Genomic DNA, 72,089 nt, shown 5'->3' on the forward strand with positions numbered 1-72,089 from the left:
CCTCTGTGTGTGTGTGAGGGGGGTGGGAGGGTGGAGCTGCACATGGATACAAAGTTGGTTGACTCAAAGGTTAACTACCCATTGAAATGAAGTCTAAAAGGAGAAATGACCCTTCTTTAGCAAGGTTTACATTAGCTGCTTGCTTGATCGGCAAAGGAATAGAGATCCTGCACAAGATAAGGGCTAGCGATAGCCTTGACTTGAATTCCCTGGATTCTAGCAAGCTTGCCAAAAAGCTGAAGGGGTGGGGGACAGCATCTGCTTTTGAAAAGGAGTCTTAAATGTAAAATTAATGTACCATATCTTGTGTTAGAAACATGCACTCAGCAGCCGCTCTACAGCCGTCTTTCGATTTGACCAGTTACCATGGCTCGTTTCAAAGGCCTACTCCACTCTCCCACCTGCCCCCACTACACTGCATTAAAATGGGGCAGCTTCTAAGCAAGTCCTTTGCCCAAGGCCAGGCTGCCTTACCCAGAGCAAAAACTTGAAGGCAGGGGCTTCTCCCCTCCCTGTGCAATATCATTAGTCAATATGGATTTTCAAGTTTCAGTTTCACCCAACTCTACTCCAGGCTTGTGTTCCTGGGAGGTTCAGAATTTCTTTGCTGATTGTTCTATGGGAGACCTAGACTATTTCCCCAGTCCTGATAGCTTTATATTCTATTTTCAGTATCTGCCTACGATAACCCTTTTGTTCTCTTTGGAGCCCTTATGCTGACACTGTGTCCTTCCTCCTTTATAATCTGTGTGTCTCTCTGTATATTTATCTCTGCAGGAATGTAGCTCCAAAGAAAGAAAAGGCAGTTACAGGTTTATTCCCTGAAGCCTAGTTGGCTGTTTAGGTCTATAGAAAGCATTCACCCCAGAAAGGAACGTGTTCAGCTCTAGGCATCCCAGAAAACAAATCATCCCAATGTCAGGTAATCAAGTCAGGCATACGGGAACTCACAACAGAGCTATTTTTTCCTTTGTATGAGAACAAATTGTGCCTGTGAGTGCCCAAACTCGAGTGGGAAGAGAGGAAGGTGTTAGGAGAGCAAGTGGTGTTGCAATTCTGGTTTTTTCCTTTCCCAGGGCTCCGTGCACCCCACCCTCTGGGCAACAAGGCCAAGAAAAGGAGTTGATTCTTTGCTGGAAGGCTCTAAGTGAGACCCCCAAAGGCCTTCAGTGGGGGTTCATGTGTATCTTCCCTATTGATCTAGAAGTCTTATCTGATGAGTCCTTTGTAGTTATATTATCCATTCCAAGTTTTTAAAATGGAATGGATAATCTGTTAAAGATGGTTAACAGATTATTCAAAAAGGAAGCTTCTGGAAGCTGATAAAAATTGCTTTAAGCTCAGAGGCAGCATGGGTTTTTATGCTATTATAGTCTTCCACAGAGCTTTCTAAAAAGACATAATGAAATTTTTCAAGGCAAGGCAAGGTCTAGGGAGTGTAAGAGTAAAGGACACTGGGGCTCTCCTGCCTTGAGCCGTTCTCTAACCACAGCAAAAATCAAACGAAGCACCAAAGCACAGATTCTGAGCCATCCATCCTCTCCCTTCCAACATCTCCTTTCCCTCTCTTTCCCACTTTCCCAGCTAACTTAAGTCATCCTGATGTTATTGTTTTTTCTAGGGGCTACATTTTTGCACTGCAAATAAAAGCTTTCTCTCTCATGGCTACCCTGTGGGAAAGTACTGATCTCAACTATATGGCTAGTCCCCTACAAACTGGGTGACATTCTGAAGCTGAGCCATCAGCTATCTTGTGTAGACCGTGTCCCCACATTTATGCAGGCAGTCTGCCCTACCCCAGATAGACTGTCCTATGCCTTCAGTTCTACCACAGTATATTAGAGGTCATTGGTCTGGCCACTGCCTCCATTTAGGAGCGTGAATTCTGGATTATTCTGTTACCTTTCTCTGTCACTCCATGCTCTGCAATCTTAATTAGCTGATTAATTAGCCGAGCTCCCCAGAGTAGAATACTGGAGTGTCCCTCATCTATATGTATGTCAGGCAAATTCCTGGTTAGAGGGGCCTCCCAAGATTTGAGGAATTCAAGGCCTGGCCACTCACAACCCACGTGCTACTGTGGATGTGTGGTCATAAGCTGAAAATGGGGTGCTTTGAATTCCAACCAGGATTCTTGGGGCTCGACCTCAGTGGGGCTTTGAGGATGGAGCTTGATGGGAATAACCTCAGAAGGAAACCAGATTTCGCCATCACCATTTCCTCTCCTGACAGAGAGCTTCTGCTCCTAGGCTCTCTCTGCAGTAAGTCCCATTTCCGGAAAGTGACTTTTGTGGCAGAGAGACCCCAAGAAGCAGCCCTCAGTGTCATTTCTGAACTGCAAGCCCAGATTCAGGGTCCCAGTCAGCCTCTTCTGCAGCAGAAAAGACACCGTTCAGAGCATGACTGTTGCTGCCCGAATTCGCACAGGTGTTGTGGGAGTAGTTCAGCACTGCGCCACGTGTTCAAGTGAGGGCAGTGATGGACTCGCCAGTGCTCCTGTAGTGATAGTCCTGAGGTCGCTGGGTTTGCCAACATTTATCTTATGCCTGTTACATGCAAGAGATTGGGCCGTCACCAAAGGCAGTGAAACACCAACCATTTCAAGGATGTAGATAAATACGTACAAATAACTATGTTAAAGGGCAGAGTGTTAAATGATAACAATAATAATAATAATGTGTAATTGCAGACCCAAATAATGTGCTGTGGGAGCACAAAGAAAGAAGTGACTTCCACTGGACGAGGGAGGTAGGAAGAGGGTGGGGAGCAAGGCTTCCTCCACCTGGGCCTCGTGGGCCAAAATCTCTCGCATGTGACAGGCATAAGATAAATGTTAGCAAATCCAGCAGCATCAGAACTATTGCTACAGGGCTGCAGCTGGTAGGTAAGATGAGAGCAAGGCATCAACGGAGTTTGAGGGTAGGGAGAGGTTCGGGGGTTGGGGAAGCCATGCTAATGTTACAACCATTCTTTTGCCCGATTGTTTTTCCTTGTTTTATTCCCCTCAGGGAAACTTTGAATTTGTTCTAATGAATATGTCTTGTTTTTATCATTAAGAAACAAAAATACCAAAACCATCTACTAATTTTAAAAGAATATAAACGTTTCTAAATCCTGGAACCACCTCACACGCATTAAGATGGCTACTATGAAAAAAAAGAAAGAAAGAAAGAAGGGAAGAAGGAAGGAAGGAAGAAAGGAAGGAAGGAGGGAAGGAAGGAAGGAAGGAGGAAGGAAAGAAAGAAGGAAAGAAAGAAACAAGTATTGACAAAAATTAGAAGAAATTAGAACTATTGTGCACTGTTGTAAAATGATATAGTTATTGTAGAAAACAATGTGGTAGTTCCTCAAAAAATTAAAAATCGAATTACTATGTGATCTAGCAATTCTATTTCTGGGCATAAACAAAAAAGAATTAAAAACAGGGACTGGAACAGATATTTGTACCCCCATGTTCATAACAGCATTATTCCCAATAGCCAAAATGTAGAAGCAACCCAAGTGTGCAACAAGGATGAATAAACAAAATGTGATATGTATATATACATATATATGTAATATATATATATAATCCACGCTTTAAAAGGAAGGAAATTCTGACACATGTCACAACATGGATGTACCTTTACTGTATTATGCTAAGTCAAATAAGCCAATCACAAAAGGACACATACTGAATGATTCCCCTTATATGAAGTACCTAGATGAGACAAATTCTTAGAGACAGAAAATAGAATGGTGGTTTCCAGGCAGCAGGGGAAGGAGGCATGGGAAGCTAATGCTTAACGGGTGTAGGGTTTCATTTGGGGAAGATAAAAAGAGTTCTGTAGGTTGATGGTGGTAATGGTTGTACAATAATGTGAATGTGCTTAATGCCACTGAGCTGAGTATTTAAAAATGGTTACAAAGATAAATTTTATGTTATACGTATTTTATCAAAAAAGTTTAAAAAGACCATGAAAGAGAAAGTTATCTTGGTGGGGGAGGGGTTGTATATATCCTCAAGGTGGAAGAGCAGAGCGTGTGCTCGTTCCCGTCATGGCAGCCACATGACATTGCCTCAGACCGTAAATTGGAAATGACCTGTGAGAGGAAAAAGTTGAAAAATTTGAAAAATTTGGTTGAGTTAAATGATGGATGACATCATAGTTGGGCACATTATTTTATAGTTATTTCATAGTTTTCAGGGAAGAAAGTAATATGATTTAAAATGTATTTCGGGAAAATATCTGTAAACAGAATCATGTGGGTTCATTGAATAAGGAAGAGACTGGATGTCTCAGCTAAAAAAGAAAGGCTAGAAGAACAAGGTGCTTTTTAATAAGGATGGCAAAAGGAGAAGGATGAGAAAGACAGTGCAAAGGTAGAACCAATGTGAAGGGTGAGTAAACAAGAGTCAGATACGACATTATAGAAACATGGGTGAAAGATGCTGATGTGACTTCCTGATATGGCAGCACGGATAGAGCGGGAAGAGATGATAAATGCAGTCTGAAAACTGTCCAGATATCTGTTACCTAAACAAGGTGGAGATCTGATTACGAGAACAAATGAGAGGTGACGAGGTGGCAGAAATTCACCAGGCTCCATCGATTCCATCCTCTGGATCTGGCCAGACATTCTCCCCACCTTGCAGTTCTCTAACTCTTCTTTTTCTTCCTCATCAGATCTGCTCCTAAATGCCACTTCCTTAGAGAGAGCCTTTCCTCATCGTCCCCATGCTTATTCTGATTTAGGTGTTCCTACTAGGTGCTCCCATAATATCCTGTGCCTCCCACATCAAAGCACTTGGCACCTTTTATTGTAATTGCTATTGTAATTTCATGGTACAGTAGCTGGTCCACAGAAGATGTTCAATAAATACCTATTGACTAAATGAGGGGAAGGTAGTTGGGGGGAGGGGAGAAAGAAAAGGAAGAAAGGAAGGAAGGGACAGACGGAGGGAGGGAGGGAGAGAGGAAAGAAGGAGGCGGGGAAGAAAGGAGGGAAGGGAGAGAGGAAAAATCTGGCGTTCAGAAAGCAGAAAGTCCTAAAAGTGACAATTTAAGTGTCATTGACAAATGAAATCTGAAGAAAAAAAAATAAGATAGGAGAGACAGAAAACCGAAAACAGACTATAGGCCAGGACAGAACCTGTACTTTTGGAAAGAAGGGTAGAGGGGAAGAAATGAGAAGAGAACATAGTAAAGGAAACAGAATGATTTCAAGGGTTAAAGAAAAATCAAACCAGAGATGTACCACTGACACGGGGAACCAGGAAGTGTCATGAAGGGTAAGCTGCAGTGAAGCAGGGAGGATAATAGTGACCAAGAAACAGTGTTTTGGACTCGGCATCCAGGAAGCCCGTGATGGTAGAAGTCAGAGGAGAGAATGAGAATGAGACCTATCAAGGGTGGGCTGTGAGGGGAGATGCCACTGGAAGGGAAGAGGAAGAGGAAGATGGCAGCTTAAATGAAGAATGGGACTTAGATATATTGTTCCACTCAAGGAGACTAGAGAGATGTGAGACTATTCATAACTTTTAGGGAGAGTCACAACACAAGAAAGAGAAGACACAAGTGATGGGATAGCTCAACGGAGTTTGTAGGTGGACTCAAAAGCAATGTCAGATGCAAAAGGCATTAGCCTTTGAGAGGAAGCAGAATACATGGTTCCTTAAAAGAGGAAGGAGGAAGGAGGAAAGGACAGGAAAAGGAAGCAGGCAGGTGAGAGAAGTTGAGGAGACCCCCCACACACATACCTTAGATGAACCAAGGTCATTTGCTGAGCGAGGCCGTCAGGTAGGAGGGGCAGGAGAGGTGGGACTGGGTCTTGGCAGGAGTGAAAAGGTTGGAAAGAGGAGTAAAATTCCTCTCAGGTTAAATAGGAAAGAATGTTAATATTCACAGGAGGTCTGGAGGCCACAGAGCCTTTAAAATAGCATCATGCAGGCCCTGGAGGCACACTCCTTTCTAACAGCCCAACCTTGACTGTTCAAGAGAGAGTGAGTATAACAGGACTTTCTGAGAAAAGGAAAAGACTTTGTATCCATTCCAAGCATTGTTCCAAGCAGCAAAGTAGGGCTCTAGACATCCAGGACAACCAAATTACTGCCTGCAGGGATGGCCTGCCCACTCCCCCACCTCTGCTTTGTGGTCTGTCTGGCTTTCAGCTGTATAGCCTGCTCTCCCAGCCAGCTCTCCCAGTGAGTCTCTTGGGAGTCATGACCCCGGGCATGGCTGGAGCCCACCTAACCACAGGGAAGAGCAGAGAATTCCCTACATGGCAGGTACAACTGAGTGCGCACAGGAAGTTTGTTACTGCTTTGGAACCGAGCCTATTTCACTATTAGAGATGTGCCTTTGGAATCCTGACGAGAAGAGCACAGTAAAACCATGCATCGTGGCCACCTGTGGATCAGCGAAGCCCTGTGCTCGCTCCTAAACGTTAGCCAATACCAGCTATTCCAGGAAATGAGAAGGTCACCGGTGGAAGGCCACTGGGGAAGGCCACTTTGGAAAATAAGGAAGACAGTGGAAGTGAACAGACTACTGCATAAAGACTGTTAGACAACAAAACCCCTGGGTACTTGGGACTTTAGGGTGGACGAGGGGAAAGAAATGGAGATGAGCAGCCTATGGAAAGAGGAGGTAGAGAGGAACAACAATCGAAAACAAAACCCTGTATGCTCCATCATTTTCCTTGGAGTTTGACTTTATTTGGGGGGCAGCAGAGTATTTTGAGGAAGGACCTTTTATCAGAGAATTTTGCAAAACACAGAGTGGGATGAACTCAAAGTATTCTGGCAAAGCAATCCAACCAAGTACAACAGAATAAAGTCAGAGAGTACTGGAGTGAAACCAGAAATTATGCAAATCAAATGAGCTCTGGAGTGGGTGTCCTCACCAGCTGGCTTATCCTACATTCATCTCCCCTAAGGTGGACAGCAGGTTTCTACCGAGCTCCTCTCTTTCACCTGATAATTAGGTTTTATTGAGCATGGTATTCGTGCTCTCACTTAATTATCCCAACCACCCTGTGAGGCGGGTACTATTAGGCTTCCCATCTTACAGATGAGAAAACTGAGGCCCAGAAAAATTAAGCAACTTATCCAAGGTCACTTGTAGTGTAAGTAGTAGAATCCAGACTCAGATTCAGGCCTATATGACAATAAATCTTAACACAGATTTATTGCTATAGGTGGAAGCTATACCAGGGAGGGTGGAACGGAGAGAAAGGGAGGGAGGGCGAGAGCTAGCTGTATGGGAACATTTTGAGAATCAAGAAGTGGTTCTACAGACACATTCCGACAAGCAAAGGATGTAGTTATATGAGAGGCAAAGCAAAGTTCTGGTACCATCCAGCTCAGAGAGATGAGCTGCCGGACACTCAAGCCCCCAAAATGCATACCACAGACGTGGATATTTTTACCTCTGGCTTATCCCACCTCCTGCCTCCCTTCCAAATATTAGTAACATAACATTCTTTTGATAATATTTCCTTTTAAAGGAGATATTACTCTTACTAAAAGGTCAACCAGCTAAAAATATTTTGCTCGCATTTTCCATGCTCTTTCTGCGGGATTTCTTTGCTTCAATTCTTGCCTATGAGAAACAACTGAGACATTTTCCACCCACAGGGAGTCGTTTTCCAGCCACTGGTGCCAAGGTTCCTTTTCTCCTTCTTCCTTTCCTGTTTCACCCCCTTTGGTCTTATCAGTAACTTTCAGAAGAACCAAAAGAAAGATTTTATTTTTCAAAGAAAGAGAAAAACATTTCTTTGACATTTAAAGCCAAAGGGCCGACATTCCTTTTTGGTAAATTCTTTTACAATAGCAAAGGCAGGTGCTATTGTATGTGAGTTATAAAATGAGTTTTCCTTGGGGCACCAACTGCAGGTGCCATGAAGCGATGATTGCGTGTACCACATAGAGTGATTTGGGTACCCTAGTGAGTTTTAGGGTACCCTAAAACCTTACCTGGAAGTCCTACTAGCAGAATCACTAGTTTGTGAGAAGACATGGAAGGTCCTTATTTAAAGTTCTCTTCCATGGGTGGCCGGTTGGCTCACTGGTTAGAGCTCAGTGCTCATAACATCAAGGTCGCCGGTTTGATTCCCACATGGGCCAGTGAGTTGTGCCCTTCACAACTAGAGTGAAAACAATGACTTGACTTGGAGCTGATGGGTCCTGGAAAAACACCGATAGTCCCCAATTTAACACCAATATTCGATATTCCAATATTCGATATCCAATATATTTAATACCAATATTCGATATTCCCCGAAAAACACCAATATTCCCCGATTTAAAAAAAGAAAGAAAGTTCGCTTCCTGGAGTACCCTTTCCTCTAGTTCTCTGCCTCGCAACCTTCTGCTCATTCTTTACCACACAGCTCAAAGTTCACATACTCGGGGTGGGTTGTTCTATCTTCTAGATTCTCACAGCAACTGACTCCGACTCCTATTGCAGTCCTGCACTTGTCATTATTTGTTTGCACACATGTCTTTCCACAGCACACTCCCTCTCTGTTAGGTTCCTAAGTACTTCCATCCAGGCCAGGACCCATCTTATTAATGCCATAAAAATAAGGCCCCGGGACCTAATGGGACCTGAGGGGCAGGGCACGGAGAGGAAGTAGGGGTTCCTGAAGTCATTCTCACCTACATGGCAATTGTGCCAGCCACTAACCCTTGTCCTCAAGAGGTCAAATTCTTCTCATCCAATTAAACTTTCAACCTGTGTTACTTCCCTCTCAAGGAGGGTTGGGTTGTTTGTTTTTGTTTGTTTATGCCATTAAAACATTTTCAATTTAAATATGGAAAGCAGCCTGCTTTTTTTTCTTTCTTTCAAGGTCTTTGATGTTTTGAAAATAACTTTCAGCCCCAAAGCAGCCCCCATGGGAATGTCTTTTAAGATTAAGTAATCTTGAGTGACCAGGAGCAAATGGTGGAAAGTGGAGGTGCCCAGGGGACAGGGAAAGTAAACTGATGAGTTCTGTTTGTTTTCAGCCCAATTCCCTCAGGAGCATTTCCTCCCATAAGGAGTTTCCTGTTAGCATAATATTCTCCTCAGAGTTTTTAGAACTGGGTAAAATCATCTAATCTCCCCCGACATGTCAAAGCTTTACAAGAAAAAAGGCCACAGAGGCCGAGATAGAGGTGAAGGTATTTGCTGAGGGTCCCAACCCTTCGGAGGAACATGCTAGGACAGGAATCTCCACACCTTACTCTTGCTCTCCACACCCCCCCCCCCCGCACCCCCGGGTCCCCCTCCCATCCCTTCTCCCCATCCCCCAGAGCAGAGGTTCTGTAACAGGAGCTGTTCATGTGTCAAAGGACTTTCACATCAGTTCACTCATTTGAATCCCAAGTTCTGAAGATTTGTTTACACAGGAGTTTTTGTGTAGAAACAGCCTAGTGGTTGGGTTGTCTTTGGTGGTTTGCAAATATGTTCCTCAGCTTGCACTTTGCAGTGCCTGGAGCAGGAGCCCTGGCTTGTTCTTTCTCCATGATAATCCAGTTCGCTCAGAAAGCCAGGAAACCAAACTGGCTCCCAGCAAGAAAGTCAGGTTATCATCCAGCCTACAGCACTCACTGGCAGGCCTGGAGGGGAAGCAGCTGCCCCATACAGCCCCGGGCCGCAGATTGCAAGGACACCCTAAACGAGAGTCACCTGACTCGCTCAGCTTTTTCATGAAAATGTCAATTGGAGCGATCTCAATCTAAAGGTTAAATTTAAACAAATGGATATATTCTGTATATAATGTGGTCATACTACAGGTATATGTATTATAAACATATATATATATATTTAAACTTTTTATATGAAATAATTTCAAAGTTCAGAAAAGTTGCTAAAATAATACAAAGAACTCTCATATACTCTTTACCCAAATACACTGGTCCACATTTATTTTATCATCTATTCTCTCTCCCTTTCTTTCTCTCTCTCCCTTTACTCTCTTTCCACAGATATATATATATATATTTTCCCCTAAACTATTTGAGAGTAGGTTACATACAATTAAACCCTTTTACCCCTGAATACACCAGTGTTTGCCTGAGAAAAACAGCCTCTTACATAACCACAGTACAGTTATTAAATGCAAGAAATTTAACATTGATATGGTACTGTTATCTATAGCTCATAACATATGCTATAATGTACCCCCAAAGTCTTAGTAAAGCTTTAAGGTATTTTATGGTTTTAATAAAACAAAGAAAGATGTGTTACTCCCTGCAGAGGTAATCCATGAGCACCTTCCCACCAATTTATAGTAAGAACAAATTGTTTGTTCCATACATTATTTATTGATCGAGCTATTTTCAGTTTGCCTAGCTCTGAAAGCCTCTAAAGAGCTATCTGTAAATCCAGGCAGATATTCTGGCAATCCTGCTGGTATCAAGTTGATTTGAAAGATCTGATATTTCATTATACATGCAATTAATCAGTAGGGAAATTGAAGAGGTAAAATACAGCCTTTAAAATTTTAGCAGGATTTGGGTTACTGGGACACATGAGAATTAAAACATGAACGAGAAATGTTTGTTATAAAAATTACCCCCGTCTCCATAAAACCAGGAAATGCAGTCAATACCCGGAGCCAACAGCAAGTGTCGCTGCACAAGAACAGAATGGTCCTGGCTCCAGTGCTCTTCTTTCCTATGAGGGAAGGGGAGGGCGGGAGGGGGAGGGGGGGGAGAGAGAGAGAGAGAGAGAGAGAGAATTTCACAATAATGTAGTACAGATATTGTATCAATACCACCGACTTTCCCTCGGCAGCCGCACTCAATCTTACCCTCAGCCACTATATCATTGGAACAGATGTCCTATTAGGTCATGCACCCCTTCCTCACCATGTGTGACCTGGAGTCTATTCTCTCTCTCCTCTTTTCTCCTCTCTCTCTTTCCCGCCCTCCCCCCCCCCTTTCCTCCCTCTCCATTGGCTCTTTTCCTTATGACTGGGAGCTTACTCAAGTCTTTCCCCAGGAACCAAGTCCAGGTACGGCGTCACCTGGAGTAGGCTGTGATGGTGGCTGTCGTGCCTGTGGGAAGATGAGATGTGTGGGAGCAAGTCAGAGTGGACACGTGATGAAGGAGCTACCACAAAAAAGAAAGTCAGATGAGGCCTTCAGTCCAGAGAGTCTGGATTGAGGGAAGTTAAAATTAAATGTATAAAATCCCAACAGGTAGAGACAGGGTAAGGAGAGAAACAACACCTCAAGACATAAATGAATTTTTGGCTAGTCATAACTATTTGCTAAGTGTCTGACAATTGAAAATAAACTCTCACATATGAGTTTACTTTTACTTATTTGTAACACCTTGGGCCCCACATAGTGTCCAGATAAGAGATTACAGAAAATTCCCATCCGGCATTCCCTGCCCCAATTAACTAACTTTAAAAAGAAGAAAAGGAGAAGCTACAAAGGGAATTTTAGTTTTCCAGCTCTAGGCAAAAACTGCCTGGTTGGGGTCAATTGGTTTCACCTTCCTCTGACCGGTGTCTTTGCATGGGCAGAAGTAATTGGGTAGATTGGGTTTCAAGAAGCCATTCTCCCAGAGCCAGCCCAGGTGGCTGCTTCTGCCTGCTGACAGCTAATACTGATGCTAATGAAGAAAAGAGATAGACAAGGTGCTGAGCAGCAACCAAAATAATGCAGCAACTCCAGTTACGAAGGAAAAATCCTTTAGCAGCATGATTCTTTCTGTTGTGGGCAGTCAGGGCAACGTGGGCTCAGGGATCCTACAAGGGGCCAGCAGATGACCAGGTGACACGCTTGTCAATGCCACATGAAGTGGCTGCTGCATGTCCTGCAGGTCAGAATGATCACCCAAGTCAGGGCTTTAGTAAGTATGTCCGAAGCCGTGCTTTATCCCCACGCACGGGCACTTGGTGTGTAATATACTGTTTGAGCATCACAACAACCTGGTGAGGTAGCTTTGGAAATCATTTCATACATGAGGAAATCAAGCTTCTGAGCGCTTAAGTCACTTTCTCAAGGTCATAACATGAAGTGGCAATAAGAAGTGACAACAGTGGGATTATCTCAAGGATTCTGAGGCAGAAGCCTCGTTTTCTCCCACTAGCACCAAGAAGCAAACGCCACAGTGACGGGAAAGCAGGCAACGGCACCCCTATCACTCGCTTTCCCTCTAATTTCAGATGGAGGTGGACTTTTCTTTCTTAAAAAGTTTCAGTGGTTTTTCCTCTGCCTATAGGATAAAATTCAAGTGTATACGCCCAGTTTACGGCTCTCACATCTGGTGGCTACTACCCACTTCAGCCTCACCTGTCTCTAACGCACTGCGCATATCCCAACCCCCCGCCCCGCCTGGGTTTCGGGTTTTCTCCAACCGGAGGTGTCCACGTCTATCCTTTTCCTCTTCAACGCAGGCCACCACTTCTGCCTCTAGGAATATCCTTCAAGTCCTGTTCTATTGCCAAGTCATCTGTGGCGCTGTCCCTGACCTTCCCAGCCACAGGGGTCCCTCCCTTTCTACAATGAGGTGACATTTTGTCTGCACCTTTCATCTGACATTTGCCAGTCGCAACCTTGGATTTTATAGGAGGGTCCCATTAAATCTGACTAACTTGAGCCTGGGTCATGAATGGTGAATGTCAGCCAGGAGGCTTGGGCCTAGGAAGCCCCTGAAGGACATGGAAGTTAGGAAGCACCTGGCATAGATCTGCCAAACACGACATCCATCATAGGGCCGGGAGGTGGTCAGCATACACTGGACGCCAGACAGGAACGATACTGGACAGTGGTGGTTAAAAACTTCAGTTAAAAATTACATATTAAAACCTTGGCTCAGGTTTAGTGTGATGGGCCAGCGATATTTGGGATGGGGACACCAGCTAGACCCTCAAAAATATGCTTGGAAATGCTTTCAGAGACCACAGACTCAGCCAGCGAGATCTCTCATTGTACAATATACATTTTTCAGAGAATTTGTGGCAATTAAAGTCAATTAGGATTTTAATATGCCTCTGTGAACTGTGACTCTCTAAGACAGAAATATAGAAGGCGGGAGGCCGGTTGGCTCAGTTGTTTAGAGCACAATACTCTTCACAACACGGTTGCCTGTTCAATCCCCACATCAGCTACTGTGAGCAGCGCCCTCCACAACTAGATTGAAACAACTACTTGACTTGGAGCTGACGGGTCCTGGAAAAACACACTTAAATAAATAAAGGTTTAAAAAAAAGAAAAAAAGAAAAGAAATATAGAAGGCACATTTTATCAAACTTATTTGTCCAGGGAATTCTTTTTCTCAAGAGCCTCTCCCACTTAGTGATCTTCAGAACACACTTAATAAATGCTATTTACATTTAGTCTGACCCACGTTTCATTGTGGCTTACAAAGTGGTAAGACTGGGAAATTTTACAGTGATGGGGTCTTTTACCAAATTATCACTGTATTAAAAGCAAGAGTTATTGGTAGCTTTGGACCAAAGAATGAGTCCCATCTAGATTAATAACAGCCAAGATAACCACAGCATTCTTTGAGGTTTACATCATAAAACTGGAACCCTACCAAATGATTTGATACATTTCTCAAGTTGACATCAGATATTTCCCAATATTAAAGACACTGAATGGATATTTAAGGAAAAAAACAATTTTTAGTTATTTTTAGCTTGATTGTTCTCATTTTAGCTCATGGGACCTGTGCTTTTGTAACAGAACCTATTTCAAGGGCTTATTTTGTCAACTTTTGAAACTGTTCTTTTGAAAAAAAACTCATCTATTTGGTCTGTCTTCATTCTCTATCTACTCTGTATATAAAGAAACCTTCTGACACTTGACCACCTCTGTCCCCTTTCGGACATGGTGAGTGAAGACAAAGTTTATAGATACATTTCAGAAAGAAATGCTTTAAAATATAAAGCGATATTTATAAGGTGGTACAATTTCAATGTCAGGCAAAAATTCTTGTGGGGTCGTTCACCAATTTATTATCTCTTCCATTGTGGAGGGGTTGACACAGTGTTGACCTGGTCTTTATTTCTGGGCACTGTTGTGATCTAAATTTTGGTTCAAGCTTTTAATAGTTTCCCAATACAGTTTCAAATGCCACAAACAGATTTCTGCTGTCATGGGTGGATATGTTTTTGCTTGATCCTGATTCTGAGGTTAATCAGCAGGTTGTTGTTCATTTTTTCGTCAGAGCCAACAAACCTGCTGCCAACATATGGCAGGCCCTCGTCTACAGATGTCTCTAACACCAGGCTTCCCATTTCTATGATACCAAAGTTACACTTTTTTCTTTCATTTGCTTTGGACTCCAAATGTCCTGGAACACTTAAATGTTTTGTTTTTTTTTTTTGACTTGGCAAGTTTTCCTGTCCAGATAATGGGTAGTGTGCATTGAACCAATTAAGGTAAAGCAAGAGTCTCTGAAAATCATGACTTTTATTTATGAAAGAAATAATCTGCTTAGTTAAGCTAAATCTTGGAAAACCTTAATTAAAATACGGTGGCACTTCTATTGATACGAGTATTCTATCAATACTGGCATGTAACTCATGACTAAAGACATCTATTGCAAGTAAAATATTCCTGATAGAAGAAAATAGATTGACTCCCTAATAAGATCATGTGTGAACGCATTTGGGCCTTTCTGTGTCCTTTCTTAAAAAGTCTTAAGTCAAAGCAGGAGAATCTTAAAAAGTCTTAAGTCAAAGCTAGTCATGAGTTACCCAGGAAGTAACCAGTTTCCAAGGGGATGTCTTCAGGCTTCTGAGGATTACCTGAGTCCAGGCAACTAGGCTGCTGTGGCCATTTCAGGTTTGTTCTTAATTATTAGCATTTGTCCAAACAGCTGTCCAGGTCACATAAGACACCTGTGTTTAATCAGGTAAGTGGTTTTGATTAAAAAAAAAAAAAGCTATTTTACATTTCCCCCAAATGAGAATAAAATGGGATTATAGATATGAAAATGGTTTGAGAGTAAAAGCTGAATACCAACATCATTACAAGGACTACCCTGTCAATAATAGAGGCTTTACATAGTACCTAAAGATACTAATAAAACAATAGAAGCTATGGTTTAGGTTTGAAATTTCCATCCCTTTTCATGCATCTTGCAAAAAGTCCGTTAAGTTAAACAAACTTCAAGAAATCAGAAGATGAACTAAAACTGAGAACTACAATAGATATAGCAAATGTCAAGTTCATGATGCCAAACCAGTCCTAGTCTAGGAAAGTCCAAGGGTAATAAACCTGTATTGATGTTGTCCCATTAAAAGTTTAAATCTACATTTAAGAAAAGACGAAAGGAGCTAATCCATTTCCGTGTTATTGCAGAAGAAATTACATATGAGGTCTCACGTGCACAAGAAGTCAGCACCAGGGAGAAAACCCAGTCTGACCCCTTCCCCACTCAGCGAACATGCACAAGGCTTTCAAAAGTCTAAAGTCTTCAAAATTGTTGTTCCCTCAGCCCTACAACATCTCACACCCATCTCTGTACCTTCTCCTATTTTCCACATAAAAGATAACCCAAGTATCTTCTTGTATCACATCCTGGAGTCACCCATCAGCGCCGATTCCCATAAAAAATAAGCAAAGGAACAGGAGAGCTGTTGTTCTATGAAAATCTGGTCCTCTTCTCTGGTCTCTTAAGTTCCGTCGTGATTTAAGACCAGGAGTTCATAGGCATGTTTTTCTCCATGGTTGCCACACACCATGCTGTGTAATCAGACTTGTGCTTTTAAGGTCAGAAACTCTGGAGCTGAAAAGACCAACACATCTCTGAGTTTGAACCATAGGCTGTCTCTGCAGAACAATAAACAAAGCCGAGAAACCCACTTGCAACAAGATCTGAGCTGGTTGATGACTGAACACCTGACAGGCAGGCCACGACCGTCTTGGGGGGATTTCATTTATGTTGGCTGCTTTGGCTTCCTCATCCTGTACATATTAGGTTTAGAAAACGCAAGGAATTTGCTAGCCGAGCAAGTTTATCCATTCTGTTTCTAACCTGGCTCTTTTCCACTGAGGTATGTGTGTACAAAAACTCCCTCAGCTGACTTTGCTGCCAGTGGGACAGTTTGAACCTGAAACAAATCCTCTCTGAAAATGCACTGTGTGCTATGTGGAAACAGAATCTGGCTCTGACTTTGAAATAGAGGTATCTGAACTTACTACCAAAGTGTATGGCAAAATCTAGAACTAGATCATCTTTCCATGTGCACACGATACACGCGAGGAAGAAATCAATGGGATAGAGGATTTGCTGAATACCCATTTCAAGCAATATATTATCCACATTTACTGACGAGAAACTAACGATCACAGAAGTAAAATAACATGGCCAAGTTCAAATACTAAACGGCAGAGCAGAAATTTAAAACCAAGTCTCATAATACAACAAAGCTGATTGTGTTATGTTGGTGTATTCCCTTTTATCCCAACAAGTTGACCAAATATGTAATTAAATGTCACTAAAGACTAAACTATTAAATTAGATAAAAACCACTATGCATTAAGACTTGGAATGACAGATTTAAGAAAAACATATCGAAGTCCCGATTGACTTAGCAAAGTCATACAATTAATGTCATTTTCTGATTTGCAAACATTCTTTGGAAAGTTAAATTTGTTAGTGGTGACATGTAGAAACTCTTGATTTTTCTTGTATTTAATTTCCTACATGTTAGTGGTAACTTGTAGAAACTCCTTGATTTTTCTTGTTAGAATTGCCAAAAGTACAGACTGAATTAATTAGGGTTCTTAGGTAAGAATAACTAAGCCGAGGGAGGGGAAAAATATGGAACCACAGCACCATCTAGTGATGACACTCTTGCACTGCAAGAAAACCATCTGACGTAATTTGATTTTGAAAATCAGTCTGAACCTGAAGAATATTCATAAAGGTGGCTAAAAAAAAAAAATCTGATGACAAGCAATGGAAAATTAAGAGCACATAAACAGGAACGGTGGAACGGGATAGATCCTTCCGTTAAGATTCCATTAGAAGCTGGAGGTGAACCCAAATTCTACTTCTCAAAGATCTGCCATAGGTCCTGTTAACTTTTCACTCTGTACCCTAAAACTTTAGGTACTATTTTATGAACTAACAAAGGTTCAACTTTAAAACATAGATAACAGAAGTACCTATTCAGTAAGTGTGAAGTAGTCTTCCTCCACAAGTCTGCCTTGGACTCATTCTCCATCATAAAGCTCAATGTAAGACCTGAGCATCTTTCTTTTAGATTACCTTCTCTTCTGGTCTTATTCTACATAGGTGGCAATAAATCTGAAATTCAGAGCTTTCTTTCAATGCTCAGTAAATGTCAAAATACCCAAAGATAGCTTACCTATTACAAAAATATTACTTTAAGAGCCAAAGATAATAGAATCAAAATAGACAATTTATTTTTAACCTCAAAATTTGTATTTTGTTAAAGAACTTTTTCAGATTCATGGTCAGGAAGGAAATATATTTAATAATTTTATAATTCTATGGTTGAGTTACCTAGGAGAAAATGTATTTTAATTTAGTAATGACATGAAATGTCAGGGTATGTGAAAAAATGTTTACCTCCATATTGCCTGCCCAACTTTTAAAGTTAAGCTAGTTTTTATACCGACGGGGCTGTAACATTTACATTGACTGGTTCTGTCAGACCCAATCTTTTCTCAGGAAGGAAAATACTTAAGCCTAGTTGGGTACCTAGTACCATCCCTTAGAAATCTCTAACAATTCAAAATATGCATAAATTTGACAATACCAATCCTCAGTTGGTAATTTTTCAAATCCCCATAATGCCAACCTATCTTCAAAAACGAGATCTTATCTCGCTCCAGGTAAGTGCTCCCAGGTAAGTGCTGAAGAAACCAACATAGCATAGTGGGGAAAAACACAGGTAGTAAGAAAGAAAACCCCAGCTCGAGTCAGCATTATTAGCTGTGTGACCTTGAGAAGTTTCTCACCTTCTCTGAATCTCAAATTCTTCATCTATAAAGGGATAAAAAACTTAACTTGAAGGATTACCATAAGTATTAAAGAATACATAGGAAGTGGCTAACCGATAATAAGCCCTCAATAAGTAGTAGTCATTTATTATTAAAAGCAATAGTATACTTTTTTTTAAATAGTAACTCTTAGAAGTGGATGCTTATGTGGCCTAGGAGTGGCCTTATATAAAACTATAAACTAGACCAAGTTTGTCTTTTCGATTTCATGCTTACTTCTTCAGCACTACCTCCAAAACCCGTATGAAAAACTTGCCCAGAATAAGAGATAAAAGGGTCAGAGAAAATATTTGAGTATACAGTGAATGTGTTGAAAAGACATGTCATGAAAAATGAAACCACCATAAAGCTTTTAAAGACAGGTTTATTTAAATATAAGTGCATGAAATTGAATACAGAAACTTTATTAAAATACTGTATATTACAAATTTTTAATCGAATAAATTGTGTAATGACATTTAAGTGCTGGATTCACTTTTAACAGTTGTTTTGTGTGTATCAGTAAAGAGTTCACCCTGTATGTTACAAAGAGGAGAGACACATATGGGCCTGAGAAATGGTCCTGTGATTAGACAGTGGATGATATGAATTGTGCATCTTTTTAAAAAGCAATGAACTGGACCTAGATCTCGTCTTGGCAGACCAACTTTCTATAATCAAAAATAACTTTCATATGTTTATTGCTGCCCTGTGGAAAAAATGAGCGGTAAAAATAATTTAAAACAAGGATCAGTATCCCTAAGATTAACCTGATGCTTACCACAATTAAAATAATTCAAATCCACTGCAAAATTTGTGTTCTCCAGGAAATTATGCTATATATACAATGAGATTTGTACATGAATTGGGAAATTAAAAAATTGCTTATATAAAATTAAAAATCAATAGTGTACAATATTTACAGCTTGTTAGGTATTATACATAAACATAGATTTTTAAAATAATCCTCCAAAATTAACTGTAATATGTAAACATGCAGTATACATACTCATACAGTGTAGTTTATAGTCTGAACAGAAGGGGGAAATTGTATTCACATAACACAGGGTATGTCATCAGATAGGCCTTTGTTTTTGTGCGTTATCCCTCCAACGTTTAGTCCTCCTGTCTTTAGGCTTCACAGTACATTAAGTATTTCGATAGTAAAAATAAATCCCTGATGGTAAACACATTTCTAAAGGTTACATAAAGTGTCTGCCCTTGTACTACAATATAAAACCAACATTGTTCACACTAGAATCTCTAGTTTACAACAAAATTAAAAATTAAAATCACACATTTAATTGTCCTGACTACATTTTTCCCCATTTCAAACATACTTGAAAGAAAATAGAGACAAATGCCATGCCATGAAAATGTAATGAAAGTAGTTGTCATCTGTCATCGTCAATGGCAAAATAACTGATTTTTATTAAACCATAACGAGTTCATTCTGACACCGTTCCTAATTTTTGAATCCCCAATAACAGGTGTACCGATCCTGAATCTCACTGAATTCACTTTGCAAAAAAAGTATCCTAACTTCCAGGGCACCAAGACATCATTTAGCTTTTAAAAACTGTACTGTGGTTTACTAAATGATTCATCAGTGATCTCTGAAAGTTAACACACTTTGAAAGTAAGTCTTTTAATATCTATCAGGTAAACTATGTTTTTGCTATTTAAATAAATACATTTTAATTGGTTAATTTCAAGATAAAGTTGATCCTCTCATCCCAGAATGACTAGAGTCAGGGGTTAGTACTTTATGGTAATATCATGAATTTTACCAAGTTATATGACTGAAATGAAAAATACTGTGGAATTTCATGTTGTTCATGTAAATAAATGTGTAGAGCTCGTGTGAGTGTTTGTGTGGGTGTGAGGGAAGAGCGCAAGAATTTAAAAAATTCCTCCATCGTCAGTACATCCAATATCACAAGTTTTAAGAAAGTGTCAACAATTAGACTATCAACTCATCCAGTATTGAAAGTAAATCATTTTTATCACTATTCAAACAAGTGTAGCTCTTTTGCTTTCTATGGAGAACACTTCAAAATGTTCTTTCCCAAAGATTCTTAGTGATGATGTGCAAATACTTTAAAAACAAAGGAAACTTTTCATTATCAGTAGTACTATCAAGTTTACATTCAATTATACAGGGCTCTAAAAAAATGATGCTTTTTAGAAATTACCAATACATAACATACTTAGGAGAAAAGTAACATACTGTTATGGTAGTTATGCGTTATACTTCCTCTTTCTGTGTATTTATATTACACTGCTTTCCAGTTTCAGTTACATATTTAAATGCATTCCCCGAAAGGGGGCAGTCCTGTTACCACTGAGGGAAGATACATATGGGTGCAGTATCGATCTAAAAAAATCTGTAAGAGGTTCATGCTCTCTTGACTTGCCTATAGTATTTATTTTTCAATAAGATTATAGCTGCATAACCAGAAGGCGTTCAGAACATTCTCTTCTAAACCAGGACTTCTAATTCTATCAACAAACTGTACATAAGTTTAAACTATAATATATGACATTTGTATGGAAGGGGGAGGGAGATTTATAAGAAAATGCTAAATTAATTCTCAAAATAAAAAGAAAGTTATTACAAATAACTTCAACCTATGTGCAATGAAGATAAGGAACATGACAATGAGTCCCCTAAACTCGGGACACGATGGTTACAGTTCACAGCCCAGTTCACTCAGAATTTGGGTGTTTCCATTAATTTAATAAAGTATTAACTGGTACATCTGCACATTTACTGAAAATACTTTACATATTAAACACTACTTCCTCCAAACAAATTCACAGACACATTTTTAGATAATTTACTCAGCAACCTCCTCAAAAACATTGTATTGCCTACAATGAACAGAGATCCCTAAGTCAGAAGGGCAAACCTACCACTATACACACACACAAATGTAATACGATTTCATAACGCTTTGTGTTAAGTCAAGTCGCACATATAAAGAAACACAGAATTTTGTAAACATGCAGTACACATATTCATACAGTGTATAGTCTTAACAGAAGGAGGGGGTGTTCACATAGTGTGGGGGATACTTCATCAATACACCTTTGTTTTTGTTACCCTTCCAATGTTTCTTCATGTCTTTAAACCTCTCTCTGCTACATGTTTAAAAATTGTTACCATTTTAAATGAAATAATGTCCTTTTAATCCTGGAGAGTCTCACCCTCAGATGTTACATAAATGACGGAGAGTTAAGGGAAATTATGAGATCATTTGATTACTAGTCAGTTTTAATCACTGAGATTCTCACCCCGATTATTAAAAGAAACAGCAATTTATCCAGTTACCCAAGTGATGCCAAACTTCTCTACAACCCAGGTCTACTAGAATTTCTTCAGTAGCTTTCCACATTCTTCACATCTTAAAAATAAATAACAACTCTTTGAAGATATTCTGATTAAGATGTTCTGAGAGATAAATTTGTGAAAGCAAAAGGAAGTGATTTGAGAGTATTTCAGAAAGTACTCAGCATCTTAATTCTTGAAGTATAAAATGGACATAAATTTAAAATAACTATTTCTTTTTAAGTTGAAAACAACCAACCAACCAACTAACCCCTTAGAGCTGAAGCACCTTGGTCCAAGGAAGGAAGACCTGGTGGAACCTGCAGCGCAGTCTATCTGCCTACAGAATTTGCAGGACACTGTGAAGCCAGCCTCGGAGGGCAGAAGAGAGGTGGACATACGGAGGAGACACTTCTCCAACCCTTTAACAAGGATAATAAATTGAACGTAGTAGAGATTCAGTGAATAGCAGTTGAATGAATCCAAGGGAAGCGGCAGGATATGGCAAAGGAGTAAATGCTAAGTACCTCTACCTTTTTCCTATTTTAACCAGCGGTAAACACAGCCTGTAATTTAATCCCGCTTGCTTTGCCATTTCCACTACCACCAACTCCCCAAAGTGCTCTTAGATAAATATCGGCTGATTTTAAAAATAAAGAGGTGGAGAGGAGGTAAAGGAAGCAAGATTATAAGGGAAATATTTCAGTTTTTCCTTCTTAAAAATACATGTAAGAAAAATGTGGAAATGGAAGAAAAGTGATGAATTTTACAAAACAACATATTCAATTGGTATTGCAAAATGTAATTTAAAATAATTCTAATGACTGACTATTGATCATTTACTGTCAAACATATGCTGCTTTGCCATTGATAAACAAGAAGTGACAGGGCCTGGATTCAAATTTATGTCACTGGCTTAGATTCGAGCATTCTCTTGACTATGTTTCAGTTACTGAAACTCCATTTGGTGGATAAACAGGGGAAATCAGAATTTGGAAGGAAAAAAACACACAAAAAAACAGGACTTGAACTTTCAACAAGAATCAGGAAACAAAATGTTGTCCCAATCTTTTTAGGATTTGAAATCACCTTGCTAGCTCTTGATGGACTAAGAGGAATTCTGGGCAGGAATCCTGGTAGTTATCCGCAATTCCTATAGAAAAGACTTGGTACAGGGCTTTGTACATAGTAGATCCACCAAAAATGTCTTAAAAACTTGAATTAACTGGTGTGCAAGTGTCAGCTTGGGCACGTTAACATGTCAGCCCCACTCTCCTCCTCTTAATTAAAATTCTCCAAAGACCTTTTCCAACAACATTCTTTGATTTTGAATTACCCCGTTCCTTACATCACAAATACATGACATATAGGGAAGCTCACTTTTTTATTTCTCACTTGAAGTACAAACAAAACCCTTACACTTTTTAGGGCAGTGGAAAAGTATGCAGCAAATACTAAGACAGTACATTGGGTAATAAACGATAACACTGTTTGGTAAACATTAAGATCTAAAGGAAGAATAATTAAGCTGCAAGCACTGAATATACGGTAGCCACTCTTCAGCCCTTTCCTTATTCTAGGCAACCAGTAAAATCGTTCCATGGCACAGATTACTTGCACGTCCTTCATTTAAAGGTTTTAAGCATCATTGTAGCTTAGATGAGGCCCCCTGACTAAACTCTGATCTATGTATGGACTTTTCTAAGCAGTACGTTAAATAATAATTAGTTTGGGCATATACGAGTCTCTTCTTTGGGGAACTGATTTCACTGTCAGCAATATATTACCAAACATTTTTTAAAATAAAGAAATGTAAACTGCAGAGGAGTTCCCTGCCCTTCTGCATTTATCACACAGAAATTTTACAGCTAAATCACATACACATTTTAAGAAGTTGTAACACAAATACATCAATAAGGGCTTTTGTCACATCACAAACAAGGGTCTCCAGCACTACTGAGCCAAGAAAAATCTCCCCAAATTAAAACAAAATCTCAAATATCCTTAAACTTATTTAAAATATTCAACTGAACAAATTCTCCACTAGAACATGTGTTCACTGAACAAAAGCTTTCTAATTAGACTGTATTCATCTATAGCAGCTTTATATTTATGTATATAATGATATATATGTATGTAGATATATATCATTCAACATTTCTTGTCTCTATAGGAAAACCACTAACTTTTAAAAAAATCTCAGCATAGAAATAGCTATTAAGACAATTTCATCAATTCACACTATTTAACTGTATTTCAAAACATCAAAAAAGTGACAGTTACACAAAATCCCAATGGAAATAACTGAAAACAGCAAAGAAATAAAAAATTCCCCCCAAATTACACACACATACATACACACACACACACAAATTCACAATGCAAAGCAACTTTATAATGAGATTAAGAAACTCTACAAACAAATTATTAACCATCCAATTATACTTCCATTCTAGAGTAAAAACAGGAGTTTAAATCTCTTTGGTCCACACATTCATACACTTAATGTATCCCAGTTATTTTCTGGTTAATTTTGGATTCTGAATCAGGTGTTCCATGTTACCTTACCATGATAAGTTTCTTAAATCATAACATAACCGTGTGTTAAAATATTCATTTTGTACATCTTCAACATGTTTTTCTTAATTCCTCTCAAAGACTATGAATACTTTTGATTAGTGACAGAATAGACAAAAAAAGAACACAATTCAAGTCTCTCAGAAAAAGAGAAATCAAACTGACTTGGAAAATGTATGCCTAAATTTAATTTGGGAAAACATCAAGAATATAAAGAACACACGAAAATAATTTCAGGGTTATACATAATTTAAGAAATCATTGTTTTTTACTTCAACAATCTCTAAGAATGTACAGCCGCTAACTGTTTTTCCTCAAAACAAATTTCCAAGCCACATCATTAGAAAACCCCCCAAACTGGCTTTCCCACTGGTAAAAGTAACCCCCCTCAACTCTTCACTATTGAGCTGTTGATATAGTCTGCATTTTGGTGAAGGAAGAGTGGCATGAGTAACCAAGGTCTTAAGTTTAAATGGGACCTAATAAAAACGTACTTTTTACCAAACAGGTTATAAAACAGCGAGGCTGTGCGGATTACTTTTCTGGATTGAATTTAACTTCATATTCTCTGTAGTGGCTCTTCCTTTGAGTTAGTACATTTATAATTGTACCTGGTACTAAAAACAAAAATCTCAGTAGGAGGTAAATTCAACCAAGGTCTGTTTCCCTTAATTGCTGTACTCTTAAAAACAAGTATATATTGCCCAAACCCCTTAAAATGTTTTATACTAAGGACTTCTCCATTTCTAATAAATGTCATCACACATTCTATTAAACTTAAATAACAGCATAAATGAAGAACTGGAAAACTAAGATGAATCACTCAAATATATGTTCAGTACTGTTCAGATATGCTGAGACAAATTGCCAAATTTTAAAATTATTTACTAGATTCCCCAATTTTTACTTAGTGAAATTATGTTACCACATATCCAAAGAGTTTATTTCTCTTCCTATACCATTTACTACTTATCTATAAATGAGGCTTTTTGTTTTCACAGCCTAATTTAGGCCACTCTTTAAATATAGTTAATACTCCAGAATGAAAGATTGTTTACATTTTGTCAAAAATCAAGACATATGCAACAAGTAACATAATCCCACTGAGATACTAGTTATAAAGATGTTTTCTCCATGATATACATGGCAAAAATTTTTAGAAAGGTCAAAGAATGCAACATGCATTTCAGATTTCTTTTCTAACAAAATTTTAAGAAAATTTTTATTTTCAAATTATATTTTTATGCACACAAACTACAATCAGTGTGTGTGATGCCGTAAAGTTTTTGAATTCATCTCAACAGAACATTTACGTATGAGGGAGACTATTAGAAGAGTGTTATTTAAATGAGTGAAAAGGATGCACCCTACAGATCTACTTTGAGTCTTTAAGAGTTTAGCTAGTTTTCCATTAAGTATTATTTTCCACATAAATTAAATAACAATAGTGCCTAAGCATGTTAAAGCCCTAATCCCAGAAACGTTCAACACTAAAAATCAAATAACTTATCTCCTATTAAATGATTCCGTACTCAGCACTCACACCGGGGTTAGCATTACAAAACAAAAATCTCACTATGTTACCTGAATTCATGTCAAACATGTTCACAGCACTCATCTCCACTTGCAAATTGTCACATGATCAATTTATAAAAAAAGAAGAGAGTTTGGCACATATATCAATTCCTCAAAATGTCCCTGTAACTCAACACTGTTAAAAATGATGATTCAACACCAATGTTAACCTGATTTGGCAGCTAAACAAGGTGCTTTTTCTTGCAGCTTCTCAGTGGCATTGGCCTTGCCTGGGACGGAGGCACGTGAGGTGCAGTGCGGTAGTGCAATCACTTGAACACCAGAGGGCAATCTTTCCACGCAGCTCAAGGCCTTAGCTTCTGACCTGCTCCTTCCAAAATCTTGTACAGTTATCATCCCCACTTGTTATCAATGCCATTTTCAGAGAATCTGTACGTCTGTTTCCTTATGTGAAGTAAGACATTCCCACAGAAACCTCAGAGTGTGGCGAGGATCCTTGAAAAGGAGATGATTAATGTCAGAACAGTCTGTCCAACGCCCCACACCAGCGCTTCCAAAGGAGCCATGTTCTTCCCTGCTACTCTGTAAATGCCCGCTACTGCTGCACCTGGATGACAAACGAGTGGGAGAAACAAAGTAACGCGTCAGTTCATTTTATAATACACTTCATGGTTGTAACTTAGGATCTCTTTTCATTTTATCAAAACAGAGTAAGGCATTGTTCAGTCTCACAAATTTTCTATGAAAGAGTTTCTATGTGATTGGTGAAAGTTATACTTTGCCATACCACTTAATTGAAAAAAAGGTTTCTATTCAACCAGAAAATGTATGTTTATAGTAGGGTTGCTTACTTGACTCCAAATATGTGCATAAAAAATGAATAATTCATTATTGTACATAATCTCTCACCTGAGCACTGAATTGGCAAGAACTCATTACCATTTTTATAAAACATACGCCAGAATATATTGATAATTATAAATGATAATACAAAACTACACAATTTAATGTAACTTCTAAATGATTCAAGGACATTTAATATTAAAGGATCTTTTTAAATTTCTTTCAGTAAATTAATTCTTAAATGTTATATAAGATCAGAATATTTGATAAATTCATTTCACAATCTACTATATAAAATATAGTTTAAGCTTTTTAATAAAGCATACAATTGTAAGGTTATTTGGAAGACTACTATTATGATATTTAGTAAAAATGGAAGATGAACTTGACATATTTAGGAAAAGGTTTTAGGAAAAGGTTTTTAGATAATGTGCACTTTTGAGAATGAGAGAATCTCAGAGTTACGAAGAGCCTCAGAGCCCTTCTGATTCAACAGTTCACCTTATTAATATAGTACATACAGTGATGTGGTGCCTACGTGGCTGATTTTAAAAGCACATTTGGAAATCATAAAGGAAACAGCATTTAAATGATAGTAGTCCATCTCACAGATTGAGATGGCTTTAAAACTATTTTTCTAGAAGAAAAACTGTGTACATATCCTAGAATGATCAAATATATAGAAATAATAGAAACAAATTTATTCAAAGACACTCAACTGAAAATTGAGATAGAAATCTATTCATAAAAATTAGCTAAGAATTACGTAGTTCACTTAAAACCTCCCAAATAAAAATTACTGTATTCCTCCATAAGAGCTGTAAATGAAAAAAAGCAAATTATTACTCTAAGCTGAGGACCTTCATATGCATATTTTAAGAAGGAAATTAAAATGTATAGTGTACATCATCTATCTTGACAGGAACTTTACAAAAATTATCTTATTTAAATATACCACTCCTGAGTAATATTACCTAATTTAAAGATGTAAAAGGAAGTTCAGAGAGGTTCAATTACTAGCCCAAGGAAACATAGTAAGTAGAAGCTGGAATTTCAATCCAGGTTTATCTGGCCATAAATCCCCCAATCGTTCCATCATTTCACAGTTATAGTAAGTGAAATATAGTACAAGGAAGTCAGAAAATAATAAAGTAACTGATAATCATCTCAATAATAAATAAAACCCCTAGTAGTACCAAAATTTACTTAATAAGCTTCACTTGTATAATTGCTCATATTGAATTTTAGAACTGAATGCATTTAAAAAAATTTTAAAGATCCTATGCCTTCATTGTCAGATATTACGTTAAAATAAACCTGAAAAAAAAACTATTTTTATTCGGATTTACCCTGAATTTCCATGAGTATCTTCAATTTTTAAAACCACAATTTGGTCTCTATCTCTCCAGCCCTAAGTTTCCAAAAATGATCCATCCAAGAAGTAGAAAATCTAAGCAATCACTAGCTCAGGCTGCCTGGGAAACAACAAACAAATCTGTCAATTCAAACATCTCATGCTTAAACAAGGTTAAGAGCATGGGTTCTGAGCTAGACTTGTGGATTAAAATCCAAGCTCCACTAAGGACCCAGGGGAATCAGTTTTGGGATATCTCCCATATGGGTTTAGAAGTTAGTTGGAGGCCAGGAGCCATGGAAAAGCACCCTACGAAATGTGAGAAGGGAATAAGAGAAGAGTTTCAGAAATAGAAGAATGAGTACTGAAAACATTTCTACTTCACTGTCATCTTCTTTTCCAAATAAGCTGACTCCTTTACTTATTATGAAGCTGTTCTGGTGAGGATAAAATGGATTTCACCTTGGAAGGCCATGTTGTTTGAGGGAAAAATCAACAAAACTACTAAATATCCCACTTTATAATAATCTTTCAAGGAACAGAGGGCAAGAATTTCAAGTGTAGTCAAAATGATGAGGGAAGAAAAATGAATTTAAAAAAAGAAGAAAAACCAGTATAAACTCCAGAGTTCCCACAATCAAAGGAGACATTTTAATAGTGTTACACAGAAAAAGTCATTGCCAATTTCCTCCCAGTGGATAATCAGTTAGGAACCAATGTGTAAATTATAACTTCCCTCCCAAAGAAGGTGATTTATAAAAGTTCCCATTGCATTGTATCATTTCACAGCCCAGAAGCACTAGTCAGAAAACCCTGTTCCAGTGAAACTCTTACTCTAAAAGGTCTGAAAGAAAATAATTTTGTGTGCCTCTTAAATGATTTTGGAAATGATTTTGGAAATTAAATATTGAGCAGATGTGAAAGAGTATTTATAAAATTATACGTAGACTATAAAAATAACAAATTCCCAAGTACCCATCATCCAACTGAAGAAAGTAACATTACTATTTCCTTTGAAATTCCCATGGACCCTCCTCAGTTGTGTCCCATTCCCTCCCTGGTTTTTATCATTCCTTTCCTTTTCTTCAGCTTTACCATCAGTGTATGTTAATAAGGATAAACATTACTTAGTTTTTTAATAAAGGAATTTTATATACACTGACACTGTAAGTATTCTACAATTTTTGGCTCAATATTGATGTTTGAAGTTATCCATGTTGTATATGTAGCTAAAATGCACACATTTTCATTGTTGTATAGGATTTCAAGTATAAACAGAACACAACTTATTTATTCATTCTACTGTTGCCGACATCGGTTCCAATCCATCACACTGGCATACACTGCTTCTGTGAACACGCTTATACATGACACCTGGCATACATATGCAGTCAAGAGTTTCTCTACAATACATACGAGTAGGTGAAAGTAGAATTGCTCAATCCCTATGTTTCCGGCATTTCCAACTTTACTAGAAAATGCCAAATTGTTTTCCAAAGTAGTTGTACTAATTTATACTCCAGTTACTATTCCATATCCTCAGTTATCTTTGTTGTTTAAAATTTTTGAAATCTGGTAAATGAAACATACTATCTCTGTGATTAATTTGCATTTCCCTGATAATGTGATTGAGCTTTTTTTTCACATTAATGGCCATTAAGATTTCTACTTTCATGAAATGCTTGTCAAATCTTTCATCCATTTTTCTACTGGATGGACTTTTTCTTATCTGAGTCACAGGGTTCTTTTTTTTTTTTAATATAGCTTGGATATTAATCTTTTTTACAAATGTCTTTCCCCAATTTGTGATTTAGTTTTCACTTGCTTTAAGGTATACTTTGCTGAAGCAGCCAGCTGAGGGAGTACAAACATAATAGTCTTCTTTATTTTCTTGGTGAAATATGAGATGAAGATATGTGAGAATGAAGAACACAGAAGTGGAAATACAGTGCTTGATATAAATGATACAGGTTAGGAATTTCCAATACAAACAATGACAGGAAGAATCAGTTAGGAATCAGGAAAAATCCCCCAAGTATTAAGGGGCTAGAAAAGACTGGTACATCGAAGATAAAGTGGAGAAAGCAGCTGAGTTGATCTGAAGGTGAGTAAAAGATAAAACTATAAGGACATGATAGACTAGGAGAAGAGTCACCAGTGGACAGAAGATATCAATATAGATACAGCAACGTAAAGTGCCTGCAGAGGAATACACCAATTTAAAGTGATTTGATTTGCCCTCCATATTTCCTGAGAGAAAGCGAATAGAAAGGTTGAGTCAGATTTAGTTTTAATAGTGTGTTGATTCTATCAGTTGTATAGTTAGATACAGGGTCAGGAAACTATAGTCCACAGGTCAAATGTGGCCCACCATCTGTTTTTTCACAGCATGCAAGTGAAGGATGGTTTTTATATTTTTAAACAGTTCAAAATATCAAAAAAAGAATGCTATTTCATGACACATGAAAACTGTATGAAATTCAAATTTTAGTGTCCATAAACGTTTTATTGACAGATAGCCATACTCATTTCTGATACTGAGCTATCTTTGCATTCCAAGGTAAATGAGCCTGTATATTTCCGTTCTTGTGTAGTTTTCATCTTGTCTAGCAACAAGATTACTTTGGCTTTGGCTAATAAGCTGCACCCAGGTTTTTTTGTTGTTTGTTTTTTGTTTTTTAATATACATAATTTTTTAAATTAAAGTGTATTGCGGTGACAATTATTAGTAAAGTTACATAGATTTCAGGTGTACAATTCTGTAATACATCATCCATATCTCACATTATGTGTTCACCACCCAGTCAGTTCTCCTTCCATCACCATATATTTAAGCTATGCCCAGTTTTAACTCTTTCTATTTTTTTGTAATAATTTGGATAAAATTGCAAATATGGTAGAGATCATCTGTAAACTCATTTGGGCCAGGAGTTCTTTAGGGAGGAGGAGTGTTTAACATTTCAATTGTTTAAAAATACTTATTGTCCCATTCATATTCTCTATTTCTTCTTATGCTAATTTTGATACTTTGTATTTAGGAATATATAGCTGACCGCAAAACTGTTATCTTTATAATTTTTTTAGTCTCTTTAATATTGAGTCTGCAGTTATTTCTTCTGTTTTGTTCTATATGTTACTTTTCTGCCTTAATTCATTTTTAACTAGTTTGCTAGCAATCTATTCATCTTATTATCTTTCCAAAGAACCAGTTTTTCGCTTTGCTAATCCTTCATAACCTCAACTTACAAAACTTAACAGCATTTCTTTAAATTAATAAAACTAAACAATGTAATCAAAAGAGATACCATGTATGACAACTATAGCTTAATGAACTTCGGAAATAACTTAATTAAAAATATACAACCCTCCTACTGAGAAAAACATTTTTAAACACTAACAAAAGTAATAGAAGTTGATATGAATAAATGGAGATGTATTACATGTTCTTGAGTGGATTAATTTAATATGCCAATTCTTCCCAAATTAACCTCTACATTTAATTAAGTTCCAATAGAAATCACAGTCATACTTTTTGAGGAACTCAAAAATTCACATGAAATAATAAAGGTTCATGAATAGCTACGTTAACTTTGAGAAAGAACAGAAAGAGGGACCTAGCCCTACCAGATATTAAGCAATACAGGCTTACCTTGGAGATATGTGGGTTTGGGTCCAGACTACCACAATAAAGCAAGTATTGCGATAAAGCAAGTGATAATCTTTTAGCTGGTATAGGATCTTGCCTTCAATTTGGAAAAAAAAAAATTCAACATCTGTGAAGTGCAATAAAGTGAAGTGCAATTAAATGAGGTATGACTGTACTATAAAACCATAGGGATAAAAAAATATGGTCTTGCTGCAAGAACACGTAAAGAGACTAATAAATCAGAACAGAGTTCAGAGACATATCTATGTACCTGGAGAACATAATACACAAAAATGGTGACACTACAAATCAATAAAGAAATGGGTATTTTAGTGACTGGTGTGGTAAAAATTGACTTACTACCTGGGAGGGATAAAAAGGCACCTGGAACCCTATCTAATATCAAATACAAAGGTATGCAAATTATGACCTAAACGGCAGACACCTGTTTTTGTTAAAGTAATATAATACCGGGTCTTATATTAATTTTTGCTCCAAAAGACACATTAGGGCTGATGGCCCAGCTAGGTCTTATTTTTAGGGAAACAGGGTAAGTAAAATGAAAAAAAAAATCACTCTATTCTGGAAATAAAATCTAAGAAGTGGAAAAATATAATAATATGTATCAATATTCAGTCAGTATCTTACGCAATATAGATATTCAGGAATAATTTAATGAACTGAAGATAAAGCTGTGAGTATACTGGCACTCACATACATTAAGAAAATATAGTTAAAATATTCACATTGGCTAGTTTTCTTAATTCAAGTGTTTGCAGGTCAGAAAATCAGCCAGAAGAAATTTAAATGTTTTATTGCTAACCTGGATGCAGATTTTTATTTGAAATTGTGTCAGCTTATATTTTTAAATATTTTAAAATATAACATTGCAGTTTCTAAAATCATAGGCTTGTTTTATTCTTGACTGAGTTAAAAGTAGTGTGTGTGTGTACACACACACACACACACACACATCATTGAGAAAAATGGAAGTAGTATGACATTTCTTATCCTTTAAGTTTTACAATAATTTATACCAATAAATACACACACACACACACACACACACACACACACACACACACACACTACTTACGACTTCTGAAAAAACTACTCCTCCCGCCTCTGTTCACTGTCCCACAATTACAACAGGGCCCACATCAGAAACTGGCAGCCCTGTCACGGCTCTGTATGTCAGCACAGAGAATAACTAATTTGAATGTTTCCCCCTTTACCATAGTCCTTACATTAATTCCTTCTTTTCTAACTCACTGCCATTACTCTAGGCCAGATCCCGACCTCAAGTTCAAATTACAGTTAACGTCTCTTAATTCCTCTTCCTTCCCCTTTTTCCTCCATTGTTCCTTTCGCTTTCTCCCTTCCATACGTCCGCTCTTCCTCCCTCACTACATCCAGTCCTCCCAGTATTTTGTGAGTATGTGTTATGTTCCAGGTAGTGTTTTATTTTGGGGATACAGCAGTGATGAAGACAGACAAGGTCCCTGCTCTCTCCGAGTTTTCTCTTGGTTCTTCACATGTATTTTATAGTCAGCTATAAAACATATTTTCCCATTGAACTGCTTAGCTCCTTGCCAACTCCTTTCAAAAATATCTGTTTCTTTTCCACAGCCTGCAGAATAAGTCCAAACTTTCCAGTTGGCCTTCCAAGATCCTCTAGGATCTGGCTCCATTCTATCTTTCCAGCGGCATCTCCTACTACTTCACTATGCATATCCTATACTTCAGCTAAACCTGAAACAAGTTTAAAACTTGTTTTAAAACTTATCTATGGTGACGTACCATATGAAGTTACAGGCTGAATGCAGCAACAATAGAAGCAACAAAACCTAATACAAGATAACACAGAAACACCAAACACTAAATTAAGAAAGGATGAGAAAAGAGATGATTCATTACTAGTAGTACAACTGTTTTATGATCGTCTTACCAGAGACATAGTAAGAACAGGGCAAAGTATGCCCATCACCCTGGGAAAAGATGACGGCGGGACACGAGAGGATAGGCCTTAGAGCTACAGAAGAAAAGGACTTCCTCTTATCTCTGGGGCAAAGAACCAGTTAGACAGGAAAAGTCCTTCTTGGAGTCTCGAAACAGGTTGAGTGGGAGCAGTGAGCTGCCCCAGACATTGGAAGTTGGTCAGAAGCAATCAGCAGTATAAGCCTCTGTTACTCAGTCACAATGAGAGAATCACCAAACAGCATAAAGCTGCAGCCAATTTCTGGCAGGACCACATTAAGGAAGCAGCTGGGGCACGCTCCAGCCTCAACAAGACGCACCTAAGTTGTGGCTCAGCGAGCACAGCGGAAACCAGAACTAACTCTTTGAACCAACTCTTTGGACCCGAGGCTGGAGTTGGGGCCTAAGGAGAGTGTTAAGAGAAGGCCAGAGGGAATGAACTGAGGACCTTATGAAATGCACAGGAGGCAGCATTGTAGAAAACTTGCAAATAGCTGGAGGACACTGTAAAGTGGCTACTTTCTTGTAGGCCGAGGGAGATTTGTGTCACAATTTGTGACATAAGAAGGAACCAGTTTTATTTCGTAGTCACAGGCAGATGACATATTTTCACTCTTTTTTAATGACAATTATCACCATCCCATTTGTGTGCCTACCTTTCTCCCTTCAGATCTAGTGGCTCCTTTAAAGCAGAAACTATATCCACTCTAAGATAAATTTTCTCATGAATTGCTTTGCCAATTTTTACACGTTTTTGTATTTCCCATAAAACCTTTCATGGGCCGGCCCGGTGGCTCAGGCGGTTAGAGCTCCGTGCTCCTAACTCCGAAGGCTGCCAGTTCGATTCCCACATGGGCCAGTGGGCTCTCAACCACAAGGTTGCCAGTTCAATTCCTCGAGTCCCGCAAGGGATGGTGGGCTGCGCCCCCTGTAACTAGCAACGGCAACTGGACCTGGGGCTGAGCTGCGCCCTCCACAAACTAAGACTGAAAGGACAACAACTTGACTTGGGAAAAAGTCCTGGAAGTACACACTGTTCCCCAATAAAGTCCTGTACCCTTTCCCCAATAAAAAATCTTGGGGGGAAAAAAAAAAAACTTTCATGATGAGTCTTCACATAGTAGAAATACAAACACTACTTCGATGAATAAATGGACTGATCTTTACCTTCTAGGTGAAGTGCCATTAGTCCTGAAAAAATATTCTACATGAAAGATTACACTCATGTCACACTTACAATAAGAACAAAGTTAGCCAAGCCGTACGTGCATATAGACTTCTGTCTTTAAACAAAACAAAATCAACTTACTAGTAATCATTGCTCCAGTTACGGACGCCAGAAATCCGATGCTGACTGCAATGACAGAGATTACTCTCCCGTGCCTATGTCTCTGCAGCATCACAAACATCAACACTCCTGCAGCACCATGGACAAACAGAGAGGAGAAGAGAGCCCAGAGAAAGATCCAGTACCACATCTCTGAAAGGAAAAGCAAAGTGTTAATCATTCTGTTGAAAACATCTTAGAAAATTCAGTTTAACAAGCTGTGAGCCCCCATGATTTGGGGAAGGTCAAATGAGATGATACAAAGTTGCCTAGCACAGGACTGATACATACCTACTAGTACTAAATCCATTTTAATGATTATCGTCATCACCAATGCTTGACGGGAAAACAATTCCCTCCACGACGTCACCAGGTTAAGGCTAAGCTCTAACTTCCTCTAAATGTCTCCATCATATAGCTGTAATACATCAATTTGTCTAAGATAAGACTAATATATTTTTAAAACTCCTGAAATAAAGTATATAATTTATTGCCGTCTGACATATAATTTTCTATTTTCAACACTAAATAGTAGTATTAAGACATTTAAAAATCTACCCTTTAATTCAAATCATTCCAGAAATTCGTCAATGATTTTATCTTTTATGATTTTAAGAATTTGAGGAAATTCCCCTCTTGGCTTTTAACTTTACATAACACTACGAAACAGTCAGATTTTTTTTTTTAATTTTATTAAGAATTCTTTGCCTCAGATCACTTTAATAGTTTTTACCAGAAACTTTTCACACTCGATTATTCTTCAATATATCCTCAATTACTATTAATTGAAGTTTCGTTTACACAGCGTTGATGAGCACACCTTTCATTCTGTCTCTAGCATTCATTCCCTTTCTATCTGGCAATCTGCAGCCTCCTGGTCGATACATATAGCTCCCACAGACACTGCTAGGTCCCTGCACCGACTCCATCTTCTTGACCACGCTTGTGGTGAGTATATCAGGACAGGCCAGCGATCCCAGCTGTGCCAGTCACTCCCTTCCCCTGGGAACTCTGCACTGGGACCATCTGAGCAACTCAGTCTTTGGGTGGCTGAAGCCGAAGGGTTCAGGATCTGGGAACAGCCATTTCATCAGCACATGATGAAAGCGACGATACACAATGGAAAAAAAAAAAAAAAGATCTGTCAAAGACAAGGGACAACCGAGTCCCATTTCCAGTCGTTTTTAAGGCCCTACCACATTACTGTCCTTAGAGTCAATCTTAGTTTCCTTGTAATAAAATCCCTCTTTTTATTTAAACCAGTTCAGGTAGGGTTTCTGTTACATAGAACTAAAAGAGCTGACCCAAGAATGTTCAGATGTCACCTTGAGAATCACCTTTGCTATACAAACATTCTGTAATGGAAAATGTCTCATCTGCTATTTGTACTAGTATTCCCTCTCTATCAAGTATAAAAGTCAGTAATAGCCATAAAGTAAAAGTGATACATTAAAACTAACTTACCCAAACATCATTAGAGCACATTTATACACTGTTAAGGGGAATGTCAAATAGTACAGCTGCTATGGAAAACCCTGTGGTGTTTCCTCAAAAATTAAAAATCAACGACTACATGATCCAGCAATTCCACTTGCGTGTATATATCCAAAATAACTGATAGCAGGATCGTGAAGAAATATTTGCAAATCCATGCTCATAGCAGTATTATGAACAACTGCCAAGAGGTGGAAGCAATTCAAGTGTCCATAGATGGATGAATGAATAAACAAAATATGGTCTACATAAACAATGGAACATTATTCAGCCTTAAAAGGGAAGGGAATCCTGTCACACGTTACAACATAAATGAACCTTGAGGACTTTATGCTAAGTGAAATACGCCAGTCACAAAAGGGCAAATACTGTTTGATTCCACATATAAGAAGTACCGAGAGTAATAAAACTCACAGAAACACAAAGTACAATGGTGGTTGCCACAGGTCTGGGAAGCAGGAAATGGGGAGTTGTTTAATGGGTACAGAGTTTCAGTTTTGCAAGATGAAAAACATATGGAGATCTATTGCACAATAATGTGAATAAACTTAACATTACTGAACTGTACTCTTAAAAATGATTAAGATGGTAAAGTTTATATTATATATTTTTACCATACTTTAAAAAAATGAACTAAGTAAAATTTGTTAAAAGTATAGATAGAAATTTAAAAAAATAACTATTTTAAGTCAAGACCATAAATGACGAGCCACTTAAAAACAAGACAAAAAGCTCTCCTAAGAAAGGAAGAAGAGTGTGGTTAAGAAAGGTGACACGAGGGATCTTTGTGGCAATGAAACTGGTCTGTATTTTGACATGATGGTGGCTACATACATACTGAATAGAACTAAATACACACACACAAGTGAGTACTAGTATCCAAGTAATACTGGTGGAATTTGAGTAAGGTCGGTGGATTGTACCAATGTCAGTATCTTGGTTTTGGTATTATACTGTGGTTTTCCAAGATATTCCCATTGGGTAAAATGGGTAAAGAGCACATGGGTTGCCTTTGCATTACTTCTTACAACTGCACATGAATCTACAATTATCTCAAAATAAAAAGTTAAATTAAAACAAAAACAGAGCATTCAAAATCATTTCAAGGAAGGTACACCTGATATATTTTCCAATGTATGTTAAAGTACCATGCAAGCTTCTCAACGGCATAGGAGATAGATGCTGGTGATTACGGAAATATGAACAAAGTTTGCCTTCTAAAAGTTTTTCTCTTCAAGCTTTCAGGGAAATAGCATCACTCCCAATAGTATCTCATCCCAAACAAATGGCTTCAACTTGTAATAAATACATTAAAAACAAAAGAGCTTAACTTGCTCAGAAGATGTTTATATTTTAAAAGAGGTGATTCTCCAAAGTGAACCTAGTGAAACAAGGATGGAAGGGAGTAATAACATGGGGGAGGGCATGTCCATCCAGGGAGCTCTGCGACAGGCAAGGCTCGGCAACACACGCGCAATCCTAAGAAGAGACGCCAATACTTTGCCTTGTGTTCTACGGCCACTGCTCATCAGATCGGTACCCCCAAAAACACTTTTCTTTGTTGTCTTTGTCATACGAGTAGAATAAAAAATTTCTTGACTATATTTAACACTATGAACAAGGGACTATTTAACACTATACATTATGTTCTTTGCCTACTGGCTACAGAGCTATTGACCTCAACAATAAATTTACCTAATAATTAGGAAAAGTGAATTTTAAGTTTAATGTTTTATCAAGCCCTAAGGCATCAAAGAATTATACAACTAAAGTGGAACACTAAATGGTCCTCTAATGACCAGGATTATCCCTTACGCAAAATGATCATAAACTACCTAAATTCAAATTTTCTTTTATGTTTCTCCTTATAAAAAGAAAAAGAAATCATACTATTTATCATGGAAAAAAGTAAACTCCACTGAACATATCTACAAATAATTTAAGTGTCATGTTATTACTATTATTTTGAATTACCTGATAGCTTAACACAACCCTGTCAAAAGAGCAGGACCTCTGGCAATCTTGATCTACTCTGGAAAAACAAGTCTCTCTAAGGTCCTACTCACTACTAGCAAACATAGGAACCCTACTAGGTTAGTTCAGGTGAAGAGAACTGATGGATCCTAAGAGCACAGCAAGGACAGACGCCCAGGAGCCCTCGAGGAAGAACAGGTACTAAGAGGACAGAAATGGAGTATCATCTTTTCTTAAGCTGTCCACATCCTAAAGCTACATGACCACCCAGAGGCCCCCGTTTTTCCTTTTCTTCCATACCTCACCTAATCCAAGCTTCTAGCAATTGAGCAGCAATGAAAGGAGGAAGCCAGAGGGACACTTTCCTAGTGCTAAGCAAAATACGAAACAAAATTTTAAAAATATAATGCACAAAATAATCTTTGAAGCATGCCATCCATACAATCACTTTAATTCAATGGAAAAAATATCCTTTCTTCTTAGGTGCATCTTATAAAGCCTTTTGGTTCTTTTTCCCTATCCACGGCTGTGCATAATCTTCATTTTAAACTAGTTTCGCCTGGATTTTTGCAGCGTGTTCGTTTAGTCTTTAGTGAGATAAAAGCCAGGAGAGACGTGGTTTGTTCCAGCCTCCAAACAATACTAGAAATAGCCCTGCTCTAAGGCCTGTCTCTCTCATCAGCCCTGGTTGCCAAGTCACTCAAAAATTATATTCTGTGCTTTCGTTTTTAATCCTTGGAGAAATTAATTTTTCTAGGTGTCTGCAATATATTGAGTAAAAAGTCAAAGAATAGTACATACTGTTTGATCCTATTTGTTTAAAAATTACGTTTGTATATGTACATAAAATGTATACATAAAAGACTTAATAGTGGCTATCTTTTAAAGATAAGATCGATGAATGCTATTTTATATAATCTTTACTGTTTATTTTTTAATCTGTGTGAAATGCTTTAAAAATTTTACTGCAAATATACTGTCTTTAAAAAGTAGTTTTTCATTCTATAATTCATCAAAGCCAGTGGTTCTCAACCCAGGCTACTGATGAGAATTACCCATAGAGCAACGAAAACTCTCTCGACAAGGACCTAAACTACTATATTTTTATCACAACTCAATCAAATAATCATGACATGCAATAGAGATAGAAATCGCTACTCTGGGCTAAAGGAACATAGAGATATTCATTTAAAAATCCAAACTCAAAAAAAACAAGAAAACTTATCTTATTAGACAAACACTAAATACATATTTTTAATCCTCTATGGCGTATCTAACCCTTTAATATCATTAGCAAGTAGATACTGAAAACTTACTATGTATTCAACATACGCTAAGCCTCAAGCTGAAAACAACATACTGATAAGGCTATATTTGGGGACTGTTCATAATTTTCTACTTTCTTAATAGAAATGGTGCATATTATATGTTTGAATAATCATGTTCAAATTAGGTTATCTCAGTATCTCAAACTTTCTTTTTCACTCTAGCAAATCTAAGGTGTGGAACTTGCTCTCCTTAGCTTCCAAAAGCAGTGATTTCTCAGTCTGGGGATATGTCCCACACAGAGGCTCACTAGACTCTCAGGAAGATGATGCATTTATATCTGGAAAAAGGTACCAGATCAGGGGTCCGCCTCAGATAGGGCTCATGAGCCATGTCTGGCCCACCACCTGTTTCTGTCCAGTCTGTGAACGAAAAACGATTTTTACATTTTGAAATGGTTGGGGGAAAAAATCAAAAGAACAATATTTCAAGACATTAAAATTACACAAAATTCAAATTTAATTATTTATAAAGTGTTACTGCAACACAGACGTGCTCATTCATACTGTCGATGGCTATTATGCTGTCGATGGCTATGCCACAATGGCCGAGTTGAGCAGCTGTGACAGAGACCATATGGCCACAAAGCCAAAAATACTGCAGTTACTGCGTGTTGCGTATGCTGAGAACTGCCCTTTACAGAAAAGTTGCTGATTTCTGGTCTAGATGATTTTGACATGTGTCCTGGGGGCTGGCTTGTCCCACACCTCATTGAAAATTACTTTCATGGTACTTTCATATACTAACAACAGCTGACACTTTGGGTGTTTAATTAATGACACCCCAATGGCATGTATTCTAATACCCCAGGTTCTTCAGAGCATAGCCTGTCGCTGATACCATGGGGTACATAAGCCTGGGCAAGGAAGATCACAAGAGAATCCATGGCTACACCTGAATTTTAAATAAATAAACAGGATTAACCAACTGATAAACATACTGGCGCTGGAATGAGGGCGAGGAACGGGGAGTGAAGCACGGTAAGCCAACGGTTCTCAGGCTTGGCTGTGTGTGCGAGTCACTTGGGGAGCCTAAAAGAAATACCACCCCCAGAAATTCTGATTCAATGGGGCAACCGAATTTTTTGAAGTTCCAGAGATGACTCTCCTGCATAGCCAAGAATGAGAAACAACCGCTATAAGGCTATAATGATCAAATTGGAATTCCACGCAATGGGGAATATGAAACTGGAAAAGCTCTGGTCACCCCGAGGGTGACAGAATTTGCTATTATCCCCCAATGGCTTAAGGCTTTTGCTTTGAATAAGAGAAAGTGCCAAGAAACAGGCAAGGTTATCACATAGAAGGAAGAATGTGGACACCGTAGTTCAGAAAGGCAAAAATACTAATAGCCCCACTGCCAAGACCCTAAGATCCAGGGGTCACTAAAGACTAACAGTGGACAAGGGCAGCAGAGAAATCCCCCTGGCCCCACCATAAGCTTAACACTAAGAAAGAAGCTACAGAAGTCTGCAACGGAGGTGGGGGGAAGCAAGTGTGCCCACAAGCAACGATTCCTTCTGTGGCACAGGCATGCAGAGACGGCTCCAGCCTGACAATGGAGCACTAATACTGGGGATAACCCTGCAGCACCTCGTCCCCACCCTAAGCACCAGGCAACAACAGCAATTTCCAGAGAATTTGAAGCCTGTAATACACTGAAGGTAACCATAACAACAAAACTCAAAGTCAGCTCACTCCTGAGTAGATTAAATCCGCTCTTCACACTACCACTGGAGCAAGAAGCAGCCCATTTCCTGGCATAAATACGATGTACATCAGTCTCTACTATTAGACATACAAAGCACTGCTCATTTAACAAAAATGTATGGGACACACTCAAAAACTAGAAAAGCAATCCATTGTTAAGAAATAAAGAAATCAACAGAACCAGACTCAAAGATGACCCAGATTTTAGAACAACCAGACAGGGACTTCAAAACAACAATAATTCACATGTTAAAGGCTCTCACAAAAAAGGTAGACAGCTCACAAGAACAGATGGGAAATTTCAGCAGAAAGATGGAAACTCCAAGAAAAAGTCAAATGGAAATGCTAGAAATTAAAACACACACACACACACACACACACACACACACACACACACGCACACCAAAAACATGATATCAGAGGTGAAGAATTCTTTTAATGGGCTCACCAGTAACTTGACACAGCTAAGCAAAGAATCAATCAACTTAATAGAAATTTTTCAAACTGAAATATAACAGGAGGAGCAAACAGAGAAACCATCCAAGAGTTATGGGACAATTTAAAACGTTAGTTTAACATACATGTAACCTGAGTCCCAGAAAGAGGAAAAAGAGAAAATGGAGAAGAAAAATATTTGAAGAGAGTGGCTGAAATTTTTCTAAAAATAAAAAGATATCAAACCACAAATCTAAGATTTTCAAAGAATCCCAAACAAAATAAAGACCTCCCAAAAGATCCAAAAAACAACAATAAAACAAAAATAAACCATGCCCACACACCTAGATGTATCATAGTAAAATGACTGGACACCAAAGATAAAGGGAAAATATTGAAGGTAGCCAGAGGAATAAAGACATTACAAACAGAGAAACAAAGATAAAAAACACAGCAAACTTCTCATCTGAAACTATCAAACCAGAAAACAATAGAGTGACGTTTTTAAAAGACTGAAAGGGGGGAGAAAACAAAAACGGTAAAGGCAGAAATCCATATTCAAGAGAAATACCTTTCCAACCTGCAGGTGAAATGAAGATTTTTTACCAGAAAGAAAAAAGCTGGGAGAATTAACTGCCAGCCGACCTGTGCTACAAGACATATTAAAGGAAGTTCTTCAGAGAGAAGGACTAACACTAGATGGAAGTTTAACTCTACACAAAGAAATGAGCAACAGAGAAGGTTAAAATGAAGGTAAAGATAGTCCTGTTTTATTTGTAATCACTCTTAACATTTTAATCAGATTTAAAAATAAGTTGCTGTGTTTGCACTTGAAACCTCATGTAACATAGAAGTTACAGTTACTGTAGATATTTAATAGTTGTCTGCTTCTGTTTCTTAAGAGAGAGCAAAAACACTAGTTTTTAAATTTAATTGTGACACCTTCAAGAGATACTTTACTATACTGCCTCTCCTTATGACAATACTGTTTATTACCCACTCAAAATAAATTACCCTTTTACTGGCTAATTATATAATTTTAAACTGTAAATTACAGTACTCATCCCTGAATAAAATTCTTAGAAAAACAGATTTTTAGTTTAAAACAATGTGCATATCATTTGCTTTAAAGAAATCAGTTTAAGCTATTTAAAATAGTTCAAAAATTGCTCTATGATAAAGCCACAGTACTCTTCCTAAAAGATGCCATTCAATTTGCTCTTCCTTGTAACTGATGACTCAGTTATAAAAGTATAGGGTTTAGAAGTCAAAATCTGAATCTATTATACAATTATAACAGAGCAATTATACAACATTTTTAATTGGTGTTACTCATATGCTCTCAAGTATCTTATACAAGTAAGTTCGTAACACATTTGTTTGATTCAATCACTGACCTAAAAAATCTCAGCAAATGATAATATGCTACACGATCTCATGATACAGTATTCACAAGAGATATTTACACTTGATACTGAAAAATGAATTTTTTACATCAATGAGCATAACTTATAATAATGAAACTCCCAATGTTAGAAATTCCTAAAATTTAAATGAGACCAAATGAATGCCAAGTCAGAAAATAAAAGCACAACCAGAAAAAGTTAGCAAGTAATGTACTCTGTGAAGACCAGTCACACCTTAGATATTAATTATTGACAGCAGTCCTCAAGGAGCAATTATGCCACACTGGGGTTAAAACCAACCAACCCACCCAGATAATTGCAGAACTGGAAGGGATGTTCAGATATTGAAACCAGTTTCCTAATCCAAATTTTAGGAAGGCCTAATCTAAGAGCTATTAAATGGTAGTTGGAGAAACAAAGATTTTCTAGCGTATTTTGTAATATGCTACAAAACAGCATATTAAAGGCCTGAAGGAGACCCTCTTTAAAAAAAAAGTTTCTTAATTTTAAAGATTAAAGAAACAAGTTTACATGCAAATGTAAATGTTTCTTTTAACTCACAGTAACGTCTCTAAACTTTTTTCTCAACTCATTAAAATTTCTCAATCAGCCTTCCCTTAACATCAGTACAAAAATTGTTGGCATTAGATTGTGTTATGGATGAAAAAACCCAGGTCTTGGAAATATGTGGCTTGTCTGGCGTACAAAAGCTAATTAGTAGTGTTTAAGGGTAAAATTCAGTTACTTGACTTATAAATTCAAGGACCCTAGTGCTTATTTAGACTCTTTATTTGCATAGAGAAATCTAGCAGAATCCAAATTATACTAGGAGGGAAAATTCCAGTAACTGCTCATTATGTATGTATTTACATAAATATTTGTTAATGTTTAATTCTCCCATATACTTCAGATTTAATATTTAAAAAATCTAAAAATTTTAAAATACTATTGTTTAATAGCAATTATTCCCTGCAGCTAAGAGCTCATATAAATATTTTTAAAAAATAAATTCTAATATGATCCTAATGTTAAAAGACAGTCACTTAAAAAAACTGGGCTATAGCATCCTATTGGAAACAAGTCATTTATATTGAAATTTTAATAAGTTTTTAGCTATACTAAATACCTCATATTAACTTACATTATATATTTTAAATAGCTACAAATTCATCACAAAATTTAATTTTTTAAGATCAGGTGTTCCTAATCCTTGAACTCTCAATAACAAAATCACCTGAAGAGCTAGTTAAAAATGTATTACTAGATTGGTGCAAAAGTAATTGTGGTTTTGGGGGCAGCTGGATGGCTCAGTTGGTTAGAGCATGAGCTCTGAACAACAGGGTTGCCAGTTCGATTCCCACATGGGCCAGTGACCTGCACCATCCACAACTAGATTGAAGACAAGGAGCTGCCACTGAGCTTCCGGAGGGGCAGCCAGATGGCTCAGTTGGTTAGGGTGGGAGCTCTTAACAACAAGGTTGCCGGTTCAATTCCCACATGGGATGGTGGGCTGTGTCCCCTGCAACTAAGATTGAAAAATGGCGACTGGACTTGGAGCTGAGCTGCGCCCTCCACAACTAGATCGAAAGACGATGACTTGGAGCTGATGGGTCTTGGAGAAACACACTGTTCCCCAATATTCCCCAATAAAAAATAAATAAAATTACAATTAAAAAAAAATTGTGGTTTAAAAGGTCAAAAATAATTGCAAAAGCTGCAATTACTTTTGCACCAACCTAATAGTTCCCTATACTCTGTTCTCAAAGATCCTAATACAACAGGATGTACCTCCTACCAGCCCTAGTGAGTCTGATATGTAGGCAAGGTTTAGAAACCACGTCAGATTAAAGTAATTGATGGTAGGGGATGGGAGACAGGAGAATTTTATAAGGAAAATCCAGTTTCACGTTACTGATGAAAACAGCTTAGCTAGATATAGATATTCAAAAACAGTGTAATACTTTTAAACGTAATCAAGTCCAGGACCATCCTACAAGCCATTCACCTCTCCTCTCTCTCCATCATCCCATAAAACGGTTATTTCTCCACTCTACCTCTTCTGTTGTCTTCAAAATCCCACTACCTACCTAATTGTCCCTGAACTCAAAAAGCCATAGAAGTACTACTTAGCCTGAAGGTCAGTCTGCGTCTCAAGACCCTTACAGACAATGATTGACATTTTCATCTCTGCTTATCAGTGTTGACCACAAAGACTGACACATAACTCATGATCAAGAAATACCCAGCAAGACTGAAAAGCCTTTCAGTCTTGAAAAGGCTAGACTTGAAAAGGCTAGACACTGCTTTTTAGTGTGATTCGTCAATATATCAAGATAGTTTTCGCTTTTTCCAGTCCTCTGTTCCTCTTACAGATCCTTCATCCTCTCGCCCACTATGGGACCCCTAGGCGTCCCTTTCAGGGCCTCCTTCCCTCCTCCCCATACCTGCCTTCTGGCTGTGGTGGCCAGGCTCTAGAAGGTGATCCTCACCTTGTCCATACACCCTGTACAATTCCCTCGACAACTTACCCAAGTTGGGCTGTGTGACCAACAGAGCACAGCACAAGTAATCATATATCACTTCCGAGATTAGGTGATGAGAGATCCTGTGGCTTCTGTTTTGGTTTCTCTCTCTCTCTCTCTCTCTCTCTCTCTCTCTGTTCCCCTCCCCCCCCCCCCCCCCCCCCCCCCTCCCGGCTCCCCTTGTCCCCCCCACTCTATCTGGCAAAAGCTGTGAGTGCACAGCCCCATGGAGAGACCCACGCGGAGAGCACTCCCACGGACGGTCACACGAATGTGCCTGGAAGCCAGCCCACCCTCTAGCAGCAGTCAGGTCTGCAGGGACTTGACAGCTCGACTTAACACTGTGAGGCCATGAGCCAGAACAAGCAAAATCATTCCCAGATTCCTGGACATCAAAAACTGTGAGAAAATAAATGTGTCTTGTTTTAAGATGCTGAATTTTGGGGTAATTTTTTACTCAGCAAGAAATAACTAATAGAAAGATTTATAAATTCATACTCACTAGAACATAAGCTTCTTAGAAACAGGCAGGATGTGTTATTTCTGTGTCTCTGACAGCACCACGTCCACTGTAGTTACTCAGATGTTTGCTGAACTGGATTGACTGGAGATTGTTCAAGTCCTGTGTTACACGCTTGTAAGCGGGGCAAGGTACTGTCTATGTATGTTCCTTGACTTTTAAAAATGCAGTCAATAATGGTCTCTACCTCATGGGATTATTATAAGGATCAAAGAAAATAATACGTCAACATTCTTAGAATAATGCCCAGGCACACTAAAAAGTATCACGTTGTTAACTGTTACTAAAACTTCTAAAAAAGGAATCCTGGATGTGAATTTTTTAATGTAAGAATTAGTTACAAGCCATGTCAGGATTATGAAATAAATTTAGAAAACTGATTTACGTTCAAGTATTCAGATAGCATATCAAATGAAATGTAGTATTGGATATGTTAATTAATATTAATTGATCTAGCAATCTACATCCTTCAAACCTAGTTTCATTTTTCCCAGTCCTACTACAATAAGTACGTAACATGCTCCTAGATTATAGTCCAAGGTTTATATTATAAGAACACAAGCAACTGGATCCAGGTAAAAGTTTGGTTCTTCCTACTTGCATGAAGTTTGGTGAAAAATCTCTTTCTCTTTCAAGGCTTAATCTACTTAGCTAAGGTCACTGCAATTTGATAGTTGTACTGCCACTGTTCACTCTATGATTGATTAACGTTTATTGCTAAAAGACTTAGTCATTAAAAATACATAATTAGCCTCTCACCTGAACAAAGATAAATTAATATTATGATAGTTTACTATTAAAAAGTCAAAATCATAGCTTCCACAGTCCCACAACTTATCCAGAAATTGCTTTAAATTTAAAACATGTCACCTATTTTTGGTATTGCCAGAGGATATGGATGTATGATTCAAGATATTGAAATGGGAATTTTAAAAACCTGAAGATGACAATTCTGATTTTGAAAAATTACAGCAGTGTCATTCTCAATAAAATATATAGAGAAGCCTTTCCAAAATTAAATTCCTATAAAGTACAAATCTTACCAGCCCTTATTAATTGGCTCTGTATCACAAAAGAGTACAGGATTTTTTCCCATGTATTTCAGCAATAGTAAATTTGGGGGTCCAGCACGAACACTGAAAAGTAACACATTTACAAAACATAAATACCTGTATGTGATATTTAAGATAGCTTTACATAAACTCACCCTCTATACTAGAGCATTTAGGACAAGGAACTTAACCTAATGGGAACCTAACCTAATGGGAAACTAGGGTACAAAGTAACACTGAGAAAAGCACACTTGTTTGGGAGCACTAAGACGAAGGTGCTGGCTATACCAGCAGGAGGCGTGAACAACTCCAAATGCACACAGCAGATACCAACGTTTTTTTCCCTTCTCTTTTTTGATGACAATATAAACACTAAAGTGGCTTAGTAATTATAAAGGCCAAAATGGAGCTATAATAGTGTGTATATGTATATTGTAAAATAAATAAACATATATTTTACACACACACGCACACACACACACACGCAAGGCTGACCTTCATTCCAGTGTGAATTCCCAGCATCCCAATGCTTATTCCCAGTAGAAAGAAGGGAGCACCTGCCCCCCATTCTCTGCTGACACAGACAGGAGACAAGCCGAAAGCCAGCCTTTGCCTTTTTCCCAGGGACCAATTATCCCTTTCCCAAAACCAGCCTGGATCTGTGTTTATCCAGGGGTTTTGGGATCCTGCCTATTTCTATGTAAAAAATTCTTCTCTAAACCCTTAGCAACCAAATTTGGGTCAGAACTGTAGGTTGGGAGCCAAAGTAGTTGAAGAAAATTAAGGTAAATCAAAAGAATACTTTTCACTGTACATCATTAAAAAAAAAAAGTCAACTTCCCCATAAAACTGAAAGTATATACGTACTGACTCTAACTCTACATTGGGAGGCAGGGATATGAAGAATAATTCAGGGAAACTTTCAGAAGGAAAGGAAGCCATTTAAGTCCCTACTTTAGTAAGCTGAAGAAACACATAACCAATGCACAGCTAACAAACAATTTAGGGATCCTGTGAATCACACACTCTGGGAAGTGATGGATACAGGAGAGAACTTTGGCAATGGTGATTAAGTGACAGAGTTGGAGTCTCCAGATATTAATAATCTACTCTGGAACGAAGGTCAGCCGTGTGTGTGTGTGTGTGTGCATGTGTGCGTGTGTGTGTGTGTGTGTGTCTGTGTGCGTGTGTGTAAAAGTCCCCATCCTAGTGTCTTCCAGGAGGGAGAAAAAATAAATAGCAGACTGAACTCGGTAGGACTTCTAAAACTGGATATATAGTAAATATGGACCATTAACTTTTACACAGGCAATGGCAACTTAAACTTTTAGAAAGCATTATTATTCAATAAGATCTTGCATTTTCTAATGTCTTTTATTTGTTGGACAAAATTAGTTCCACTCACACATTCTTGGGCTCGTTGGAACAAATACCAAGCTTTCCTTATATACATTAAGGAAATACATTACGATTTATCATCTATCAGACCTGCCTGAGCTGAAAGGCTACATGGAATGAAAAAAAGGAAAAGGCCCAGAACTAAGGGTCAGGGAAGGTCAGTTCCAGTCCTGCCTCTCTCATTAAATAACTGTTTCATCCCTGCAATGTCACTTCAGTGGTGTGATACGTGGTATTTCTAAACGGAAGGAGTTGAACAACATAACTTCTAGCTCTAAAATGTAAAGCTCTCATTATTATCATTTGTTAAACATGTATTTCTTTCAAAGTAATACATACACAAGACTACTTTCTAAAGGTCGGTCTCTAAGATAAAAAGGTCAATATAAAAATTTTCCCACTTCACCTATGGGATAAGACACAAAGAGAAGAACAAATCACACTTGTTAGTCTGTATAAAGAAAAAAATAAAGATGAGAGTACATTCCCCCTTTATTTCCCCTTTGGTTTTAATTAACCAAAATTCCTATTAATCAGATTTCTGCAAATCCTTCACAGTCATTTCTTACATCCAATTTAGTCCAGTTCTACACTATGGCTCCTCTGTATCACCTGCTTCTCTTTCAACTTTATTATGATGACAAAAATGCCTTCTGACTTAATAACATGTTATCATAATTTAAAAAATGGTAATAAATTTTCAGTTATTAGCTATTAGATTTAAGCAAGTTGCTCTGCTTCAATGTCTGAATGTGTAATACAGGAGTAAACAATCTCTCTCAAGATTGTTGAAAAGATTAAATAAAATACATGAAAGTATGGTTAACTAGTACAAAAAGTGCATTCAATAAACATCTGTGTGTTTTAAAGGTATGACAATTTTCTACAAAAGTTATTTAAACACCCCATTCCCTAGTTAACAACATATTCACTCTAACAGATGGAGCTGAAAAATAACACTAGAATGTTTAACATCATGCAACTATTCAGTATTATTTGAAAAATTCCAGATATATGTATTGAGCATTTACTATGTGCCAGGTACTATAATACTAGGGTTCCAGAATTCAGTGACTGTGACATTGATTCCACTCTCAAAACTTCAGTCTAGGAGAGACAAATAAAAATTACAATGTAGTTGAAAAATGTAATTTTAAAAGCATGTACAAGGAGCAGAATCAGCAGGATGAAGCAAGTAATTCATTTTGTCTGAAGAGGGACAAGAGGAAGCAGCTTAAAGCATCCTGAAAAAGGGGAATGAGTAGTCCTGCAGGCAAAGACTGGGGTTTTAAGCCTAGCTCAGCCATTTACTACCTATACGATTTGGGAACAACTAATTTACTTCTGTGAGATTCTTTGACAATCTACTTTGGAATTATTCTAAAAATTAGAACTAATATATGAAAAGTGCTTGATACACCACAGGAATTCAACAAATGACAGTTGTCTCGTTCTAGGAGTTATAGTATTTGTTTTCAATAGACTAAGCTCTAAATGGCACTATAGGTAGCATCTCTTGACTAATGATTAAGCTACATATGGGATCACCAACGTCACCAGCACTCAGAGGACCACAAAGAGCCACATCAGAGTGTTACCACTTCCAAAGCCCCCTTTTGGATGGGATGTGGTTCCTAACGTGGGGGACACTCACCTGCTGGTGAAAGGTATTTCTAAATCTATTTCTTTCTCCATTGTTACCCTGACAAACAGAATTTTGCACACTCACACTCTAATTATTTCAGTTGTCCCTCATTCCCACCTCAGTCCTAGTTTCTGATGTCCTTTATGAAATGGCAAAGTCCGATGAACAACTGATAATTATTAAGATTGTATCAGGAGATAATTAGAGCTAACCCTGGGATGAAACTATTATTAACCTAATGGTTGACTTGTGGAACTGGAAGGCGCTATATAATGAATAGAATCTTTAAGTAAATATTTTGAAATATTGTTAAATTTGTCCAAGAGAGGTAAGCTACATTTACTCTGTCTCCCAAAGCTAGTTTTTTCTAAATATCCATTGATGAACTAAGCCAGTTGTTAATATATAAATATATATATACATATTCTCAAGTCCTTATTTTCATTTCATTCAAATAAAGATAATTGATACATTTGAAACATTAACAGTGGACAAATACAAGCAAAACCATAAGTAAAATAAAGCAGTCTATCTCTAAATTCAATTGAATCACGAAATGGTCTTTATGTCAGTGTAGTTTTTCAGAACTAAGAACATATTCTTGACCTGAAACCACCATGTAAGGTCAGTTTGCTCCAAGTTAACCAACCATGTATTAAAAGTGAAGACACCATGAACCAATCTAGAATCTACATTAATTTTATAGTTTCTGCATTCAAGGAAACCAGTGTCTTTAAAGTCATCCTTTGGGTATATAACTCCAAAAAAAAAAAAAATTCTCCCTGAATATCTGAATTCCATATAATGCCAGATTTTAAAATATATTGATATTGTATATATATATAGTTATATATTACATACCCACACACACACACACACACACACACACACACACACAAATATGTGCAAATGTATGTATGTATCCTGTCAAGGCAGGTTATATTTGTAATATAGTCTTCCTACTTCTAATGTTTGACATAATGCATTTTGAAATACTAATGTTCTATCAAAATTGGCTGCCTTATACATTTTCAAGAAATAAACCCTGCATATGTTTTTAAGTTTTTTTCTCTGAGGAGCAGGTGCTAAGGAGTCACCAAATTGCAAACAAATCTCTTTCTTATAAACACTTATCTTTAGAGGCTATGTTTTAAATTCAGAACTCAAGAGTATAACATTTAAGCATTTCCACTTTAACAAAACCATGTTTTCTCACAAAGCAAACCTACAAATTCGATAAAAATATGAGTATTATTGCTCACTTTTACAACTAGAAATTGATGTTAATAATAATGTAGTTAAGTCCAATTCTCTTCTGACCACCTTGTCAAATGAAGGGAAGTACACAAAATTATCAAATGTCAAAGCAGCAGCAGCTTGAGGCCACAGGGAGAGAGACAAAAGGAAATAGAAGAGAGAAACGATATATGGTTAAAACTAAAATGCTTATAATGCACTAGACCTTGACCCAGTCCGACTCACTATAATCTACTTAATTTGTCATCTATATTTGCAAAAAGATTAACAGTTGAAGCAAATCGATCATTGTGAGCAGGAAATTTAAGTCCTGCATTCAGTTTGAGATTTGCGAGAAAGAAAAAAAGAGCTAAACATAAAAAAGATCTAAACAGCAAAACACAGGATGTGTGTGGCTGTCTATGTGTATGTGCACGCGTGGGGGTAAAGGGGGATAGATAAAAGCTCACTGTGCTGAAGTCTTAGCACCAATGCCGTTCTGCGCGTACTACAGAAGGCAGGGCAGAAGGCGGGGGTGGTGGATTCTTACCCACCCACCCCACCCCCCGCGATTCAGAAGCCTCAGAGAGTCCGGGTAACGTGCGGCGGGCGTCTGCGCCCCCAGAACCCGCGCGGAGTGGATCTAATTAACACCTTCCTCGCCGGGAGCCGGGACCGCGAAGTCCCGAGGGGGCGCACTGGGAGGTGGGGCAGCGAGGAGCGCTTGCTCTCCTCCCGTGGGAGAAAGGAGGCAAGGGGCGGCACCGCATCCCCATTCCCACCCCGGGCGCATCAATTACCCGTGAGGCTCCTCAGCACCGTCCCGTGGGCCCAGAGGCTCAGGACCTGCTGCACCGACAGGTTGATCATGGAGTGGTCGCCACCCTCTGCCTTCATCTTCCCCGGGGGGCGCCCGCCGCCCTCTCCTCGGGCGCCGGGTGGCGGCGGCTGCGAGGCTCCGGGGGCGGCGGCGGCTGCGAAGCTCCTCCAGGCCGCCGCCGCCGGGCAAGGCTGCGGGGCGCCGGGCTGGGCGCTGCTGCTGCGGCCGATGGGCCTCCGGGGGGGGCCGCTCAGCGCGTCTCCCAGGCAGCCCCCTCCCCGCCGGGGAGACATTGAGGACAGCGGACGGGGGAGGGGAGGGTACCCGGCGCTCTCCCCGCGCGGCCCCCGAGCTAGGACTCGGGGCGGAGGAGGCCGCTGCCCCTGCCTCTCGGGGGCACAACCACGCCGCGGGGATCGGGCACGAGGAGGCCGAGGTCACGCCGGGAGGCTCGGAGTGATGGGCAGCCGGCAGGTGCGGCCCCCGAGGGAGTCCAGCTCATCACCGCCGGAGGACGAGGAGACCTGGGACCCGAAGGAGGCGGCGGCGGCGGCGGCCTCAGCGGCACCTGCCGCCAGCCTGCCCACCCTCCGGCTGCCGACACTCGAGGAACCGCCCCCTCCACCCGCGGCCGCCGGCGGGCCGCTCATGCGCGCGCGCACGGGTTCCTTCCTCCCCCTCCCTCCCCGGAGCCGCTGCGCATGCTCACTCTCCCCCTTCCAGCGACCCGCCGCCCTCCGACAGCCTGCGGGTCCCAAACCCCCGCCTCCCTCCCCGGCGCCGAGCTCGCGAAGCTGACGCCGCCGGGAGTCGGCCCGCAGAGGGGCGGAGGGAAGCGCGGCCTACGTTCCTAGCGCCACCGCCAGGTCTCGCTGCTGATTGGGTGCTCCAAGGGAACCACCACCTCCACAGCTCCCCGCCCCCAGATCCCGGGCGCGCGCCCTGGGAGAACTGGAGCCCCTTTCCCGGGGCCGCGCTGGGCGCGCTGGGCGGCAGGCTGTGCTGAAGCCCTAGCCTGAGGGGCAATCCTGACCCACTGTGGAAGGAGCCAGGGGTGCTAAAAACTCCGTTAGATGGATTCCGTGATAGTTCAGATCTTTCGCTTCGAATGAAATACTTTTGATAAAGATGTTTGCATCATTTTTTGAAAGACGTAAATATCTCAACATTTTAGATTTATTAATTTGAGGTGTTTGTTTTTCTGAGTAAGTCAGGTGACTTGAATAGCTCACTACTTGCAGACTTATTTGAAAGCTGCTAAAACAGAAATAGACCCCCTTTCTCATTCATCCAGTCCGTCTTGCAACAAGAATTTGGGCCTCCTGCGGTTCCAGAATCCAAAATAACCTTGATGTAGGGCTCCCTGGTGACCTATTCAATGCCATCCCCTGATCTAGCTCTTATTCTATTGCAGTATTCTTTTTATCTAAATTGTAAAAAGGCTCCGTTATTTTTCCCCCTAGGACTTTAACTAGATCTTTCTTTCCATGGTTTGCTGACTTTCTTCATATCCAATATTGGCCCGAGGAGCTATCTAAAATCCAACTATAATGTGGAAAACGAAGCCCCTCCTTGAAATTTGAAATCTTTTAACTTGAAAAATAAAAATTAAGTTTTGGTCATAACATAAATATTCACTAACCCACCACCACCCCCAACTCCATTCTTTTTCAACCCGTTTGCCATTTGTAAAGAAAATTTACAAAGGGAAGTGAAGAAGTTCACGCTGTAGCTAAATCAAGTATATTTGGCAAAACTAGAAGGGTTGAATCACCTTTAAGATGGTACCTTTAGTGACCACTTTAAAAATAATATTTATACATACGTGTGTATGTATATGTATATAGTCAATGTATTGTCTGATGTCACAACACAGGAAAGCAAAATTTTTGCATCACTAATAGGCATTGAGCCAAAACTCAATGTAGAGTTTATCTTCCTCCTAGAACTTAGCATTAAATAGATTTTAATTAAAGATTATAGAATATCAGACTAAAAGAGACTTTAACATTTTTCTAAATCGTATTACAGATGAGGAAACTGATTCTGCAGAATTAAGTGACTTTTCAGTGATGACACCAGTTTTTTAATTCCTGGTCTGTTAATACTATCTAACAACCACACGGTCTTCTTAACTCACTACTAATTTTAAGGTTCTAGATGGGGAGGTGCAGGTTACTTAGTCGTGGTTTTAAGAGAGTTGACTTCATACAATTAGTGGTATTAAAGAATGTAACCACATTCAATGAAGGGTTCATAGCAAACTCTGAGCAGCAGCTCATTAAACTCTAACATCAGGAACTTTATTTAGTTTACATGGACTCAATTGGAGTTCTTAGTATTGCACACTATTGTTTAAAACAGCAGACATTTAAATATTCAGAACCTGGGACAGTGCCTAGCACATGGTGTTCAATAAATATTTTGAATAATTTTTTAAATTAGTTTCAGGTGTACAAAACAATGATTAGACATTACACCCCTCACAAAGTGATAAACCCCCGAGTCTACCCCCCTCTCACATTGTACATAGCTATTACAATACCATTGACTATATTCAATAAATATTTGTTGAATGAATACTTGAATGAACTTCATAGAAAGTCAGCGTTTTTCTTGTTCCACATAATCTTTTTAAAAATGTAATCTAAGTGTTGATTTCAGAAAATGAGAAAGTAAGACACAGCGATGAAGCCTCAAGTTGGTAATGCACTTTGATAACTCAGTAACTTTCCCCCTGCTTTTCAGTCCAATTCAATTTAATAAGCATTTGTTTAGCATCTACTATTTGTGATGTTCTATGCTAGGCATTATCTGTAGGATTTGAAGATTAATAAGGTTTAGGCTAATTCACTGCATTTAATTTATGTTTGCTTTGATAAAGCTAATGGTACTCTCTGTGTTGAAAGCCTATATTCTTAAGGGAATTGAACATTTTCCCAATAGCCAAAGTTATGAAACACAAAAATGAGTTAATGCAAATGAAAGTTGTGTGATTTCTTTCCTTGCAGATTTTTAATATTGAGTTAATATACCAATCAAGGAATGGTTTAGTCACATTCCTGCCAGAAATCAGGAAATACCCCAAATGAATCCTATTATGGAGGTCTCTTTCAACCCTGTGCCTTCCTCTTAGAGCTTAGTATCAAAATAAACAACTCGCAAACAGTTCCTGGTTTATTACTTACACACAAGTGAGGGAACACCTACCCATAAGTCTTAGCCATCCTATTAATTGTCCAGGTAGGGCCCAGAATAAAACAGTTAAAATCAATTAGATATGAAATGGTATTGATCCTTTGAGAACAACATCATCAAGGACATTTTTTTTCTCCACTTTATTATCTTTCTTGCCATACAGTACTATATCATAGTCACATGGCATAGGCAACCTAATTTCATCTTGTTATACACTTCAGCAGTTCTAAATGCTGGGTGATGGGGTGAGTTCAATAGATTCATTATGTGAAAAATATGGTTTAAACAGTGGCTCCAACACGAGCTCTAAAATGGGAGAAATAATAGTATCTTTTTCTTCAGATTTTTGGTGTCCTTTAAATAACACAGAGCTTCTTCCTTATGCCAGGCTTTGTGCCAAGTACTATATATTAGCTCATTTAATTTTCACAAAAATAGATTGAAATTTGACAACACTTTTCACCTATTTTTTTTCCAGATGTCATACTTGCAACTATACTTCTGCTGAAATCTTGTTTGTGGAGAGAGAGAGAGAGAGAGAGAGAGAGAGAGAGAGAGAGAGAGAGAGAGAGAGAGAGAGAAAGAAAGAGAAGGTGAGAAATTAGAGCACGACTGATTGTTTTTGAAGAAGACAATAAAATTCAGTTCAGAGAAATGACAGAAATAAGAGGAAGAAAGAGCCATGCCTATGTATTGCACCGAAATTTATATGTTGAAATGCTCCTCAGAACACCTATTAGGATGGAGACATTTCCATCACAGTAAATCAGATTAAAAAGGTAAAGAGTATTTTCCTTCTGTGAAAGCTGTGATTCTAAAAACAATGTTGCAAAATGATATTGTGGAAATCCATGTTCTAAATGTAGTTAGTCTACATACCAAAATTAGAATCATTCCAAACTGCCCACCTAGGCAATTTAAAAAGCTGAAATTGCTGTGACCAGGAAATACAAGGTATTTTCATTAAAATCCTGGAATCAGTGACATTTGGTCATGATCTCTCACTCTTTTAATATGCTGCTTAATTCTGCATCTTAATATTTTATTAGAATTGTGTCATCAATGTTGTAAATGAGACTGATCTATAGTTTTCTCTTTAGAGTCAGGTTTAATTTAGGGTTTGTGTTTTTTTTCCCCTTAATTAATGTCATGTTGACTTTATACAGAATAATTAGAAGCTCTTCTTATTTGGATTTATCTTTTCCTTAAGTGTTTGGCGGAATGTAAATAACTATAAAACTGTTGTTGACACTTTGGGGAAGCAGCTCTGTCAATTTTTTATATTCAGTATTTTTTTTCTATGGCAATTAGTCCTTTTAGATATTTTTTTTGTTTCTGATTCCTTTTTATATTTTTTTTTCATTTTGACCTACTTTTATATATCTAATACAATTTAAAAAATAATTGCAGTGCTAATCAATACCTCCTGTAATTCTTTTATTTTCTCCATCACATTGCTTATTTTGCTTTTTGACACTTTTTTCTAATTTCATCTTAATTATGTTTGCTAATCATTTTATATTTTTTCCCCAATTAACTAGGTCTTAGATATATTTATCAGTTCTCCCTGTTTCTGTGTGTTAATTCACTTTTTGTTCCTTTTATCATTATCAGTTTCTTCTGCTTTCCTTTTGATCGTTCTGTGATTTTCTGTAAATTCTGTTAGTTGCTTCACTCGTTTATTTTCATTTTTTCTTGTTTCTTAGTACAGATGTTCCTCGACTTACGATGGGGTTACCTTCCAATAAACCCATCATTAGTTGAAAATATCATAAATTGAAAGTGCATTTAATATACCTAACCTACCGAACATCATAGCTTAGCCTAACCTACCTTAAATATGCTCAAAACACTTACAATAGCCTAGAGCTGGACAAAAATCATCAAACACCGTGAATACACTGTGAGAGGATCGCTAGTTTAGCCTCAGGATCCTGTAGCTGATTGGCAGTTGCAGCTCGCTGCCTCATCACGAGAGAGCATCATATGGCATATTGCTAGCCAGGGAAAGGATCAAAATTCAAAGTGTGGTTTCTAGCGAATGCGTATCGCTTTTGCACCATCATAAAGTCGAAATACCATAAGTTGAGCCATAGTAAGTCCGGGACTGTCTGTATGAATATTTAAGTTTGAATTTGCACTGAGCACTGCTTTCGTTGTATCCCGTAGCTTTTGATACGTAGTGTTCTGTTAACATTTTCTATTGTTATCTTCTAGAAATTCTGCCATTTTAGTTTTTATTTCCACTTTGAAGTTATTTAAAAGAGAGGTTCTTTTCAAATTTTCAGCTTTCAGGGGGAGGAGGTTCTATATTTGTTAGCCGTTCGTAGTTTAACTACAGTGGAGTCAAAAAATGTCATGTACACTATTTTCACTTTGGGGCATTTACTGATGTTTTCTTTGTGGCCCAGTATGTGGTTAATTTTGGTTGAATACACACAAAAAAGGTATATTCTCTGTATGTAGGGAATAGTGTGGTATATGAAAAAGATCTACCATGTTTATTATGTTACTAAAGGTCTATAATTTTACTTAATTTTGTGCACTAGATCTGCCATAGGTTTTGGTAGCCCATGCTGCATAACAAAGAAACTCAAAATCTCATTGATTCAAACAATAAATCTTATTACCTGCTCATGGTGCATGAGAACAGCAGATCCGTTGCTGCTCACCTGGAATCTGCTTGGTTCCGCTCTGTCAAGCTCCATGGGTCTTTTTCTCTCAGATGTGGGGCTGAAGGAGTAGCCACCCCTAGTATCATGCTGTTCTCATGTATGGGGCAGGAACCAGGGCCACAAGTGAGGGACTTGCCTTGCCTGCAAAATTTAAGAGGACTCCAAAAAACACAGTGATCAAGATAATATTCTAATTCCATATTTTTAAAAATCAAAATTAATACAAAAATCCATGATGAACAAAACATCCAAATTTAAAAAGAAACACAGTATCTGACCCTGCACTTGTGTGATGCTGCCTCCCTCACCTCAGCCTGATCCCAGTCCTGGAAGGAACAAGAAAGGCAGGGCCAAACCAGGCAGGTCCATTGGAAGTTCGTGCTCAGATATGGTCCATGTCACATAGACTCACATTTCTTTGGTCAAAACAGAAATGGTCAAGCCCAAAGTGAAGAAGACAAAAACGTATTATATATTCCGCCTACAGGGAAGGATGGCAAAGGTGGGTGGGTGGAAACAAAAAATAATTTGAATAAATAATGCACTGTAATACAAGCTGAGTGAGGTCAGACTCCCACAAATGATATATTTCTGCCTATTTCTCTATTTGTAGTTTGCCTTTATGAGTTTTGAGTGTATATTTTTGGTACACAGAAATTCAAGTATGTTAGATTTAATTATGGTTTTATTTTTTTAATTAAAAATGTCAATTTGTATTACAGAATGTTTTTACAATTTAATTTAATCTTGCCTAATGTTAAGGTCATGACTTTAGAAGAAATATCAACTTTCGTTTTGTTTCTATTTGCCAAGCGTATCTTTGTTCATTCTTTGTCAACCTTTCTGAATCATTTTGTTTCAGGGATTCTCTATTGAGTTTTACTTTATGATGCACTGTGAGATTCTTATCTCAATAGAAGAATTTAAACTATTTCTACTTGCTGATATAATAGGTATACAGTATTAGTTATATCAAATTTATATTATTCTTTCTATTTTTGTTGCTTCTTTTTTAAAAGGTATTTCATTGGTGTGGTTTGTGTTGCCTTTGCTTGGCCCTTATAATTTGAAAAGGTTGTTTCTGCTTTTTTTTTTTATCATAATCTCTATCATCATAACTGGCATAAACTTCATCCTCCAAACAGAGAGTAGCTATTGATCCGCTCTACGCAGTCCTAAACTATAAACTTCTCTGTCTTCACACCTTTTCTTCCTCCTCTTCCCATCAGATTACAGTAGATTATATATTTTTTTCACTCTTTCCCTCTACTACTAAACTACGTGGGTCTAATCCTACTTTGGTTGCTTTACCAGATATGAACATTAGGCAAATTACTTAACCTCACTGATCTTCAGTTTCCTCGTCTATAAAATGGGAAATATATATGTTTAATATATATTATTCATTTATATATTATATATTTAAAATGGAGTCTGGAGCTATAAAAGCTCAATAAATGCAAGCTTTTATTATTGTTTCATTTAAATATTAATAAATTTAAAAAAACTATATGGGAATGTTAACCTTCTAAAGAATATTTCTCCTAAAGAACAAACAAAATGGACTTGTGAAGGACTCTCTTAATAGGCAAGCATCTACCTCTATTTTCCCACTTTTGTTTAACTTAATATATTCACGTGGCTGAAAACTCTTCATTTGAAGTGTGTTCATTGAAAAGTCCCCCTACACCCCTGTTCCCCAACCACTTAGTGCTCCTCAGGCAACCAACATTATTAGCTTTTCTTGGATGTTTCCTGAATTTTAGCCACTTAAAATATCTTTTTAACCCAAGCTATGAAAGATGAAGAAATCATCACATTTAAACTTCTTCCCCTTTGCCCTTTCCCTCCCAACTGCTGTCAGTTACACAATATTATTTCATCATTGACATTAAGAATGCTTATGGAAACTTTTGTTGTTGTTTTTTTTATAGTCGAACAAAACTTTAAGCAAGTAGAAAGTTAAGAAGTCAGGGCTCAGTTCAGGGTAAGGTGGAGTAAACAAACTTCATCCAGTGTCTCCTGTGAAATGTAGCTACTGAACATACCATGCAGGGAGGAGTTTGGAAAGTAAAGAGGAGCAGGTGCATTGGGGAAGCAGATGAGAATATGAAGTGTGATCAAACAGGCCATTAGTTTCTTGTGTCTTTTCCTCTGTGCCCCCTGGGGGGACAGCATAGAACATGGACATGGACATAGGTGACAACAGAGAGAGCTCCAGGAGAAGTCCTCTTATTAGGGCTTCAGGAGAAGTAAAAAGGTTTCCCTATACCCAGAGAGAGTGGGGAGAATCACCCTCTTTCTTTTTCTTTCCTTTGTGTTCATTCCCTAAGGTGCTGTAGCTTTGGCAGCTGCAATGGCATTCCATAGGGGACTGCAGGAGGTTGAAACTTGGAGAAAATTTCTTCTCTGGTTGAAAGAACTGTGGTCCCACAAGGATGGGGCAAACCCTGCCATGGACACTAAGCCTAATGTCGCTTGACTCCAGATCCCTAAAACCTAACTGCTGCTCTCCTAAACAGCCGCCTTGTGTTTGTAACACTTCTGAGTCTCAAAACTCACAAAGGCTATGGAAGAAAACCTGCTTGTTGAATGAGTTTTGTGGCAGAGACTTTAACTATTCACCAAAGTGTCTTCTTCCCTTCCTCCTGGGCACCCAACTAGATACATTTCCCAGACTCCATGGTAGTGAAGCATGGCCATGGAATGTGCCCAGATGTGCACCACTCCCAAGCCTGATGTATAAAAACCGCTCACAACTGTTCCTTCATACTTTCACTTTTCTGATGAAAAGTGGGACGGTGTTACCCAAGTATCCTTGAAAGCCACATGTTGAAGATTTCAAAGCCGCCATCAGTCCAGGTTCTTTGTAAGGATGCATGGAACCAAGCACAGAGCACCCCTGCTGATCTGTAACCCACTTTGAACTTTCTCAGTGTTGAGCTATTGTATTTTGAAACTTTGGTTTCAGCAGTTTAGCCAACCTGATTAATATTTCAAAGCTGCTCTGATAGGAATACGTTATTTTGATTGATGTTTCCAGTGATCCTATTTCCTGAAAGTCTATTGGTGAATTCAATTTAATAATCAAATTTAGGTGATCCAAACTTTCTATCAGACCCAAGCAATACAAGTAGGTCTCGTTTACCCACAAAACGCTGCTGTCTAAGAAAAAGTCTTACTGCTAGCAGAGGTCATTTCCTGGAGAACTCATCCAGACTACCTTCATTCACCCATTTTGTCTCATTTTTTACATCACATGCAGAATGAATGTTACCCTATAACTCTACTCCATCTTAAAGTTCTGTCCACTTAAGTTACATAACCAATCTATCATAGACTGAATTCAGCTGGAAATTGTTTTTGCATTTAAAAATAAAATTCTGAATGTACACTTTTCCAATGGCCATTTTTTATACCATCTTAGATAATATAACTTTTTCCAGTTCATAGAGTACATATCTGGGGTAACTGGAAATATAATGAGAACATCTGGCCCATTGAAAAAATGTGAAACTGGATCCAAGTTTACAATTTTCATCATTTTTCTTTTATTATATTAATCATATATATTAAGAAATAGAAGACATTGTTTCTACCCTTAAAGAACTTAACATCAGTTTAAGGGAGAATAGAATATATATTAGAAACAATAAGGCAACAGGTAACAAACACCCTGGAACTGAATACATACTAATATTAGATATATGAAACATATATATATATCATATGTATAAATGATTATGTATTTCATATATGTATGTATATGATATATGGATAATTCATGTATCATTATATACACATATGATATAACATTATATTATGTATTATATGTAATATGTTTAACAATATATGCATTATATATTATGTGTAAAATATATGATATATTACATAATATACGTATGTACTCAGTAAATACATTACACATATAAGTGTGTTCTCAGTTACATATATATATATATATATATATATATATATATATATATATTCCATAAATGCTAAGGGAATTATAAAAATAAGATTGGGTGAACCAAGGCCTTCCTCATAACCAAGGTCATGTGACCCAAATCCAAGTTCGAGAAATGGTTGTACCAACTAGGTCACTCAGCTGCCTCTCTTAGTTTCTCCACCTTTTTTGATGACCAAAGAAATGGAATACGTACAGTTTTTAAAATCAAATGAACAGATGCTGATTGAGCAAGACACTGAGTTGGACAATGGTGAAATAGATGTCATCTCTTAGAATTAGGCCAAGGATTCTATGTAACCAACAAGTTGCACAACAAAATGCAGCTTCCTCTCTGCAAACAGGGAGCATTTCTTGCTTCTCCAAAGGAGGTTCTTCTTTTATTTTGACCTCCTTATATTTGTTCTGGATTTCCAAGCTCAAATAAAGTACAGTTTATTATTTTACTGTGAAACATGATGCACATAGTACAGTAGAAGGATAAATAAAGAATTTAATTTACTCCAAGGTAAAGATCAGGAAGTGAAAAAATCTTGGTCCATCTGTAATGAGAGGCCCATTTAAAAATTTCTCATTTCAAACAAGTAACTTTTTGGTAATGATCTTTTTTTTCCCTGTCTGGAATCTCTGGGAAAATTACTTAAAGTAGGGACAAATTAAAAGAAGATCTTTTTGCCTTTTGCTTTTCCTCCTTCCTTTCTGAATTTCTGAACATAACATAAGTAGATGATTCAGCATTTTGAAATCATTGTTTATTCCTTTCTATTTTTTGTAAGTCTTTGAAAAATAAAGCCTTTTCTCCTCGTGCATACTGAGGTCTAAGATATGAGGAGGAATATATAAATCTATGTATTTAAATGTATTTACTTTGAAATTGCTTAGTGGGCATCAATTGGAAGAACACCACTGAAAATTTCATCATTGCATTACTGAGTAGCCAGTTAGAGCTAACCATTTAGGTATCTGGGGAAGAATTGATATATAATACATAATGAAGAGAAATTAAAATTAATGAAAATAAAATTATGTCAGAAAGCTTGCCTGGTTTGAAGTCACCAAGCATTTATGCCAACAAGATTAATGTTTTATTTGAACTCAGTATGTTTTCCTCCGCATTTGGGCACTTAAGATTAACTTTGATAAATATTTGGCACACTTTTTAAAAATGCCCTCAGTGGTGCTAATGTTTATAATTTGAGGGTGGATTTGGTGTTTGGAAATAGTCAGAAGTTGTTTGTTGTCATGTCAGTTAAGTGAACAGCCTGGGAAAATATTTCTTTTCATCAAAAATGAGGTGTGCAATACAAAAGTGGTGAAACCTTTGTCTGCATAGTTTGGGACTACCTGGTTTGGAAGAAAATTTTAAAGGTTTTTGAAGTAATGGCAGTATTATTAGAATAAGAATCTAACCTTTCAGAGTGTCTTCTCTGAAGCATATTAATTTGGACTATAAATGATAGTAAATCATTAAAGTATATAGTCTATTACTTTATAGTCACATCTCTTGAAATCTTTCATTTGCATTAGATTTGGTCTTTCATGAAGATATATATCATCTCCAAATTGGTTAGTCTGTCCCTCTCCCTGGAGATTTTATTTATTTTCTGCGTTTAAATATACACACATAAGTCTTATTGAGAAAGAACACTTACTTCATTATATGTATGGTTTTTCTAGGATTACTTTGTCTTTTCCTCCACATCAAATTGTTCAAAGAATAACATAATACATGACAAGATGTAACTCAGCTCTCCCTGTGGGGTAGACACCGTGTTAAGCATTTTTCTTGTCATATTGCTAACCCTGCCTCTCAGGAAAGTGTCAGTATCTTCACTTTAAGGATAACGTAACTGAGTGTGTTAATTTGCTAGGGCTGCCACAACAGTACCTCAAACTGGGTGGCTTAACACAACAAAGTGTATTTTCTCACAGTCCTGGAGACTAGAAGTCCAAAATCAATGTGTCAGTGGGGTCATATTCTCTCAGGGTTCTAGGGGAGAATCAGTTCTGTGTCTTTCTCTTGGCCTCTAGTGTTGCCAATAATCCTTGGCTTGCCTTGGCTTACAGCTGCCTAAATCAATCCTTAATATGCTCATCTTCCTTATACGTGTGTCTTTCTGTGTCCTCTCCTCTTCTGATAAGAACCTCATTCATAATTTATTAAGCGCCCACCCTGCTGCAGTATAACCTCCTCTTCACTAGTTAAATCTGCAATGACCTTATTTTCAAATAAGGTCACATTCAGGGAGTCTGGGAAGGACACGAATTTGGGAGGGATACTATTCAATCCAGTACATGGAGACTTAGTTGAACTTCTGCATGTTAAATAGCCCAGTCTGGGTGGCTCCAGGATTCAGGGAGAGGGTCCATCAGAGCCTGTCCTAATTGATTCGTTACTCTGCCCATGTTCATTGCCCCAGCCCCTCACCACTCCTTATCTATGTGATCTTGTTTCCGGTCCCAGATCACTATTGAAGCTCTGCTCCCAAAGGTCCTCATCTTCTTCACCATTTAGCTTCTTCCAGCACTGATGACATCTTTCTCATTAACCACTCTGCTCTCTTAATTCTCTGGCAACACCGCCTGTGTCTCGCATTATGGGCCACGTGTTCCCTCTTGCATCAGCTCATCTTACTTACCCTATGCCCTAAACGTGGGTGCTTTCCAGCTCACATTTCTCTTCCTTTCACATTCCTTCTTTTAGAAATCTCCCTCATTCTCCTGGCATCAGCTGTAACTTCTATGCCACTGAGTGCTAAATCTGTCAGTCTACTTCTCCATGCTGTTCTCTTCCCGAAGCTCCAGTCACATACCTCTCAACTTGTTTTAGGCAAGAGGTTCAACTATCATCTCTGCCTAAGCTTGCTCAAGATCAGACACTTTCTTCCTTGAATAGCTCTCATCCATCCTCCCTCTTGGTAATGACACCGCCCAAGTCCTAGTCCTCATTGCCTCATGGAAGGATTACTACAGCAATGCCCTAGTTAGCTTGCCAGGCTCCGGTCTCCACCCTTCCAGGACACCTTTCATAACCTTGCCCAACTAATCTCCCCAAACCCAATTGTCATCCCTTTATTCCTCTGCTCAGTGATTCGCTATGTTTTCATGTTTAAATACTCCGACTTCTTTTTACTAACCATGCTCACCCAGTATTAGTCTCCATGGCTTCCAACATGCACTTATATTCTAGCAAGACTAATTGCTCTCTGCTTCTCTGCAAAACATTTATCCTTTCAAATCCCATCTCTTCCTTCAGGCCCCAAATCAAATCCCACATCTCTAAAAAGTTCTCTCTGACCATTTCAGCTTCAGTTCATTTCAGTGAAGTCCCAAGAAGGAAATGACAGAAAAGTTGTCAGAAATGCAAGATGTTGTCTCTGTGTGTGTTCTCTGTTCTTAGCTTCCGTGTTTACATTTGTTCAGTTTCTCTCTCCTCAATCTCAGAACTTCTGAAAATCAACACACCCATCACTCTGCACTGTCCTGTTTTATTACTGCCACTTTATATCTCCTCCCAACGGTTTTACAACGCAAGGGAGGGCAAAGGCCACGTCTCATCTTGTTTTTCTATAACACCTAATACTTATTGAATAATTTTTGCTTGATTCACTTAATGTAATGAAGTTTCACAATTGTTTGAGAGTGGATTTCTTATAGAAGTGCAGAGAAACCAAGTTTCCAAAACCTAATATGTTATACAAATTTGTTTTCTAAGCTAAAAATATTTCACCCTAGGTAAACAGAATCTGCAATATGATTGTAAAGGTAATTTTCTCAATCATATGTGGAAATATTAATTATCAGGACATTTTAGGGTTGTGTTAACTGTCTGCTATCTGTGGTGTTCAAGACAGAACTACACAAACCAATAAAAATTATATTGGTTACACTGGAAAAATTTTATTTAGCATTATGAGTGTATGTCATTCCTTTTGCCTTAGTCACTAAAAATATGTCATGTAAATTCATGCTTACCCCAAAGCAAATTTCTGAAAACAGAAGTCATTGACATGCAAAAGCCAAAAAAACTCAAGTGTTTTATTCTCACAGTATTAAAATTATTGACTGCACTGGAAACAATAGTAAGGCAAATAAAACTTGATTTCCTTTCCAAATACAACACAAAGGGATTAGAATTAAACACTCATCTGAAGGTATCACCAAATATCAAATTGTGTGCATTTTCTGATAATATACTCTCTCAACTCAGGAAAATATACTTAAAATTTAACATTAAAGCCTCAAAAGAGTAGAGATAATCTGGGTTATTGAATCTACATTCAATAACTTAGTGCAAGTTGACAGCTGACATAGACCCTTAGATTGAGGGTCTAAAATAGAGAAGGGCTCCCTTCCATAGGCGAAGCCAAAGAATATACTGATCTGAAGAGGAAGGTCGTTTGCGGGAGAAAACCTCCCACAAGCCACATTCATTTTTGTGTTTTGTACCTCTTTAACAGAAACTTGATTTGACAAAAATGTTAGGAGTTGGGTATTATGATGATCAAGAGGTTTCACAGAATTCAAAGGCTGGGATTCAGCTGGAGTTCTGGAAGGAAGTGAAACCAGCAGCTAACAACTGACAGACTCCAGGAAGCTCTGTTGGTCCATATCTGCGTCTCCCTTGGTCAGTTCCTTTTGTCTTGTTTCTTTCTGAAGACTTCCTTTCTCTAGTCTTCGGTCCACAAACTGGGCTATAATTGGAGGCCTCATGAAGAGGCACACTTAACTCTTGGTCTTGCCTGGGTGAGAGTATAATTGGCCCATTCGGTTCATGTTGTGAGAACTTTAACAATCAATGATGGCCAGGGAACAGATTACTTTCTGTTAATTTGACTTCCTGGAGACTGTTTCTGTGGTTTTCTTGTAACAGTCTACTTAAACGTAATTTTGAAATGCTCAGTTTTGTGACCTGCCCAAATTTTATCAGGGGCAAGAGAAGAATTCAGCATACAAAATACATTTAAAGTAACAGTAGAAGACAAAACTAAATGTGTTCCATGATTATTTCCCTGAGTCATGCTTGTTCAACAGTAAAGTTACATTTTGGATAGGGAATTGTGAAATGGGCAATTTCCATAGAAGAAGAGTTATTATGAATTTGACAGATATTCTAGAAATAGATGTCTACTGGAAGTGAAATTTGAATAGAGTTTGCTGCTAAAATTTATGTCTTCAGGAAATGCGATCCCAAATGTCATGGAAATATGTTAAAATGAAAGCTAATGTTGTCATATTACATGCAAACAAAAAAATAAAATCTCAAGGAGTCTCGAAAAAAAGAAAATTACATACATAATAATACTAGGTTAAAAATAAATTATACAATTTTTATGACATCAACTATAGAAGATTTAAAAGACCACCCCAAAATGTCAATTTTGGTGATTTTTGGGTTGTATGATCATGGGTAATTTTTGTTTACTTTATCCTTTAATGTTGAAGCTATCATAAATGAAAATTGTTACTTTTATAATTTTAAAAGTTTATTTTTATAAAAAGAAAAATACCTCTGCAGTAGGAATATTACCATAATAGTGGAACGATGCTTTGATTATCTGATACTACATTACTAACGTATAAATTTTAAATAACACAGGTTGCTGTATTGAACAAAATCAATGCTGAAGACCATCCAGGTTCCTTTTAGATAATCTTTTTCCAGTTGAATATCCAATTGTTCTAGCACCTTTCATTGAAAAGATTTTCCTTTCCCTAAATATATTGCTTCGGTGCCTTTGTTGGAAATTATTTGGTTGTATTAAGCATAAGTCTAATTCTGGGCTTTCTTTTCTGTTCCATTGATATTTGTCAGTCCTTATGCCAGTATCACACTGTCTTGATTAATGTTGCTTCAGTAAATTTGGGGTTCAGGTAGCATAAATTTGTTCTTTTTCAAAATTTCTTGTGTCTTCTAATCCATTAACATGGCATATTTGTTCATTTATTTGGATTTTCCTTAATTTTTGTCAGTAATATTTTATAATTTTTTAGTGTAAAGGTCTTGAGTTTTTTTATTTATTTTTATTTAATTTATGAAAGTATTTTGTGTTTTTCCTAATTGCTCTTGTAAATGTTTTTTTAAAATTTTATTAGGAGCAAATCAATTGTTTTGTCGCTAGTACATTAAAAAATTGATTTTGAAATATGGACAGTGTATCCTGCAACATTCAAAAATTTGCTTATTAGTTTTAGTAGCTGCTTATAGATTCCCTAGAATTTTCTACATAAACATTATCCTCTTTATTTCATTTTCTTGTCCTATTCTATTGGCTAGGCGCAGGGGTGTCCAAACTTTTTTCAACGTTTTTTACCAAGGGCCATATGCAGTAAAATACACAAACAGCTGGGCCACTTACTCGAAGTGAAGTACGTATTGCCTCACCTGGTTTATTTAAGTAAACTAAATATATTTTTGGAATTTGCTGCGGGCCAATTAAAAATGGATTGCAGGCCGCAGTTGGTCTGCGGGCCGCAGTTTGGACACCCCTGGCCGCTAGGGTCTCCATTACAATATTAGGATGGGATATCTTTGCCCTGAACTCAGTCTTAGAGGAAAAACATTTAGTCTTTTACCACTGAGCACTATATTAACTGTAAGGTTTTCATAAATATCCTTTATCATGTGGAGGAAGCTTTCTTCTACTCTTAGTTTGCTTAAAGTTATTTTTTTATATCACGAATGTGTTTTTAATTTTGTCAAGTGGTTTTTATGCATCTATTGAGAAGATCCTATGATTTTGTTCCTTTATTCTGTCAATATGATTAATAATATTGATTGACTTTTGAATGTGAAAACAATCTTGCATTCCTGTGACAAACTCTACTTTTTCATAGTGTATCATTCTTTAAATATATTGCTGGACTCAATTTGCTGACATTTTGTTAAGGAGTTTTCATCTATGATCATGAAGAATATTTCTTTGTAATTTTCTTTTTTAAAAAAATAATTGTATATTATTTAGATTAAAATGCATTGTACAAAATTTATTTTTCTCACCCAAATTAATGGCAATCATTTCAATATTATTCCTATATTTAAAAAAAATCCTATTTTTCTAGGTACAAATCAAGACAACACAGTGGGTATGGTCATGGAGAGAGAACAGTCAAATAGATAGTCAATATTTGTGGCCCCGACTCTGTTTTGACCATGGGATAGAAGTGTTCAACCTGCTGGAAAGCATATGACTCAGTTAAGGTGTAAATCCAAGAAATGAATGTCGATAACAGCAAAATGTGGAAGAACAGTGGATTGCTTTCTATTCAAATTTCAATTTTCTCTTTACACTCACTTCATGGAGACAAAATTTACACTGAAATCTCTGTGAGCTCATGGTTTCTTCTACCCTTTGGAATTTCTTTAACTACCCACTAGATATTATTAACAGCACTTAAAACACCTACTAGTCAATGGCTAGTCCTGAACTTTATTGTAATATTTTAAAAATATATTTCTTCTTCCCAGCATTTACATCTTCAAAAACTGGTAGCTAATACCTAATAATTCGATTCATGGCAATAATAATTTTATATTCAAAGTGATTTAACTAAAATATCCCCAGAGTGCCACCAACAATGCTGTCTCCTGAAAAGAGAGGTCATCTAAGAATGAAAGTTCAAACAGTGGCCATTTCACAGGTGTTTAATGTTTAATGCATTCAATGAAAGACCCACAGGAAATATTCAGTGATTAAGTGACCCATACACACTTTACAGCTTTTTCTCCAAATATCAAAAATAAGGATAAAACCTATTTGCAAACCTTCTCTTAGATATTTTCAGTGGTTTCTAAAATACTTTTAGGAAGTTCTGGCTTATACGAGTATGCATAGTTTGATACATGTATCTACCATTATATTACAATCATATTTTATATAAATATGTTAAGCAAACTTATGTTTCTTGACTTCTGGTCTATTAAAGTATTTTTTAGTTATGCTTGAGATGTTTTCACCCAATTTCATAGCTCCAATTCTCAAACTTCATCAAGGAAGAATATACAGGACCATCAGCAATGCACAGACGTTAAGAAAAATGTGAAGGGAGCTTTGTACAAGTGGATGGAAGCTCTATGTCTTTTTTCAGTGTTTTGACTTAATCTTCTGACCAAGAAGGTTGGCAGAGAGTATGTTGGGATTGGATATGTCACATTGGTACCTGTTGGCATGGCTTTGAGTGTGAACTGTTCTATGAATGAGTCTACCAAGTATTAAATACCAAGTATTAAATGCCATAGTATTTAATAACTATGAGGTGCTGTTCTCAGAGAACATCTTTAATAATGTGCTTCATTGTTGGAACAGTATTTCTTTATACTAGTTCTTAGTGGTTAGTTGAGATCCTAGATTATCTTGCTGAGCCCTGAGGAATTTCCCAGGAAGTTTCATTTAAATAACAAGTTTGGTGCCAAATTCATGGCTTTCTCAAATTAAAATGTATGCTAAACATAAATATTTTCCATCTTGTCACATAATTCAACTCTGCAGTGAAGCTGCCAGCTACAAAGAAGACATCGGTGGTGTGGCCCTGGAGATTTTTCCCAAGGGTTCTTTTAAAAAATAAGACACTGTTTTATGAACAACAACGAAATAATTAAAACAAAATTTGTTAATGCTCTACAGAGAACAAAAGCTCAACCAGCTATAAAGTTATTCTAGCTGACATTTAAATCATTATTTAAACCATCTAAACTTTAAATCAGTATTTGCAGAGGTTCGTAAACATTTCAAAAGCATCACACCAGCTTGTACATTGAGAGAGACAAATTTCCTTCCGTTAGTTTGCCTTTTTTAAAATTGTTTTTCAATGATACTGTTGAGTTATAAAGCAGCTGTGATCGACAGAAAAAAGAACAAACATCTTTCATTGCTCCCAAAATCATAGATACTCCTACAGCAAACACCACTTTTGACAACTATGTATTTAAGGCAGAGGAAGAACAAAATGTGTAGATATCTTGGGATTTTTTTCCTCTAGAAGTCTAGCTATGATGAGTTGCATTTAGGGACAAAGTCTACTAAACATAGTCTAAGTCAGACCACACAAATGTTCCATGTTCTTTCCCCACTTCTTAGTTACTGTAGCGGGAAATTTCACAGCCAAATTTCAGCATCAGATTCAGAAGGTAGAAAGCCCGCATTTCCCTCTGGTCTTGAGATTCATCGATGAACCTCACCAATACTGGAAATTACCCTTCCCTTGCTATGTCTGCCATATTATCTGTGATGGTGGAAAAAGGCGAGTCTTTCACTTCCCTGTGTCTTCCCAATGGAGCTCTTACACATCTCTAGCAAGTGTTGCTGCGATGTTTTCAGATTGATGTATTGACAGCTATTCTCAAAGCACTTTCTCAAAACTGCCTCATCAGAATGTACCCTGCACCCTGCACCCCAGCAGTATTTGGCATTACCATAAGAAAAGAGACCTTTTGAGATTTTTGTCAGCCTAATGTTCATGCAGACATGTGCTTTGTAAGAATCAAACTTCAAATGAAGACTTGCGGTAAACGTTTTCATTCTCTTCAAAGTGTAAGGATAAAAGATCTTCACCTTTTTCTTTACCTTCTTCCTCTGCATTGGAGTTCTGAGTATTGCTGTTGTTTATTTTTGTGTTTGTTCCTGTTCAGAAGTTTCATCACTCTTTTCTATTTGTGTCCTGATTTCATCACTCAATTAGTTTTTCATTTTCAATGTCTACCATGTGAACTGTTCATTCAGATGACTGGTAAAATCAACTATTGCAGGCACAGCATAGTCTCAAAAACTCTCCTATAAGTACTAGTTCTACAAAACATAGAGCTCTCCCGGTCTTTGGTAATAATGTTTACTTAGCTAATTAGGTGTTTTATCTCCTAGTCAGCTTTCCTACAGATCTTCACCCACTTCTGGCTTCTGTCCAGATCTTGCAAGAACCTGAAGATGGTCAGATTGAATTGCATTGCTTTCCATTTCAGGTGGGGGCTGTCTTAAAGTTTGACATTATAGCCCACCTGCCAGCCAGCCTGCTCTCCCCTCCCCTTCCTCAAATTCAGGGCAACCTGCCTGCCGTTTGGTAGTGGGGAAAGAAAATCAAACTAGGTGGCCAGTTTGACAAGACTACTGTTTTAATTTTCTTTCTTTGAAATGTCTTTGTAAGATTTAGTGTGAAGGTCATTCTGGCCTCATAAAACACG

At 37.8% G+C, this 72,089-nt stretch overlaps 1 protein-coding gene across 2 annotated transcripts; it reads right to left on the reverse strand.

Moving 5' to 3' along the window:
• Positions 1-21,643: 21,643 nt before the first annotated feature.
• On the reverse strand, positions 21,644-52,745 carry TMEM170B (transmembrane protein 170B). 2 transcript variants are annotated; one of them, XM_033114175.1, is made up of 3 exons: positions 52,056-52,745; positions 34,521-34,691; positions 21,644-25,998 (listed from the first exon to the last, which is right to left on the reverse strand). In XM_033114175.1, exons 1-3 carry the CDS (start codon positions 52,366-52,368, stop codon positions 25,868-25,870), a joined length of 615 nt encoding a protein of 204 aa, XP_032970066.1. In that variant the 5' UTR covers positions 52,369-52,745; the 3' UTR covers positions 21,644-25,867. The 2 variants fall into 2 exon arrangements, with proteins under 2 accessions (XP_032970066.1, XP_032970067.1); XM_033114176.1 differs by lacking the exon at positions 21,644-25,998 and adding an exon at positions 27,636-27,709.
• Between the last annotated feature and the right edge of the window lie 19,344 nt (positions 52,746-72,089).

The sequence above is a fragment of the Rhinolophus ferrumequinum genome, chromosome 9, assembly GCF_004115265.2.
Source record: "Rhinolophus ferrumequinum isolate MPI-CBG mRhiFer1 chromosome 9, mRhiFer1_v1.p, whole genome shotgun sequence".
Taxonomy (NCBI): Eukaryota; Metazoa; Chordata; class Mammalia; order Chiroptera; family Rhinolophidae; genus Rhinolophus; species Rhinolophus ferrumequinum.

What these genes read in the sequence shown, in the direction of transcription:
- TMEM170B (XM_033114175.1), bottom strand. Translation starts at nt 52,368, where the DNA reads ATGTCTCCCCGGCGGGGAGGGGGCTGCCTGGGAGACGCGCTGAGCGGC. An exon ending in GGTGCTGAGGAGCCTCACGG is followed by an intron (nt 34,692 to 52,055) that starts GTAATTGATGCG and finishes TTTTCCTTTCAG; the next exon opens with AGATGTGGTACTGGATCTTT. An exon ending in AACTGGAGCAATGATTACTA is followed by an intron (nt 25,999 to 34,520) that starts GTAAGTTGATTT and finishes TTTGTCATCCAG; the next exon opens with GTGCAGCAGTAGCGGGCATT.